At 43.1% G+C, this 62,500-nt stretch overlaps 2 protein-coding genes across 3 annotated transcripts; both read left to right on the top strand.

Moving 5' to 3' along the window:
• Positions 1-6,814: 6,814 nt before the first annotated feature.
• Positions 6,815-8,319, top strand: LOC138979169 (G-protein coupled receptor GRL101-like). The gene has a single exon (XM_070351972.1). It carries the CDS (start codon positions 6,897-6,899, stop codon positions 7,995-7,997), a length of 1,101 nt encoding a protein of 366 aa, XP_070208073.1. The 5' UTR covers positions 6,815-6,896; the 3' UTR covers positions 7,998-8,319.
• Positions 8,320-26,983: 18,664 nt separating this feature from the next.
• LOC138977972 (contactin-2-like) lies at positions 26,984-51,438 on the top strand. Of its 2 annotated transcripts, none has more exons than XM_070350582.1 (8): positions 26,984-27,193; positions 28,911-29,058; positions 35,382-35,526; positions 36,092-36,216; positions 37,117-37,261; positions 43,835-43,959; positions 48,422-48,586; positions 49,386-49,527. In XM_070350582.1, the coding sequence occupies exons 2-8, from the start codon at positions 28,983-28,985 to the stop codon at positions 49,394-49,396; spliced, it is 792 nt and encodes a 263-aa protein (XP_070206683.1). In that variant the 5' UTR covers positions 26,984-27,193; positions 28,911-28,982; the 3' UTR covers positions 49,397-49,527. The 2 variants fall into 2 exon arrangements, with proteins under 2 accessions (XP_070206683.1, XP_070206682.1); XM_070350581.1 differs by having other exon boundaries at positions 26,986-27,193; positions 48,422-48,606; positions 49,386-51,438.
• The last annotated feature ends 11,062 nt before the right edge of the window (positions 51,439-62,500 follow it).

Here is a 62,500-nt window from a genome sequence, read left to right as displayed (position 1 = left end):
AATACATCACGGTAACAGCTATTGTGTTTTCAGCGTAGCAATAGGGTCCGATATTTAGACGAGACAAGTATAATGCCGACGAGTCGAAGACGAGTCGCATTATACTTGTTCGAGTCTAAATATCGGACCCTATTGCTACGCTGAAAACACAATAGCGATTATATAGCTGTTCTGACCTTGATTTGTTGTTCCAAACTTACAAAATGACAGTTTTTGCGTCGATGCGTTGATCTCAGGTTTTGATAGCAGACGCCGTTTGGAAAAAAAACTCGATTTGACAACACAGCTGTTAAACAGCTTTTTATTAGTTCATTCAAATACAACAAAAAGAAGTTTGAGGTTTTTTTTAATTTTGAACAAGACTACTTATTAAGAAGACCAAAACACAACATAAACGGAAAACTAGAAACAAATGAAGAACTAGGATGCAACAAGGGGAGGAGAAGAGAACAGCTAATCGCGAGCAGACGGCAGCGAAGTTTTCAGTTTGGGTGAATGGCATTTATACTTGTCTCGTCATGAAGCGAATTTTTCAACCTCAGTTATAAACGACTACATGAATGTTAGTACCATGGGTTGTACATCAATACTTCAGAGGGGAAGTGGGGTATTCAGTGTGGAGTTACGAGATAAGAAAAGCCGAATGCGAAAGTTTGTGTCAGTCGGCAACTGACACGGGCACACAAAAACGGCTGTTCCGTTTTACTCCCCTGTTTGTACTACATCTTTCGACTTTGGGCATTTTGTGGTGTTTAGGGACAGAAAATAATTGATTTAGTCCTGTTTCATCGGGAAGTTAGCAGAAAAGGGTATGCTATCGACATTTGTAAAGCTGAAAAACATTCCCATAAAGAATTTCAAGTTGTCAGTGTATGCTGTTGTCGATTAAAACACCGTGTGGTACAGATGGGTAAACCGGAACCATGCGTCTTTGTTATTGCCAATATGCTTTTGGATATTGGCAAAAATGGCCGACTTCCGTAGCATTATGCTTTGATGATCGGAAGAGACCATCCAATCACAGCCCCCGAATTCCCCCACGTGTCCATCAGAATAGCTATATTACTACCTTCTGTCGACCTTGACATTCCACAGTCCACATGTAATAGTCGACTGAATGTGAGTACGTGCGAATACCTCAGGTCCGAGAACTTGTGCGCGAGTCATCAAGTGGTATCTCAGTCGCGGCCTCGATCGAAAACAGTCGGGGCATGAGCAAAACAATGCCGACAAAAAGTAAACTATTTCAAGGTGCCGGATACATTGTCTCTGTCCTCTTCTTGCGTATGTTCGCTTTCGCTCAAACTACGTCATTGCCTGCCACGTCACGAGCAGAGGAAGAAGTGAGCACTGTGACAGAAGAGATGCACCCAGCCCATGACCAGAACAGTTCCCGCAATTGCCGTGACGTCAACTTCACGCACACCAGCGAGGTACAACACGAGGGTCAATCAGACAGCAGGCAGAACTCTAGCATGGCATCATTTGAGGTAACACACGAGGGGCAATCAGACAGCAGGCATAACTCTAGCCTGGTATCATATGAGGTAACACACGAGGGGCAATCAGACAGCAGGCAGAACACTAGCATGGCATCATTTGAGGTAAAGCACGAGGGGCAATTAGACAGCAGGCAGAACTCTAGCCTGGCATCATTTGAGGTAACACACGAGAGGCAATTAGACAGCAGGCAGAACACTAGCCTGGCATCATTTGAGGTAACACACGAGGGCCAATCAAACAGTAGGCGGAACTCTTGCCTGGAATCATATGAGGTAACATACGAAGGACAATCGGACAGCAGGCATAGCTCTAGCCTGGCATCATATGAGACAACACACGAGGGGCAATCAGATAGCTGGCATAACTCTAGCCTTACATTATATGAGATAACACACGAGGGGCAATCAGACAGCAGGCAGAACTCTATCCTTGCATTATATGAGATAACACATGAGGGGCAATCAGATAACATGCAGAACACTAGCCTGGCATCATATGGGATAACACATGAGGGGCAATCAGATAACATGCAGAACACTAGCCTGGCATCATATGGGATAACACATGAGGGGCAATCAAACAGCAGACGTAACTCTAAAATGGCATAATACAAATCAACACCCGAGGGGGTAATCAGACAGCAGACGTAACTCTAAAATGGCATAATACAAGTCAACACCCGAGGGGGTAATCAAACAGCAGACGTAACTCTAAAATGGCATAATACAAGTCAACACCCGAGGGGGTAATCAAACAGCAGACGTAACTCTAAAATGGCATAATACAAGTCAACACCCGAGGGGGCAATCAAACAGCAGACGTAACTCTAAAATGGCATAATACAAGTCAACACCCGAGGGGGTAATCAAACAGCAGACGTAACTCTAAAATGGCATAATACAAGTCAACACCCGAGGGGGTAATCAGACAGCAGACGTAACTCTAAAATGGCATAATACAAGTCAACACCCGAGGGGGTAATCAGACAGCAGACGTAACTCTAAAATGGCATAATACAAGTCAACACCCGAGGGGGTAATCAGACAGCAGACGTAACTCTAAAATGGCATAATACAAGTCAACACCCGAGGGGGTAATCAGACAGCAGACGTAACTCTAAAATGGCATAATACAAGTCAACACCCGAGGGGGTAATCAAACAGCAGACGTAACTCTAAAATGGCATAATACAAGTCAACACCCGAGGGGGTAATCAGACAGCAGACGTAACTCTAAAATGGCATAATACAAGTCAACACCCGAGGGGGTAATCAAACAGCAGACGTAACTCTAAAATGGCATAATACAAGTCAACACCCGAGGGGGTAATCAGACAGCAGACGTAACTCTAAAATGGCATAATACAAGTCAACGCCCGAGGGGGTAATCAAACAGCAGACGTAACTCTAAAATGGCATAATACAAGTCAACACCCGAGGGGGTAATCAAACAGCAGACGTAACTCTAAAATGGCATAATACAAGTCAACGCCCGAGGGGGTAATCAGACAGCAGACGTAACTCTAAAATGGCATAATACAAGTCAACGCCCGAGGGGGTAATCAAACAGCAGACGTAACTCTAAAATGGCATAATACAAGTCAACACCCGAGGGGGTAATCAAACAGCAGACGTAACTCTAAAATGGCATAATACAAGTCAACACCCGAGGGGGTAATCAGACAGCAGACGTAACTCTAAAATGGCATAATACAAGTCAACACCCGAGGGGGTAATCAGACAGCAGACGTAACTCTAAAATGGCATAATACAAGTCAACACCCGAGGGGGTAATCAGACAGCAGACGTAACTCTAAAATGGCATAATACAAGTCAACGCCCGAGGGGGTAATCAGACAGCAGACGTAACTCTAAAATGGCATAATACAAGTCAATACCCGAGGGGGTAATCAAACAGCAGACGTAACTCTAAAATGGCATAATACAAGTCAACGCCCGAGGGGGTAATCAAACAGCAGACGTAACTCTAAAATGGCATAATACAAATCAACACCCGAGGGGGTAATCAGACAGCAGACGTAACTCTAAAATGGCATAATACAAGTCAACACCCGAGGGGGTAATCAAACAGCAGACGTAACTCTAAAATGGCATAATACAAGTCAACACCCGAGGGGGTAATCAAACAGCAGACGTAACTCTAAAATGGCATAATACAAGTCAACACCCGAGGGGGTAATCAGACAGCAGGCAGAACGCTAGCCTGGCACAGTTTTATCAAACAAAAAAACCCATGTCCGTTTGCCTTTCAGCCAAGGCAAAGCACGTTCCCATTTGACAACGAACCATGAGCTTTTAAAAAGCAGGAATATTTCTAATCCACAGGCACAAGACCATTCACCCCAACACCAGGGTGACAGCACACCACACACTTCACAGGTGAATATCACGCAATACTTGCCAACAAAACAAGAAGCCATAACGCCACAGACTGCAGAGCTGAAGACCCAAGGACATTCAAGTGATAACCAAGATGCCAGCACGATGCAAACCAAAGATAAACAAACCCCAGTACATCCATTGCACAGCGCAGAAGCCACTAAGTCCCAGATCATTGACGTCAAGACACCAAGGCATGCACACTCTGGCTCAGACGTCAACACAGGAACAGCCACTGTGACAACCACCACAGGATATTTTTTTACACACATAAATGTCAGCACAACCAGACAGTCTTTGACAGACAGCGACTTAGCTTCTACCGCGCTTGCTTATGCGTTTACCAACACAGAGCATTCACCGAGTAACGAGGATACTAGCAAAGCACAGACTGGTGGGAGAGAAACTACTGACAGTCCTGACACTTCACCTTTGTTACCCCAGACGACCCCAGAGCACGTTCACATTAGAACGACAACAGTTCCTTCTAACTGTCCACCCGATTATCAGCTTACTGAACAGTCCAAAGGTAGGATAGAGTTTGGTTTTGTCACTGTTGATTGTTCACAAAAACTATTAGTCCTGCGTTTCCGTGTCCCTGAAGGATACGGCTTTGTACTGGAGTTCCATGATGTGCATCTGAGGTATATAGAGGATTCCATTATAATCTACCAGGTTAATATAAGCCAAGGTCAATATAGTTCCAAGACTCCCTTTATAATTATGAAAAGATTTAGAAAAACCCAACTAAGTACATTGTCTATGAGTCCTCTGATGCTGCACACGAACAATATGCAGCTTCATCTTCATTTTTCGAACACCTGGAGAGGGGTGAGGATCAATGTGAGCTACGAGGCACACCCTCTCACCTCTATCCCGCACATCAAAAGAAATAGTATCGATGATCTGACAGAGAGTAAGTACATCTATCAGTGCGACGGGATGACCAACCTCCCCGAAGCAATCTCATGCGATGGGATTCGTCACTGTGAACACGGCGAAGACGAGAACAACTGTCTGTACCGTGGTGATGGCTGTGGCGACTGGTTCCCGCACAACGACCAGTGTCTTAAAGCAACATTCATGTATCAGATGTTTCCCCTAGGTAGGGAACCCGCAACGGTACCATCGGTAGCCGAGGAGACCTGCCGGCAACAACACACTGCTACTTTGGCTGGATTGACAGACGCCGCCGGCCAAGAGGTCATAGCGAACATGATTCGCAAAAGCGGGTATACAAACGCTGTGGTGGGCTTACAGCGAGTACGACCAGTATCTAACAGTCTGAGCCATCTGTACCGCTTCCTGTGGCAGTGGGGGGAGCGGGGAAGTCCCATCGCTTACGAACAGATGAGGGTGCAGATAGCCGGTAGCCTTCGTGAGGAATGCGCTCAGCTGAACATTCATCCATCACCATGGTTACTGCCCATTCACTGCGCTTACCCTGCCTTTCCACCAGAAGGATATATTTGCATGAGGCCTAATCCTTTATATTTAGCAGGGAAGCTGACTTTGCCTGGAATAGACTTTCCTATGGCACCGTCAGCTCCCGAGACATTTCCAACCAAGACTTGCCCCGATGGCTCTGTGGTGCAGACATTTCACAGGTGCCTGTGGAGTCTACAGGAAGAGGAGATGGACCCTGAAGACGGTTTGTCCCACAGCGGCTTCCCGTTGTTCCAGTGTAGTAACGGCCAAAGCGTTCACTACTCGCTGCTCTGTGACGGGAAAGACGACTGTGCTGATCGCAGGGATGAAAGGGACTGCCGGCGTCCGCGGTCTTCTCCCCTGTTGAACTCTTCGTTCATCTGCATGAATTTCCAAGCGGTGCCACCGGAGAAACGATGCAACGGAATGAGGGACTGTTTTGATGGCAGCGATGAAGACTCGTGCTTTTCTTGTCGTAAGATGATACTGTGTTCTGATCTCGGCTGCATGCCTGAGACCTACTCTGCTCTATTCAAAGTTTGTCCAAAACTGAATATTGATTATTTCTACCATGTTTTCTCTCCGGCTACAGTTAAACTGGATGGTTACGGAATGTCTTTCCTGTGGCCGGTATCTCTTCCCTGTGGTGATGAAGGATTTTACCAATGTCAAGGTGGCTTCTGTATCCAGGCCTTTATGCTCAACAACGGAGAACAGGACTGTCCCAAGGGAGAGGACGAAGGCATCCCAGTGCACAACATGACGTGTCCCGGTTACTACAGGTGTCAGGGGGTGGGGATCTGCGTCCACACGACACACGTATGTGACGGAGTTCACCACTGTCCCAACAAGGACGATGAACTTTACTGTCACCTCACTTGTCCACTCGACAGCGGCTGTGTCTGTGAGGGTCAGGCCTACAAATGCTCCGAGATGATCAATCCTCTTGATAATCTTCACGTGCGCTACCTGGACCTCAGCTTTGCTGCTAACGTGTCTTTTAACGACCTACACTTCATGGAGTACCTGGTGTTCCTCAACCTGTCCTTCTGTCATCTGGTCAACGTCACTATGAGGGACATGCCTCAACTACAGACTCTGGATCTCCGCTCCAACCTCTTGACACGGCTTTCGTCTCTGAGTCTCGTGAGACTGCCCGGTGTGACCTACTTGGATCTTTCCCACAACCCCTTGGTCCAGACTCTGACTGTTGATTTCACTGCCATGTTGCAGGCCGGGGAACTACAAAACCTCAGGACTTTGAACCTTGTCAACGTAAATTTGGAATCCATTGACAGGAAGGTCTTAAGTCCGCTGTCCAAGTTGGAGCACCTTGACGTAAGAGCTAACCGGCTTCGTAGATATACCAAAGAGTCGCTCCACGGCCTGGTGTCGCTAGAAGAACTGTACACAGACGAGTCCAAGCTGTGCTGCCGTTACTTTCACCCCTCTGTGTCACGGTGCCACGCCCCTGTGGATGAGCTCTCGTCGTGCAGTGACTTGCTGAGCAAGGGAATCTTCAGGGTGTGTCTCTGGGCCCTGGCAGTGCTGGCGCTTGTCGGCAACATGGGCGTCCTTCTCTACAGGTTGTTGTTGGTCAGAACTCGCACCACACTGACTGCAGCCAGCATCCTGGTGAAGACCCTGTGTGCCTCTGACGTGCTGATGGGCGTGTACCTGGCGATGATTGGCGTGGCGGACGCCCAGCTGTCAGGGACCTACGTCTCAAGGGAACGAGAGTGGAGGAGCAGCGTCATGTGCACGGTGGCCGGCGTCCTGTCCCTGGTGTCCAGCGAGGTGTCGGCTCTGGTGATCAGTCTCATCACACTGGACCGCGTCCTGGTGCTGTGCTTCCCTTTCAAGCCACAGCTCCACCTCACGCCTCGTGCCACCGTCCTGTCCTGCCTCGGTGTCTGGGTGGCTGGCGTCGTGCTGGCGGCCGTACCGCTCCTGACCGGCTTGGAGTTTTACGGTCAGACCGGCATCTGTATCCCGCTTCCCATCACACGCCAGCAATTCTCCGGGCAACACTATGCGTTCGGCGTGTTCATAGTCTTCAACTGTGTCATCTTCCTTTCCATAGGGACGGGCCAGCTGATGATCTACCGGGCGGTCCGCAGCGCCAGTGCAGCGGCTGGGACAGCGAGTCGATCACGTGACGCGACTGTGGCCCGACGTCTCTTCCTAGTCGTGCTGACAGACTTCTGCTGCTGGTTCCCTGTGGGTGTGATGGGCCTCCTTGCTGCCAACGCCACACCAATCCCTGGCGAGGTCAACGTGTGGGCCGCCATCTTCGTGCTGCCGCTCAACTCGGCGCTCAACCCCTTCCTCTACACACTCAGCGCACTGCTGGAGCGGCTGAGAAAACAGAGGACGGAGGAGAAAGTGAAGAAAATGGTCGGCAAACTTCGGAATGAAATTCCAAAGTGGAACGCCGCCATTGTGCAAGATGTCACGAGACTGTGCGTCCGGTCCGGACTGGTGGAGAAGGACGCTGTGGACACGATGTTTGCTGCCCGTGTCCGCCCCTTGACCAGCACGACGGACTGTGCCGACGTCACACACGCTGATGATTGTCATCGCGACAGCGCGAAGGTTTCCAGCACAGCGTTTGATTCTAAAAGTAGGGATCTGACACAGACTACGCTGGATGACGGCAATGCATAATCAAGGCCTGACCTGTTCACCTTGACATTAACCCAGACAAACAGCGCCAAAGTAGGCCCATAGCGGTTGATAAAAATCCGACCAAGAAGATGATGTTTTAGACGTCAGCTGTTGCATTTCTAACCAGCCTATCTTTTTTTCAGAAATGATGCTAGTAGTGCAACGCTTCTTCAAAATCTTTTGCATTCACCTTCACTGGATCACACTTTGGACTGCACAGTCCAGATCATCTGGGTCTAAGCATCGTAAAGTTCCTTCTTAAATTACATTTTCCTTTGGTTATTTACAAAATAAAGTGAACATTTTGTGCAACGTTACCTACTAAGTCCGATTTTTTTTAATCTGTTTTGATAAGAATGTTATTAATTAGAAAATAATATAAGATAAGAATGTTAATGATACTTTTTTTCATTCACCTTTGTGGAATGCTCAAAATATTGTTAATGCTGGCAATGTATTGATCTCTGAAATGGCCGAATAAGTAGAGTGCAAGTGTTCATGGTGTTTTCCATAGAGTAACACAAAATGAGTTTGATTCAATATCAGTTTATTTATGAAATTACAAGAACTCTCACTAGATAATTTTTGAATCTAATATGGTTTGTTCAATTGGTGTGAATGTTATTATTAACGCAAGCGAGAGAGAAACTGAAACTGAAACTGAAACTGAACTTTATTACCAAAGGATAGAGGTTTCAGGCAAAGCCTAATCGTACAACCTGTCTCTTATACAAACACTTAATACAGACGCACAGAATATAGATAGTAAAATTGACAAGGTTATTGTTTCTTACAGACGTACATAATGTAAATAGTAATAAGGAAAAGGGTTATGGTTTTGTATACACACTCAAAAATGGGAAAAACTATATAGTGTGGAAATTGCAGCATAGTTGCAATAATGCATTGCATATAAACATCCAGCGAGAGAGAGAGAGAGAGAGAGAGAGAGAGAGAGAGAGAGAGAGAGAGAGAGAGAGAGAGAGAGAGAGAGAGAGAGAGAGAGAGAGAGAGAGAGAGAGAGAGAGAGAGAGAGAGAGAGAGAGGAAGAAAGAGAGAGAGAGAGAGGGAGGGACTCGAGAGAGAGAGAGGGGGAGAGAGAGAGACGGAGAGAGAGAGAGCGAGGGAGAGAGAGAGAGGGAGAGAGAGAGAGGGAGAGAGAGAGAGAGAGGGAGAGAGAGAGGGAGAGAGTCTGGAGTCTGGAGTCTGGATGGTTTATTGATTGGGCCTTGGGCCCATTTCAATTCGGGGTGTACACATTTTCATCATTCATGCTTCATGAAAATAATCATTGTAATATTAATCATACTAAAATAAATCATCCTCATCGTAATGACAGTCGACATGACGACTGTGGAAACAGGCATTTACAACAGCAAAACGTTTGGAAAAGGACAGTAAGCATCAGCACAAAATCCAGTCTCTGTCGCACTTCACTCATGTCTCTCTGTCCATCCATCCATCCATCCAGCCAGCCAGCCAGCCATCCATCCTTCTATCCATCTCGTGTCCCTCTGTCCTCCATCCATCTAATCAACCGTCTGACTGTCCAACCATTCATCCGTCATCCATCTATTCATCACTCCATCTATCACCTTCACATGCCCTTTCACACGCAAATCTGCAAGCAGTTATATGCATAATCGTTGCATCTCTGATACATAGCATCACATTAACGTTTTCAAAAAAGACAAAACTTTATTACTGTTTTTTAAGCAATCGACAGAAAGCAGCAAAAATAGCATACACATAAAACAAGATCGTGCAATATCTCATATTCACTGTCCCCACTCACTGCGTATTTTAAACGCGTTCATGATGAAGGTTGCAAGTCTAAGTAATATTGATCTGTTTGGTGTCGCTAGAAGTAGCGCCAGTTTAAAGCTTGATGGGCGGTTGTAATATTTTGCAGGTATGTAGTACTCGCGAATACCAGCATATTTTGGACATTTCAAAACAAAGTGAATTTCATCTTCGGTCTCGTTTGCGCAGAATGGACACAAGTAATCTTCAGCAGTTGACGACCGAGTGTGTCGTAATCGATGTACTTTGAGTGGCGAGACACCAAGTCTTAACCTAATCAGGCAGTTTCTTGCTTTGACGTGCTTCAGGTCATTTAAGTATGAAGACATAGATAAGGCTGACTTGAAAGTGCTATAGAAAAGGAATCGTTCTTTACTTTGTACTGTTTCTATCCACTCTTGCTTGTATAATGTGACTAGTCTGTTCTTGAATTCCGTTATGAACGCATTTTCATTTCCAACGCCTTGTTGAATCCAAACTTGGTCAAAGCCGTATTTGTACAGCACATAGCAAACTGATGACGCCCATGTTCTTTTATTTTGTTCGTGTAAATAAAGCAGCATTTTATAAGCTTTTTGTGGCAATCGATGACTAGGCATTTTCAGGATGCGCAACCAAAATCGTATGGACTTAACAAACGTGTTGACAAATAACGGGTGTCTGCCAGTTTCTCCATACACAAGTGTGTTTGGTGTTTTCATGCTTGTGTTCAGAAACCTCTTAAGGGCAAACAGATGCACCTTTTCGATAGGTGAATGGTCTGCATCAAGGCCCCAGACTTCTGCCGCATAATTGAGCATGGGCTGGATCTGGGAGTCGAATAGTTTATAGAATATGTTTGGTGATCTTTCTCCTAGAGTCCACAGTACCTTAAAGATACCAATCACACCCTTTCTTGCACGCAGCGCTAAATCGTTCAGCGTGTGAGAAAATGTCAACCTTGTAGAAAAGTAAATTCCTAAGTATTTATACATGTTCACAGTTTCCATTTCGATATTGCCATACATCCATTTTTCAATCGCTGCAATGTGACCACCATTTCTGAAGATAACTATGTTAGATTTTTCTAAATTAACAGTCAAGCCAAGATTACAAGCAGTTTGGTATAGCACGTTTATCTGGTTCTGTAACCCACACACAGTGTCGGAAATCAAAATAACGTCATCTGCGAACATGAGAATCAATATCTCAATAAAATCTGGGATAAGTTGTATACCGTGTCGTCCTTTTCGCTTGATTTCGTCCGCTAATTCGTTAATGAAAAGTGAGAACAAAATTGGACTATTTATTTCTCCCTGCTTTAGGCCTCTCGGACACATGAAAAGGTCAGTGACCTCTGCTCCTGCCCTAACTTTTGCTTTAACAACGTTGTACATACTAAGTATGGCTTGGTACATTTTACCTTTTATTCCTTTGCTTTGCAACACCTTCCACAGCTTTGTACGGTCTACTGAGTCGAAGGCCTTCTTGAAGTCAATAAAAGCAACGTATAGCTTTTTGTGTGACAGTAACTGTCTTTGTACCATAGCAAATAGAGTAAAAATATGATCGGTCGTACTGTACTTTTTACGAAAGCCAGCTTGACTTTCATTTAATAGGTTGTTGGATTCTACCCAGCTAGTTAGTCTTTTGTTTATGATAAAGCTGTATAGTTTGCTGCAAAGAGAGAGGGAGAGAGAGAGAGGGAGAGAGAGAGAGGGAGAGAGAGAGAGAGAGGGAGAGAGAGAGAGAGAGGGAGAGAGAGAGAGAGTGAGAGAGAGAGAGAGAGAGAGGGAGAGAGAGAGAGGGAGAGAGAGAGAGAGAGAGGGAGAGAGAGAGAGAGAGAGGGAGAGAGAGAGAGAGAGGGAGAGAGAGAGAGAGAGAGAGAGAGAGACAGAGAGAGAGAGACAGAGAGAGAGAGAGCTATAAAGAAAGAGGGAGAAATAGTGAGAAAGAAAGTAATAGAGAGAGTTTCACGCAATATGTTTTAAATATTTCTAACTTCCATGACCAAATAAAATACAAAAATACCTAGCACAAAACATTTTTGCCCAGCACACACGGCGCTCTCTAGTGGTTGGCCAATAATATACATTGCCCGGTGATATGTTTCACATCACTTACAAACCCCACAGAGCTATTTTTGAACATCGGCTATTGCAAGGAATCCTGTAATAATCCAGTTGATAAGAAAGTTTGGTTCAGGAATATGTTGTTTTGACAAAAGAAACGGCTGTGTGTATTTTAAACCCCAGTCACACATAGACGTCGCTTCTTCTACGATGGAAAAGTGTCCGAGAGCATGGCCAATCGTGGGCCGAACGTGAGAGGATCTCCATGAGCGTGGTTTGGTCGGGGTGGGATCTGCTAGGTCGGGAAGCTGCACGCTCTCCCCACGCGTATGTTGAACTGCACAAAACAAGCGTAGCCGGGTCGTGGCGCAGTACAGTCGTACTGTAGTGTTTATTTTTGAATTTGCCATGTGCTGGATTTTGATAACTTTTTCAGATCCGAATGATCGGCATGGTTTTCGTAAGTGCCTGTTCACACAGCGCTGCGTCCTTACCACGACCATGCCGATCACGTCGATCTGAAAAAGGTATCGAATCGGGGCATATCGCCGTCAAAATCCATGTGACCTATAGTCATATAATATAGACGCCGCTTCTGATACGACGGAAAAAGTGTCCGAGAGAGTGGCCAATCGTGGGCCAAACGTGACAGGATCTCCATGAGCGTGGTTTGGTCGGGGTGGGATCTGCTAGGTCGAAAAGCTTGCACGCTCTCCCCAAGCTTATGTTCAACTGCACAAAACAAGCGTAGTCGTGTATAGTCGTGATGTCGTTGTTTTTATTCGCCATGTGCTGGATATTGGCGGCGAGCCCCGACTTGATAACTTTTTCAGATCGGAGTGATCGGCATGGTCGTCGTAAAAACGTAGAGCTGTGTGACGGAGGCCATAAACAAAAACTGCATCACGACTGTACTGCGCCCAGACCCGGCTATGCTTGTTTTGTGCAGTTCAAAATAAGCGTAGGAAGAGCGCGCAGCTTCGCGACCAAGCATATCCCACCCCGACCAAACCAACCTTGTGGAGATCCTCCCACGTTTGGCCCACGATTGGCCACGCTCTCCGACAATTTTACAAAGGAGTTGAAGCGGCGTCTTTGTGTGCCTGGGGTATCAGGACGTAGAGCTGTGTGACGGGGGCCTTAGTGGAATTTATTTCACAACGTTTAGTCTCTTACGGAAAGGTTACCTTATGTTCCGCTGATCATTAACACCAACAATGCAATCCCCGTGGGGCTAACCAGAGCCTGCATCACTTGTAAAACATCTGACCCTTTTGTGTTCCATATTTCCACTGCCACTTCATTCCCTTCGTTTTTACATTTAGTCAAGTTTTGACTAAATGCTTTAACATAGAGGGGGAATCGAGACGAGGGTCGTGGTGTATGTGTGTGTGTGTGTGTGTGTGTGTGTGTGTGTGTGTGTGTGTGTGTGTGTGTGTGTGTGTGTGTGTGTGTGTGTGTGTGTCTGTCTGTCTGTCTGTCTGTCTGTCTGTCTGTCTGTCTATGCGTGTGTGCGTGTAGAGCGATTCAGACTGAACTACTGGACCGATCTTTATGAAATTTAACATGAGAGTTCCTGGGAATGATATCCCCAGACTCTTTTTTCATTTTTTCGATAAATACCTTTGATGACGTCATAACTGGCTTTTTGTAAAAGTTGAGGCGGCACAGTCACACCCTCATTATATTTAGTCAAGTTTTGACTAAATATTTTAACATCGAGGGGGAATCGAAACGAGGGTCGTGGTGTATGTGCGTGTGTGCGTGTGTGTGTGTGTGTCTGTGTGTGTGTGTAGAGCGATTCAGACTAAACTACTGGACCGATCTTTATGAAATTTGACATGAGAGTTCCTGGGTATGAAATCCCTGAACATTGTTTTCATTTTTTTTATAAATGTCTTTGATGACGTCATATCCGGCTTTTCGTGAAAGTTGAGGCGGCACTGTCACGCCCTCATTTTTCAACCAAATTGGTTGAAATTTTGGTCAAGTAATCTTCGACGAAGCCCGGACTTCGGTATTGTATTTCAGCTTGGTGGCTTAAAATTTAATTTATGACTTTGGTCATTAAAAATCTGAAAATTGTAAAAAAAAAAAAAAATTTATAAAACGATCCAAATTTACGTTTATCTTATTCTCCATCATTTGCTGATTCCAAAAACATATAAATATGTTATATTTGGATTAAAAACAAGCTCTGAAAATTAAATATATAAAAATTATTATCAAAATTAAATTGTCCAAATCAATTTAAAAACACTTTCATCTTATTCCTGGTCGGTTCCTGATTCCAAAAACATATAGATATGATATGTTTGGATTAAAAACACGCTCAGAAAGTTAAAACAAAGAGAGGTACAGAAAAGCGTGCTATCCTTCTTAGCGCAACTACTACCCCGCTCTTCTTGTCAGTTTCACTGCCTTTGCCATGAGCGGTGGACTGACGATGCTACGAGTATACGGTCTTGCTGAAAAATGGCATTGCGTTCAGTTTCATTCTGTGAGTTCGACAGCTACTTGACTAAATATTGTATTTTCGCCTTACGCGACTTGTTTTTCAATCAAATTGATTGAAAGTTTAGCAAAGCAATTTTCGACGAACACCGGACTTTGGTAATGCATTTCAGCTTGGTGGCTTAAAAACTAAGGAATGAGTTTGGTCATTAAAAATCGGAAAATTGTAATTACAATTATTTTTTTATTAAACGATCCAAAAATATGTTCATCTTATTCTTCGTCATTTTCTGATTCCAAAAACATATACATATGGTATATTTGGATTACAAACGAGTTCTGAAAATTAAACATATGAAAACTATGATTAACAATAATGTTCCGAAATTGATTTAAAAACAATTTCATCTGATTCCTTGTCGGTCCCTGATTCCAAAAACATTTAGAATCGGCATAAAAACGCTTTGAACTTCGGATAAGGCGCTATATAAATAAAGAGAATTATTATTATTATTATTATTATGATATGTTTGGATTAAAAACAAACTCGGTAAGCTAAAAAAAATAGACATACAGAAAAGCCTGTTATCCTGCTCATCGCGACCACTACCGCACTATTCTACATGGCTTGTCGATTTCACTGCCTTTGCCACGAGCGGTGGACTGACGAAACTATGAGTATGTGGTCTTGGTGAAAAAAGCAGTGCGTTCAGTTTCATTCTGTGAGTTCGACAGCTTGACTAAATGTTGTTATTTCGCCTTACGCGACTTGTTTTTCTTGCGACCGTAATCTACAAGGCAAACTATTGATGTCATGAGAGCCACGCCCAGATTACATTCTTCTCTTGGTAAAATCCCTCCAGAGAATCGTTCTCTTGGGAAAGTGTGTGTGTGTGTGTGTGCGTGTGTGCGTGTGTGTGTGTGTGTGTGTGTGTGTGTGTGTGTGTGTGTGTGTGTGTGTGTGCGTGTGCATGCCATATGATAACGGTTTGTTCAAAAGTGTATAACTGGAGATGGCCTACGTGACTGCGGCAAAAACAAAGAAGAAAACAAGTCGCGTAAGGCGAAAATACAATATTTAGTCAAGCTGTCAAACTCACATAAAGAAACTGAACGCAATGCAATTTTTCAGCAAGACCGTATACTCGTAGCATCGTAAGTCCACCGCTCGTGGCAAAGGCAGTGAAATTGACAAGAAGAGCGGGGTAGTAGTTGCGCTGAGAAGGATAGCACGCTTTTCTGTACCTCTTTTCGTTTTAACTTTCTGAGCGTAATTTTAATCCAAACATATCATATCTATATGTTTTTGGAATCAGTAACTGACAAGAAATAAGATGAAAGTGTTTTTAAATTGATTTCGAAAATTTAATTTTGATCATAATTTTTATATTTTTAATTTTCAGAGCTTGTTTTTAATTCAAATATAACATATTTATATGTTTTTGGAATCAGAAAATGATAAAGAATAAGATGCAGGTAACTTTCGATCGTTTTATAAAAAAATATTGTTTTTAACAATTGTCAGATATTTAATGACCAAAGTAATTAATTAATTTTTAAGCCACCAAGCTGAAATGCAATACCGAAGTCCGGCCTTTGTCGAAGATTACTTGGCCAAAATTTCAATCAATTTGATTGAAAAATGAGAGTGTGATAGTGCTGCCTCAACTTTTACAAACAGCCGGATATGACGTCATCAAAGGTATTTATCGAAAAAAGAAAGAAAAACAAGTCGCGTAAGGCGAAAATACAATATTTAGTCAAGTAGCTGTCTAACTCACAGAATGAAACTGAACGCTTGCTGTATGTTATGTAATGTATATATTGTGTGTGATATGTGGAAATGTGATACTATTTATTTGCATGTATGATACAGGTACAAATGTGATAATTGTAGGCTTATACTAGTGATTACTGTGTGTGATACATGAAATGTGATATGAATGCTGTTTTTATATGTTATACTCTTACTTTCTGTTACGGCTGGAATTTTCGTGTGTATGTCTGTATGTATGTTTATCTACTCCTATCAGAAATTGTGCGTGCTACTCTCTGTTTACTATCTAGCCTTCACACACACACACACACACACATTCCAACCAGGCACAAAGACAATAACACAGTTACGGCCCTTTGCCTCTGTACCTCTATTAGAATGTTCAATAACACAACATAAACATATTATTCCACATTCATTCTACAGATCACTTTCGCTCAACATTAAAGTTCTATTTCTCTTAACACACAGAAATCTAACTGCACAAAATTACATACATGTTATTTTGTCATGCAGTCTACAATTCCCGTGCACACACGTATAACACTTTAAGCTTTGTTCCGTGAGAACCTGTCCGTCTCAATACACACGAAGTCATTGTCTCAAGCAATACTTCTGTCAATATTCACTTCTGTTACACACAGATGACAAAAACCACGACGCTCGACGTCTCGTGGTTTGTTCCCTTGGGAAACGTATCTCCGTACAGCTATCACGCTGGTTAATTTCTCCCAGTCGTACTCACATATTCAGTGGCACGCACTGCTCCACCCCACCCACACAAACCGTCTTCGTGTGGTGGAATGGGGACGGGGTTCCCGTTTTACAGCGCTTCACGCTGTCTCCCCTCCTGCACTCCCACAGCTCTCGGCTCGGGCGTAAGGCAGAACCTCCCGTCTCGTTCCCACTTCCGCGACCGCTCTCGGCCCGGGATACTTCCGCGACCCACTCGGCCCGGGATGCTAAAATACACAAGTTTAAACTACCATAAGTCTCCATACTTGAATAAACTTTTATGACATTCTTTATCACTACCGTCAACTAACTTATGCGGTTACAGTATATACACCCGCTAACTCATAAGCGACTTCATTTCCGAAAAACATGTAAACATTCCCTTTTCAACAATGGCTGACATCAACGCACGCTTTTCAGCCAATTCATACATGACTCTCCCGGTCATTTCTCAAGTCAATATTTCCGAGCAAAATAATATCTCCGAGCAAAATATCAATTCAATAAATACCTGTAAACACAGCAGTTGAATCCAACGATTCAATACCGCGGCACGAGTCTAACCGACCTCCCAGCGCCCGGTGAGAAACTTTACTCAGTAAGAGACCCGTCTTCTCTTGTCGATGGTCTGCAAAGCTCTGCTGTCTAATCTATCTACAAACGTGACCTCAGTCAATACTCTTCTCTGATTGGTCACATCTCACACGTGACATCACTGCACTGTACGGACAATATTTCACCGCACGGTGCCTACTCAAAGTTCGTGGCCCATGAAATCTTGTACACCTGCGTCACATAACTCCAATATACATTATGTGCAAATCCGTTTGTCACATTACCCCCTCCTCCCGGAAAAAAAATGACCGACCGAGGTTATTTTTTCTTTAGGATAACAGGTAAAAGAGGGTAACTACTTTACTGCAATACAATTTCAATATCGCATTCCACTACGGATCAAAATTGTCGTAGCTGACATAAGAAACAAACTTTCTAATGTACTGATCCCTTATGTGTAACAACACTACTTTATGTCTGATAAAGTACTTCTTCCTTCTCTAGGAAGATTCCACTGAGTTTTTTTTTTTTACTCACAATTTCCAGTCATGTTGCTTTCTAGCTCAACCATACAAAGTCTTTCTTTAGCATCATCAGTTTTCTTATCCTGAGTCTACGACTCTTCCAACATAGTACAATTACTCATGTTCCTGATGCAAAACCGACAAGTAGTCAAAATCATGCAAACCATTTTCTTGACCTCTTTCTGCGTGTGCCACTAAAGCCTACAGCAGCAGTAGTCTCTCTTGACTTAGACTTTAATCTGTTCATATCTGCTTGCAACTGAAAGAGTTGTTCTCGTACAACTGCCAAGTCCTGATTCGAACACGCAACCTTCTGATCTGGAGTCAGAACCAAAGGTTTACCAGGAGAGTTTCTTCTCTTTTCCTGCGCACGATTAGTACGAGCCGTAACCCCCTCAACATCAGGAAAACAGTCTGCACTCCCTGAAATCCCCGGAATGTTGCCTATTATCAAATCAGCGACAGGATCATTCAGGACGCAACAAACCATTTCTCCCGACACATAAGGTGTCTCAACTTTAACTTTCGCCTGAGGATAAGTAATGACCTCCCCACCAAATGTCTTACAAGTGACGTTACCACTGACAAACTGGTCTTTTGACACCAATCTTCTACGCACTCCAGACATCGTTGAACCCGTGTCTCGAAGGACTGTACATTCACTCTCGTTGACACTACCATGTTCCAACTTCAAACTTTGCACAACTTTCTTAACTGGAGGAACGACTGGAGGAACGACCTCCCGAACAACTGCATTCTTCTTCTCTTCTTCTTCAAGCTTCTTCTTGTTTTCCCTGAATCTACGCCATGGACATTGTACTGCCCAATGTCCTTTCCTCAAACACAATAAACAAGTGTCTTTTTCTCGGGGTGAAGGAATTCTCAGACCAACTTCACGCAGCGCTTCGATTTCCCTCGCTCTGTACGGACACGATTTCCACTTATGGCCGTAAAAATCACAAGCGAGGCAAGGATTTACAGGATGTGTCCGCCATCTACACTGTAGTACCTTATGACCTTTCTCATGACACAAGTAACAAATGCTCTTGATCGGTCGAGATGAATCATGGTTCTGACCACCTGCACGACTACGTCTACGTTTACGTGATTTACATGCATCACCTTGAGGATATGCCTGAGCATCAGACGTCACTTTTCCAGAACTCTCGTCATTCTGGTTATCACTACGCTTAGCAAAACCAGAACCAACCCGCGGTAACTCCTGAACACCCCCGTGATTATCACCATGTGCAAAAGCAGCGCCAACATAATCTTCCTGAACACAGGAACCAGCTGAGAAAATAGTAGGTCCTGACTTCCGTGATAAACGGTAATTCTCGGCAGCTGTGACCATATCATCAAGTTTAACAAGACCTCTCTCTCGAATGAAAGTTGCTACGTCAGCTGATACACTTTCAAGGAATTGTTCTGCCAGAATCAAGTCTGTTAAACCATCAACATCTGTGGTTATCCCAGATAGCGCCACCCAACGATCAAACAATCGTCGCAACTCAATTCCAAAAGTTTGGAACGGTTCATTTTCGCTTGGTTTAGTATATCTGAGTTTTTGTCTAACATTTTCAGATGTGCACTGAAAGGTCTTCAGCAAGTTTTCTTTCAAACATTGGTATGTTAGTTCACCAGCAGCAGCAAGGCTATGGTATAGGTTTAATGCATTGCCCTCTAAAAGAGCAGACAAGTACGTGATCCACCTTGTCTCTTCCCATCCCAGAGATTTAGCATGAGTTTCAAACCTGAACAAGTATGAGTCTATATCATCTTGCTGTTCTCTGAATGCAGGGAGCCTGGTGTGAGAATCCCGATCATTTTGCGGTGTACGCGAACCAGCACTAAGTTCAGCCTGCCTAATCTCAAGTTCTCTTTGCTTTAACTGGTGTTCTCTGTCTTTGTCTCTTTCTTCTCTTTCCCGTTTCCTCTCCAAACGATCAAAACTTTCTTTCACGTATTTCTCACGTTTCTCTGCAGCAAGACCCAAAGTCTCTGCCTGTTTTACAAACTTTTCAAACAACGCATCATAATCATCTTCGCTCTCCATTGTGTAAGTTTTGTACTCTCAAAATCACACCAAAATATGTCCAAGTTTAAAAACAACAAATTTGAAAAAGTTTCAAAGAATAATGCAAGCTCAAGCAATCTACTTGAAAACTGTACCACAAAACCAACTGGCACAAGATACAATTGTCAATACAAGACTATATCCAAACACGTTTTGGCGTAAATCTCACGCAACAATATCCAACAATTTTAATTAAAGTCAAATATTCAGTCAATAAATTCAAAACGAATCTTCAAACATATATACAAGTACAAACAAAACAACAACCCCAAACCACAAATAGTAGGAAAAAATTCAAATTTCAAAGATACAAACACAAATAAATACTTAAGACTAATCAACAATCTAAATACGAAATCAGAAAATCAAAGCCAAACTAAATAAAGTCCAACTAAAGGAAACGCAGTTGGAAGCAAAATAAAAACAAAGTTCCAACAAAAAATTTATGAAGTAAAACAACCCATAACAATCAAAGTTTTAAATAGTAACTTAAAATAACTATGTATACACTACTAATGAGATTAACTTAATCTAAATCAACAAGACAACAACAAAAAATGTAGTTGGAGGCAAATACAACAAATTCCAAAAAATTTTTTTAAAAGTGACCCAATCACTCCAAACAACAGACTAAATTAAACCAAAGTACCTAATCTACTACCATAGCAAATAACAAACCAAAAATAAACTAAAACTTAAACTAATGAAAGTCTATAACAAAATATTACAACTAATTACCTTAATTACTTACAACAAACTTACAAACTCAACAAAATCAATGCCACAAAATCAACAAACCTAATCAATCACATTAAAAAAAAAATTTCAAAATCAAATCATAAAATTTCAAAGTACAAAAGAACAAAATTAATGACAGTTAAACAACTTAACAAAGGCAAAGGGCAATAAACAACAGATAGATCCCTATTCCAAAGCAGAAAGAAAAAATGTTCTAACTATTTTACAAAATGAAAGCACAGAAAAGAGCAATGAAAGAGAAATGAAAGACCCCACAGGAAGAAAAATGAAGCTATTCCCTCAGTGCTTAGAACTGTACAGTAAGCACTACCGTAAAACTGGAGACGGTAACAAATACAAAACAGGACATGAACGACACAACTATTGAATCTGAAAAATCTCTGTCTGCGTGACCTACTGCCAAAAATTCTAAAAAACCCAACACAGGGGACAAAATTAAATTTAGCAAAGCAGGGAAACAACTACAAATTTTTAACTAACACAGAGTAGTCGGGGTCACCAAATGTTACGGCTGGAATTTACGTGTGTATGTCTGTATGTATGTATATCTACTCCTATCAGAAATTGTGCGTGCTACTCTCTGTTTACTATCTAGCCTTCACACACACACACACACACACACATTCCAACCAGGCACAAAGACAATAACACAGTTACGGCCCTTTGCCTCTGTACCTCTATTAGAATGTTCAATAACACAACATAAACGTATTATTCCACATTCATTCTACAGATCACTTTCGCTCAACATAAAAGTTCTATTTCTCTTAACACACAGACATCTAACTGCACAAAATTACATACATGTTATTTTGTCATGCAGTCTACAATTCCCGTGCACACACGTATAACACTTTAAGCTTTGTTCCGTGAGAACCTGTCTGTCTCAATACACACGAAGTCATTGTCTCAAGCAATACTTCTGTCAATATTCACTTCTGTTACACACAGATGACAAAAACCACGACGCTCGACGTCTCGTGGTTGTTCACTTGGGAAACGTATCTCCGTACAGCTATCACGCTGGTTAATTTCTCCCAGTCGTACTCACATATTCAGTGGCACGCACTGCTCCACCCCACCCACACAAACCGTCTTCGTGTGGTGGAATGGGGACGGGGTTCCCGTTTTACAGCGCTTCACGCTGTCTCCCCTCCTGCACTCCCACAGCTCTCGGCTCGGGCGTAAGGCAGAACCTCCCGTCTCGTTCCCACTTCCGCGACCGCTCTCGGCCCGGGATACTTCCGCGACCCACTCGGCCCGGGATGCTAAAATACACAAGTTTAAACTACCATAAGTCTCCATACTTGAATAAACTTTTATGACATTCTTTATCACTACCGTCAACTAACTTATGCGGTTACAGTATATACACCCGCTAACTCATAAGCGACTTCATTTCCGAAAAACATGTAAACATTCCCTTTTCAACAATGGCTGACATCAACGCACGCTTTTCAGCCAATTCATACATGACTCTCCCGGTCATTTCTCAAGTCAATATTTCCGAGCAAAATAATATCTCCGAGCAAAATATCAATTCAATAAATACCTGTAAACACAGCAGTCGAATCCAACGATTCAATACCGCGGCACGAGTCTAACCGACCTCCCAGCGCCCGGTGAGAAACTTTACTCAGTAAGAGACCCGTCTTCTCTTGTCGATGGTCTGCAAAGCTCTGCTGTCTAATCTATCTACAAACGTGACCTCAGTCAATACTCTTCTCTGATTGGTCACATCTCACACGTGACATCACTGCACTGTACGGACAATATTTCACCGCACGGTGCCTACTCAAAGTTCGTGGCCCATGAAATCTTGTACACCTGCGTCACATAACTCCAATATACATTATGTGCAAATCCGTTTGTCACACTTTCTCCCAAGCGCAAGACAAATTCTTCCATGAAAATTGAAGCCAATAAAATTTGAGTTGAGTTGAGTTGAGTTGAATTTTACTCGTAGCATCGTCAGGCCACCGCTCATGGCAAAGGCAGTGAAATTGACAAGAAGAGCGGGGTAGTAGTTGCGCTAAGAAGGATAGCACGCTTTTATGTACCTCTCTTTGTTTTAACTTTCTGAGCGTGTTTTTAATCCAAACATATCACATCTATATGTTTTTGGAATCAGGAACCGACAAGGAATAAGATGAAAGTGTTTTTAAATTGATTTGGACAATTTAATTTGATAATAATGTTTATATATTTAATTTTCAGAGCTTGTTTTTAATCCGAATATAACATATTTATATGTTTTTGGAATGAGAAAATGATGGAGAATAAGATAAACGTAAATTTGGATCGTTTTATAAATTTTTTTTTTTTTTTACAATTTTCAGATTTTTAATGACCAAAGTCATTAATTAATTTTTAAGCCACCACGCTGAAATGCAATACCGAAGTCCGGCCTATGTCGAAGATTGCTTGGCCAAAATTTCAATCAATTTGATTGCAAAATGAGGGTGTGACAGTGCTGCCTCAACTTTTACAAACAGCCGGATATGACGTCATCAAAGGTATTTATCGAAAAAAGAAAGAAAAACAAGTCGCGTAAGGCGAAAATACAATATTTAGTCAAGTAGCTGTCTAACTCACAGAATGAAACTGAACGCAATGCCATTTTACTCGTAGCATCGTCAGGCCACCGCTCATGGCAAAGGCAGTGAAATTGACAAGAAGAGCGGGGTAGTAGTTGCGCTAAGAAGGATAGCACGCTTTTATGTACCTCTCTTTGTTTTAACTTTCTGAGCGTGTTTTTAATCCAAACATATCATATCTATATGTTTTTGGAATCAGGAACCGACAAGGAATAAGATAAAAGTGTTTTTAAATTGATTTGGACAATTTAATTTGATAATAATTTTTATATATTTAATTTTCAGAGCTTGTTTTTAATCCGAATATAACATATTTATATGTTTTTGGAATCAGCAAATGATGGAGAATAAGATAAACGTAAATTTGGATCGTTTTATAAATTTTTTTTTTTTTACAATTTTCAGATTTTTAATGACCAAAGTCATTAATTAATTTTTAAGCCACCACGCTGAAATGCAATACCGAAGTCCGGGCTTCGTCGAAGATTACTTGACCAAAATTTCAACCAATTTGGTTGAAAAATGAGGGCGTGACAGTGCCGCCTCAACTTTCACGAAAAGCCGGATATGACTTCATCAAAGACATTTATCAAAAAAATGAAAAAAACGTTCGGGGATTTCATAACCAGGAACTCTCATGTCAAATTTCATAAAGATCGGTCCAGTAGTTTAGTCTGAATCGCTCTACACACACACACAGAACAGACACACACACACACACACACACACACGCACACACACACGCACACACGCACATACACCACGACCCTCGTTTCGATTCCCCCTCGATGTTAAAATATTTAGTCAAAACTTGACTAAATATAACAAGTCGCGTAAGGCGAAAATACAATATTTAGTCAAGTAGCTGCCATTTTTCAGCAAGACCGTATACTCGTAGCATCGTCAGTCCACCGCTCATGGCAAAGGCAGTGAAATTGACAAGAAGAGTGGGGTAGTAGTTGCGCTAAGAAGGATAGCACGCTTTTCTGTACCTCTCTTTGTTTTAACTTTCTGAGCGTGTTTTTAATCCAAACATATCATATCTATATGTTTTTGGAATCAGGAACCGACAAGGAATAAGATGAAAGTGTTTTTAAATTGATTTGGACAATTTAATGTTGATAATAATTTTTATATATTTAATTTTCAGAGCTTGTTTTTAATCCGAATATAACATATTTATATGTTTTTGGAATCAGCAAATGATGGAGAATAAGATAAACGTAAATTTGGATCGTTTTATAAATTTTTATTTTTTTTTTACAATTTTCAGATTTTTAATGACCAAAGTCATAAATTAAATTTTAAGCCACCAAGCTGAAATGCAATACCGAAGTCCGGGCTTTGTCGAAGATTACTTGACCAAAATTTCAACCAATTTGGTTGAAAAATGAGGGCGTGACAGTGCCGCCTCAACTTTCACGAAAAGCCGGATATGACGTCATCAAAGACATTTATCAAAAAAATTAAAAAAAACTTTCGGGGATATCAATCCCAGGAACTCTGATGTAAAATTTCATAAAGATCGGTCCAGTAGTTTGGTCTGAATCGCTCTACACACACACACAGACAGACAGACAGACAGACAGACACACAGACACACACACACACACACACACACACACACATACACCACGACCCTCGTCTCGATTCCCCCCTCTACGTCAAAATATTTAGTCAAAACTTGACTAAATATAAAAAGGGATATCATTCCCAGGAACTCTCATGTAAAATTTCATAAAGATCGGTCTAGTAGTTTGGTCTGAATCGCTCTACACACACACACGCACACACACACACACACACACACACACACACACACACACACACACACACACACACACACACACACAGGCACACACACAAAGGCACACACACACACACACATTCTCACACACTCTCACACACATCCACTCACACACACAAACACACACACACATACACACACACGCACTCATCCACACACACACAGACACACCCACACAAAGGCACACACACACACACACAGGCACACACACACACTCACACACTCATACTCGCACACATCCACACATATCAACACATACACACACACACACAAACACAGAGGCACACATACACACAGAGAGGCACACGTACACACACACACACACACACACACTCACACTCACACCCACACATATATTACACGGTGGAAATTAGGATTTTAGAGTTTAAAAAGGATTTAGGTTTTGGAACTTTGTTCACAATGTTGATAACCTATGAGTGTTTGGTATTGAATGATGCGTCGTAGAATGTTCATGTTATTGATGTATATTTTTATAACGTATTTGAAGTAGTTTCCTTAGTGCAGGAGTTTTTGTGTATTTCGAGGAATTTTAACTGTAGCTTCTATGGAGGCTGACAGCAGCCTCGAAACTCTCCCCCCTCACCTTAACCCTATAACCCCGTTTCCTGTTGAGCTGATCATTTGTTTCTAGGTTGGCTGAACCTTCTCTGACATCACTAAAGTACTTTGTCGTTTTATTGCGGTCGACATTTCGCGCTGACTAAACTACACGTGCGCTGGGTTTTTCCACAGCCCCCCCCCCCCCCCCCCCCTCACCTTACCCCTCTAACCCTTCCCTGTTGACCTGATTATTGCTTCTAGGTTGCATGTATTTTTTCTGATATTTTTAATTAAGAGACTTGTAGGATCAGCAAAAAGGACTAGTGCTCATGATTTTGCATGGCGTATTGATAATGATTATTGTATTGGTTAAATTAACATTGTTCAAAAGGGTTGAAGAGAAAAATAGGCTGCATAAGTTATGTAATGTTTTGATACATATATTTTTATAGCTTGTTTTTGAAGAAGAAATCGGGAATTCTCTGTGGAATGAAGGGACTATGTTTTAGGCGTATTAACTTGATAAGTAATTTGTTCCTGATATCCTCGTTGTGGCGCGAATCTTCGCTCTCTCTCGTCTGGGTGTTCTCGGTTCGCGGTTCGCCACTCACAGCTCTCAGCCCCGGTCAACGAATAGTCAAGGTATGACGACTTTAACTTTAATAGGATAGGGAAATAGGATGTATACTTTGTAATATGTTGTGAACATTCTTAAAGTAAATTCTTAAATTGTTTCTTTGAATTGTGTGTGGTATGCTTCAAGATTCTTTCTTGTCTAAAGGTTTTGAATGCGAAATGTTAATTTCTCTCTAGTCTAAACCTGTGTGACTTCAGTGTTGTCAGCAATGAGCATACCCGCGATTCAACCGTACATTTGTTTGTAAGTTGTCCGTCATCGTTGTAAGTATGTGTGTACGCCCACTGTTATACGTTCCATGTGTTTCGGTGGTGGATCGCCAAGACTAACACCCCAGCAAACATGGCAACCAAACGTAACATCTCCAGACACCATGACGACGCCACGCACACACAACAATCCGCACAACATACAGGCACACATACAACTCACACAACTCTCCCCCACACCCCACACGCGCAACTCCCCGTGCGATAGTGCGATACATACACGCACCCCCCCCCCCCCCCACAAACACACACAGGCGCATATTTGTAAGGGGACCTCTGAGAGAATATTTTTGTTCCCGGATCACAAGTCTACGAATGTAAGTGTTGACACATGGCGAGAAGCCATTTTGTGCCGTCAATAAATTGAATAATGTCTGTTGTACTGAAACCTAGTTTGAATTTGAAGCATGCAAGTGAAAGGCATTGCGGTGCTTGGAGTGAATGGCTAGATCGAACAAATCTCTCTGTCGAGTCAGTCTAGACGGGAAAGTACACGAACTACTCAGGACAACATGCCGACGGGAGCTTTGCTGTGGCACTGCATGGATAAGAGCACATTCATCTGGCACTCAGTTTTGTTCTTGCAGCAGGTTTGTACAATTGTTCTGTAATATCAAAGTAAAACGATTGTGATTGTGACAGGCACAGCTATGATTATTTCTTGATGTTTTTGTACAACTGTGGTTGCATATCAAAGTAAAACGGTTGTGATGTGAAATTGTGACATGCAGGGCTATGTTTCGTTCTTGGTGTCTTGTGGGTGCCTGATTACAAGTTTCTAGGGACACACGTCGAGGTTTATCTGAGGGCTTCTCTCGTTCGGTCTCTGTCGCTCTCTCTCTCTCTCTCTCTCTCTCTCTCTCTCTCTCTCTCTCTCTCTCTCTCTCTCTCTCTCGCTCCCTCACTCACTCTGTCTCTCACCCACTCTCTCTGTCTCTCACTCACTCTCTCACTCGCTCTGTCTCTCACCCACTCTCTCACTCACTCTGTCTCTCACCCACTCACTCGGTCTTTCTGACCACTCTCTCACTCACTCTGTCTCTCACCCACTCTCTCATTCACTCTGTCTCTCGCCCACTCTCACTCACTCGGTCTCTCACCTACGATCACACTCACTCTGTCTCTCATCCACTCTCTCACTCACTCTGTCTCTCACCCACTCTCGATCTGTCTCTCACTCTCTCACTCACTCACTCTGTCTCCCACCCGCTCTCTCCCTCACTCTGTCTCTTACCCACTCTCTCACTCACTCTGTATTTCACCCACTCACTCACTCTCTCACCCACTCTCTCACTAACTCTGTCTGTCACCCACTCTCTCTCTCACTCTGTCTCTCACCCACTCTCTCACTAACTCTGTCTGTCACCCATTCACTCTATCGCTCCCCCTCTACCCCCGCTCCCCCTCACTCTGTCTTTCACCCACTATCCCTTACGCTGTCTCTTACCCACTCTCTCACTCACTCTGTATCTCACCCACTCACTCTCTCGCCCACTCTCTCACTAACTCTGTCTCTCACCTACTCTCTCACTCACTCTGTTTCTCACGCACTCCCTCTGTCTCTCACCCACTCTCTCTCACCCACTCACTCTTTCTCTCACCCACTCTCCAACTCACTCTGTCTCTCACCCACTCACTCTGTCTCTCACCCACTCTCTCACTCACTCTATCGCTACTCCTCTACCCCTGCTCCCCTCTCTCTCTCTTGCCTTTTTAGTTGACCGAGAGCGAGGACTGGATGTAAAACACACACACACCCACACACCGAAGGAGACACAAGTCCTTTTCTCTCCCTCGTTAAAATTGCTCAATAAAGTAGTTACTGAATGTTAAAGGACACACTTTGGCTCTGTGCCATTAACCTTGTGCTATTTTTATTACACCCCCGGTATAGGGGTGTGTATATGATTCGCTCCATGTGTTTGTTTGTTTGTTTGTTTGTGTTCGCATATAGATCTCAAGAATGAACGGACCGATCGTCACCAAACTTGGCGAACAGGTTCTATACATTCCTGAGACGGTCCTTACAAAAATTGGGACCAGTCAAACACACGGTTAGGGAGTTATTGGTGGATTAAGATTCTACAAGGACTTATAGAGGCACGTATTAATGGTCAAAGGGAAATAACCACACTTGTTAGCAGTGCCTTCTCAGTTGGTGGCAGTGAGAATGCTAAGGACGGGGGTGTTTTTCCTACCTCGGAGGAATTTCTTGTTTTTGTAAGGTTTCGTACTAAACCAATATAGAGCACATGGAATTGTCCTGCTTGAAAATTGTCATGGTCTTTTTGTGGGCACACCGTGCAGAATTAAGAGTGTGCTGTTGCCAAGGATCACAACAACGACGACACGACCCGACAGTCCAGCACGTGATACACGATGTACTGCACCGTGCTGCTGTCACTCTTGTTACTGCAACCCGCCTCCTTCACGCTCGCTGGGAATAGGACAGCAGGTAGTGTTGCTTGTTTGTTTGCTTGGTTGCGTGTTTTTTACATTTAGTCAAGTTTTGACTAAATGTTTTAACGTAGAGGGGGGAATCGAGACGAGGGTCGTGGTGTATGTGTGTGTGTGTGTGTGTGTGTGTGTGTGTGTGTGTGTGTGTGTGTCTGTGTGTGTGTGTCTGTGTGTGTGTGTGTGTGTGTGTGTAGAGCGATTCAGAGTAAACTACTGGACCGATCTTTATGAAATTTTACATGAGAGTTCCTGGGTATGATATCCCCAGACTTTTTTTTTGTTTTTTGATAAATGTCTTTGATGACGTCATATCCGGCTTTTTGTAAAAGTTGAGGTGGCACTGTCACACCCTCATTTTTCAATCAAATTGATTGAAATTTTGGCCAAGCAATCTTCGACGAAGGCCGGACTTTGGTATTGCATTTCAGCTTGGAGGCTTACAAATTAATTGATGACTTTGGTCATTAAAAATCTGAAAATTGTAATTTTTTTTTAATTCAAAACGATCCAAAAATACCTTCATCTTATTCTTCATCATTTTCTGATTCCAAAAACATATACATTATGTTATATTCGGATTTAAAACAAGCTCTGAAAATTAAAAATATAAACATTATGATTAAAATAAAATGTCCGAAATCGTTTTAAAAGCAATTTCATCTTATTCCTTGTCGGTTTCTCATTCCAAAAACATATAGATATATGTTTGGATTAAAAACACGCTCAGAAAGTTAAAACGAAGAAAGGTACAGAAAAGCGTGCTATCCCGCTGAGCGCGACCATTGCCGCACTATTCTGGCTTGTCGATTTCACTGCCTTTGACAGACGAAACTACGAGTATGCGGCCGTCGCGATATAACCAGAGACTATAGAGTATACAGAGACGCTTCATCCTTCTTTGCGCTGCGGTGCGAAAGTGAGATAGACCGGCCAGCCAGCGCGCGGGAAAAGAGCCACTCCCTGCCGCACAAGGAAGTTCGCGTATAGCGGCTGCTGTCGGCTGTGTTTATATCACGTTTATATTAACATACTGTCTGTTCTGTCCGGCTGACAGTGCTGCAAAAAGTAACTGAACGAAAAAATATGTTTGTTTGTGAACATCCTTTTTAAATGACCATAAATACTATGGCAATCCGAATGGTGCAAATGTCCCTTCTAGCTCTTGATGTCTAAATAACGCATTATTTAGCTAAATAACGCGTTATTTAGCTAAACAATGCTTTATTTAACTATATCATGCATTATTTAGCTAAATAATGCATTGTTTAACTTAAACAATGCATTATTTACAGATCCAGAAAAAAGAGAGCACAAAGCACTAAACAATGCATTGTTTAGCATAAATAATAGATTGTGTCTGTAAATAACTCATTATTTATAAATAATTACGCGTTTTCTCTAAACAATATATTATATGTAAATAAAGTGTTATTTAGATAAATAAAATATTATTTAAATAAATAAAATATTATTTAGATAAATAAAATATTATTTGGATAAACAAAATATTGTATGTAAATAAAATATTATTTAGATAAATAAAATTATATTTAGATAAATAAAATATTATTTAGATAAATAATTTATTATTTACTGTTTTTGCCTTGAAATAGTATTATTACGCTAAATAATGCTTTATATAGCTATATAATAGGTTTCCGCTATATAATTCATGATTTGGTAAATAATACATTATGTATCGATTGGAGATTGGATTTCCCTTCTTTGAGTCATGTGACGTCAGAGGCCGACAAAACTTTATAATTTGGCTTTTCAGGTTGACCGAAACTTCAAAGGAACTAAAAAAAAAAAAACGTCATGTGTTTGATTGCATGTGTGTGTGCTGTTCAATGTCAAAACAACAACAAAGTGAGTACATGACGTGTGTTTTGTAGTTCCTTTGAAGTTTCGGTCAACCTGAAACGCCCAAATATGAAGCTTATGTGTTTGATTGCATGTGGATTGCATGCATGTGTTTGTGTGCTCGTTCAATCGTCAAAACAACAACAAAGTCATAGTACCTGAAAGGAATTCGATCGATACATAAATGTTATTTGCGTGTTTGACCAAAATATGACATTTTACACAGATCTCGACAGTCATTGTTCACCTCGACCGCTAGCGCGGTCTCGGAGAACAATGACTGTCTCGATCTGTGTAAAATGTCATATTTTGGTCAAACACGCAAATAACGTATAATATACCGTAAATAAAATATTATTTACCGTAAACAATATTCATTGTTTAGCGCAGTGCATCGAAGCCGATATTTCTCTTGTTGTTTTTTACCACGTGTTTCCGTGGATCCACGAGAGCTCTGTTGATTCTCAAACTGACCAACCAGACAACTAGCATCTGTCTCGGCGTACTAAAGCTACATCCGCTTCGCTTCCGATCATCTTCTTGTCAGGTGGCTAACTTCAACTGATGGTACAACAGCAGCAATTTAGTTCGCAGTCGTTCATTCTCCATGTCCAGATGTAAAAGATGTTCCCCCATAAAACTTTAAAATACGAACCCTTTGCAGTGCCAGTTCCTGGACAACCGCTGTTGTTAGAGTTCTGATCAATTCAGCGGGAACGTTCCCTTGTGCTTGTGTAGCCATCTTGATTACATTTGGATTGGATTGGATTGGATTGGATTGGATAAGATTTACAGTCCAGTGAGGTTACCCTCATGGAAATTCGGGCTGCTTTCTCCCCGGGGAAAGCGAGCTGCCATACACACGGCGCTACCCATATTTTTTTTTCCTGCATGCGTGTATTCATGTTTCTTGAGACTTAATGCCGTGTGAGATGGATTTTTTGTTTAACTTTATTCCAAGTCCCACGGGTATTTGATGGACATTTTTATCTATGCCTATACAATTTTGCCAGGAAAGACCCTTTTGTCAATCGTGGGATCTTTAACGTGCACACCCCAATGTAGTGTACACGAAGGGACCTCGGTTTTTCGTCTCATCCGAAAGACTAGCACTTGAACCCACCATCTAGGTTAGGAAAGGGGGGAGAAAATTGCGGCCTGACCCAGGCCTGAACACGCAACCTCTCGCTTCCGAGCGCAAGTGCGTTACCACTCGGCCACCCAGTCCCTTGGCGGAACCGGATGTGGAGTACCGGATACTGGGTTTGCCAAGACAGTGGAGAATCAACAGCGCTCTCTCGGATCCACGGAAACACGTGGAAAAAAACAACAAGAGAAAAAACGGCTTCGCGATGCGCTAAACAATGAATTGTTTACGGTATATAATATTTTATTTACGGTATATAATGTATTATTTACCAAATCATGAATTATATAGCGGAAACCTATTATATAGCTATATAAAGCATTATTTAGCGTAATAATACTATTTCAAGGCAAAAACAGTAAATAATAAATTATTTATCTAAATAATAAATTATTTATCTAAATAATAAATTATTTATCTAAATAATATTTTATTTATCTAAATAATATTTTATTTAGATAAATAATATTTTATTTACATATAATATTTTATTTAGATAAATAATATTTTATTTATCTAAATAATATTTTATTTATCTAAATAACACTTTATTTACATATAATATATTGTTTAGAGAAAACGCGTAATTATTTATAAATAATGAGTTATTTACAAACACAATCTCTTATTTATGCTAAACAATGCATTATTTAGTGCTTTGGGCTCTCTTTTTTCTGTATCTGTAAATAATGCATTGTTTAATTTAAACAATGCATTATTTAGCTAAATAATGCATGATATAGCTAAATAAAGTATTGTTTAGCTAAATAACGCGTTATTTAGCTAAATAATGTGTTATTTAGACATCAAGAGCTAAAAGGGACATTTGCACCATTCGGATTGCCATAAAAAACACCGCAGAAAATGGTGTAGATTAAAATTAAATCAAATTTACTTAGGCGGCAATACCCGCTGCATCGCTGTAGTTATGCAAACATGATTCAAGTCAGTGTCTTTTCACGAACTAACCGTCGTTATTTTTGTGTGTTTTAGTCAAATACAAATACATACTGTATACATGGTCACTTAAGCCTGAGAAAATATGTCAGGAATAAATCGTTAACGAAATAGTTCCCGGTCAAATCGGTAACTAAGGCATTTAGTCAACTTGGCGTCGTCCCAGCACCTCAAAAGTGAAATGGGTAGTCAATTGCACGGTGCTAAGAAATTATCATGTAAGGAAAACTGTAAAATACAGCAACTTAAACAACATTATTGTGACCTAGCTGACTTTTAATTGAAGAATCTTGATCGATCGATGATTGTCTTATTTCTTATCGGTTGCTTCTTTCTTGTTCAGAAAGCTCTCTCTCTCTCTCTCTCTCTCTCTCTCTCTCTCTCTCTCTCTCTCTCTCTCTCTCTCTCTCTCTCTCTCTCTCTCTCTCTCTTTTTTTTCCTAGTCATAGTTATAGTAAAATAGTTTAGTACCTCTTTTGGGCGAGGGCCAGATGCAAAAAAGCATATCTATGTTTATTCTTGTCACCCTCGAAAAATAAAGAATTGTCATTGTCTCTCTCTCTCTCTCTCTCTCTCTCTCTCTCTCTCTCTCTCTCTCTCTCTCTCTCTCTCTCTCTCTTTTTTTTCTCCTAGTCATAGTTATAGTAAAATAGTTTAGTACCTCTTTAGGGCGAGGGCCAGATGCAAAAAAGCATATCTATGCTTATTCTTGTCACCCTCGAAAAATAAAGATTTGTCATTGTCATTGTCATTGTCTCTCTCTCTCTCTCTCTCTCTCTCTCTCTCTCTCTCTCTCTCTCTCTCTCTCTCTCTCTCTCTCTCTCTCTCTCTCTCTCTCTCTCTCTTTCTCTCTCTGAGTCAGTTTTACACACACACACACACACACACACACACACGCACGCACTCACGCGCACACACACACACACACACACACACACACACGCACACACACACATACACACACACACACACACACACACACACACACACACACACACACACACACACACACACACACACACACACACACACACACATGAATTGAGCTGAATTAACGAGGTACGGACCGACTGGATGACACTTTGAACAGCATCGTCACAAGTATTCTAGTTTGAGAAGTTTTCGACTTTTGCGCTTGGACGAAGAATAGAATCAATTGTTCAGTTTTCCTTCAAAACAAAATTAAGCCTGATGTTAATTAAACAACTGCGCAATCACATTGTTGAGCTTGTGTACAGTGTGTGTTTTCTCTGTTCTGGTAGAATACACGCAGTTCGACGCTACACTTTTTACTGATTTTCCGACATTTAACGAGAGAAAAAAAAACAAAAAAACAATCCTCACTTGCTCTCTTCCTCAGAAAATTTGAACATCCTGAAGCCTTTGGCATGTGAGTTTGAACAATTGATGGCCAAAGACCATGCCCCGCTGTGTTTTCTTTTTGGTGCGGCCATGGTTGTGCTGCTCGATATCGCTACTGCTGTGGAAAGGGAAAGTAGGTTTTTACATGTTTCCGCGTGGTGGCGCCACGGGGCTTCCTGTTTCAATTTTCAGCGCCGAATGAAGCGTCTCTGTGTACTCTACAGTCTCTGATATAACCTTGAACGGTTGAAAACGACGTTAAACACCAAATAATGAAAGAAAGAAAGAAAGAAAGAACGAGTATGCGGTCTTGGTGAAAAAATGTAGTGCGTTCAGTTTTATTCTGTAAGTTCGACAGCTTGACTAAATGTAGTAATTTCGCCTTACGCAACTTGTTTGTTGTTGTTGTTGGTGTTTGTTGTTGTTGTTGTTGTTGTTTGTTGTTTGTTGTTTGTTTGGCTCGTTTGTTGGCTGACCTGTTGGTTTCTTAGTTACGTTGTTCCTTAACTCGTTGGTTGGTTGGTTATTTGGCTGGTTGGTTGGTTGGTTACTTGGCTAGTTGGTTGGTTGCTTACCTGCTTGGTTGCTTGACTGGTTGGTTATTTGGCTGGTTGTACAACTGGTTGGTTGGTTCGACGGTTGCAGCATTGGCTAGTTGTCTCGCGGCTGCTTGGTTGCGTGTGTGAGAGAGAGAGAGAGAGAGAGAGAGAGAGAGAGAGAGAGAGAGAGAGAGAGAGAGAGAGAGAGAGAGAGAGAGAGAGAGAGAGAGAGAGAGAGAGAGAGAGAGAGAGAGATGAAGACCAGTCACATGGCCTCGCTTGGACTATTATTTAACGACTGAACATTAATTTTCGCAAGCTGGAGCTCGCATTTTTCATAATCCACTAAACATCGACCACAAATATCCACGAAGACTCGGTGTGTTAACTCAACGTACACATTTCGCAGGGTTCCGAATGCCTCGTGACTCACTGACTTTTGTCTGGTTCCAGCTCCTCCCTACTTCGACCAAGACCCGAGGACACACGTGCTGGCTTTGAAAGGGGGGAGCGCCAAGTTGCTGTGTAAGGCCCGGGGCTCACCGAAACCCTCCCTCCTCTGGTACAAGGGCCGCGACATCATAGCATGGGCAGATCGGTACGAGCTGCCATATAGGTCACAAGGCCACACGTTTAGCCGTACACCAAGGGGCTTCAAAATGAAGAGTTGCCAATAGCATCGCTGCTTAGTTAACGGTACTGGATGATGATACGTGTTGTTTAACGACCTCACGGTAACACCATCAGGGGCATGTTCTCGAGTGTGACCCAGGCTTTACATGGTTAAAACACACACACACACACTCACACACACACACACACACACACACACACACACACGCACGCACACACGCACGCACACACGCACATACACCAACCTGAACTGGCTGTGGGACTGTTACCAAAGTCCCGGTGGTTTTCTTTTCGAGAACTGACCCAAGGTCAGAGTATTCAAATTGTATGTAACATGACTAGTGGTAAAACGTTGTTAAGCATGCGCACGTGTTTTCCTTTAATTTCTCTGCGCATGTGCAAGTAGACTGACCGAGTGTTTTGGATTCTATCAAACTGTGGCACAAAAACACTTTTTTCTTTGAAAATCTAAGGCAAGGATTTACTGGGTGGTTGATTACTTTCTATTCTGTGTATTCCTTTTCCCCCAGGATTCATATAGCAAAGTACGCCCTGCGGATTGACCGGGTGGTGAAGTCTGACAAGGGTGTGTACCGCTGCGAGGCGTCCAATAAGCACGGCAAGAAGTGGGTCAACTACACACTCTCCGTTGTAGGTCAGTGTATGCTTACGTCACTTTTTCTTTTCATTAACATCTGATTTTTGCCTTTTGTATGTTACGCGTTTTACTTACTTGTTTGTTATCGTCGTCTTCACGGCCATGTTCATGACTTGTGCTGTCCATGCCCCATTATCTTGGCATGTCACAACAACAACAAAAGTTCATGAAGTACGACCTTCACAACTGTGTACCCGTTTTAAGAGACTTCCCTTTCCCGTGAAGATCCATGCACTTTGGTAATTGCCATGGAAACGTCCAGGCGTTGGCGTAGGAAACAGGCATCCTCTCACAATGCAATACCTAACGTGCTAGAACCTGGCATGTGAGGGGCTATGCAGGGTGCTGGATATACTTTTTGGCAAGATGTTGTATGTAGAGTTAATAGGAAATTTGATATTAATATAGCTTTGAATGTCGAAACAGCCTTGCTTGGCTTCCACCACCTCAACATATTTCCCTTCATGCAGTAAATTATGCAAACCATTTGATAATTGTCGCTAAAATGTGCATTGGTAAATACTGGTACGGTATACCTATGAATATGTGTTGTATGTTTGATTTGGAATAAAGAATAAGGCAGTTAGACTGAAAGGTGTTCTTTCCATACAATCCTGAAGAAGGCAGTTACATGCCGAAATATTGATTTAAACGTACCTAACCTGGTTACAGGTTTTTTTTTTCTTGTTTTCTTTTTATGTAGGTGTTATAGTGTAAATTTGATGGAAAAAAAAAATATAAATTCTTTTCAAATCAAGAGGCAAAACAGAAGGGTTGAAGCAGCCTGCATGCAACTGAGGTAAAAAGAAAAGAACAAGAAAAGAGAGCCCGGCATGTGAGGTGTTATGAAGAGTTGTGGATGGCGCGTGACTCACTCGTTCCCTCTGTGTGTTTCAGCCCCGCCTCATTTCCACAGGGACCCCAATACGACGTTGCTGGCGTCTGAAGGGGAGGAGGTCAAGTTCCGATGTAAGGCGCTGGGCAAGCCGAGACCGCATGTCTTCTGGTACAAGGGCAACGACCTCGTCGGCTTGAACGATCGGTACGTGCTGTCAACAGACGATTTTAGGAAATAACTGGGGTTTGTATGGGCAGTGAAAGGTTGAGTTTAGTGAAGCAAGCTGTCTGCATGTGCTCCTCGTCTATATGGGTAGCGCCGTATACTGTATGGCAGCTCGCTTTCCCCTGGGAGAAAGCAGCCCAACTTTCCATGAGGTTAACCTCACAGGACTATATGAATCGTATCCTTATCCTTGTGCTTCAGACACATCCCTCTCAAGTGACTGACCTATATTGTCACGTTGGAAATGTTGACTCAAGAAAAGCAAGAGTATTCATTCTTTCACAGCCCATATAGCCCGACAGAGGTATTTCCCAACATCGTCTATTGAGTCACATTGTCCCGTACAAAACCGACAGAGTTATGTCCCAACATCGTCTATTGAGTCACATTGTCCCGTACAAAACCGACAGAATTATGTCCCTACATCGTCTATTGAGTCACATTGTCCCGTACAAAACCGACAGAGTTATGTCCCATCATCGTCTATTGAGTCACATTGTCCCGTACAAAACCGACAGAGTTATTTCCCAACATCGTCTATTGAGTCACATTGTCCCGTACAAAACCGACAGAGTTATTTCCCAACATCGTCTATTGAGTCACATTGTCCCGTACAAAACCGACAGAGTTATGTCCCAACATCGTCTATTGAGTCACATTGTCCCGTACACAACCGACAGAGTTATGTCCCAACATCGTCTATTGAGTCACATTGTCCCGTACACAACCGACAGAGTTATTTCCCAACATCGTCTATTGAGTCACATTGTCCCGTACAAAACCGACAGAGTTATTTCCCATCATCGTCTATTGAGTCACATTGTCCCGTACAAAACCGACAGAGTTATTTCCCATCATCTTCTATTGAGTCACATTGTCCCGTACAAAACCGACAGAGTTATTTCCCATCATCGTCTATTGAGTCACATTGTCCCGTACAAAACCGACAGAGTTATTTCCCAACATCGTCTATTGAGTCACATTGTCCCGTACAAAACCGACAGAGTTATTTCCCAACATCGTCTATTGAGTCACATTGTCCCGTACAAAACCGACAGAGTTAGTTCCGAACATCGTCTATTGAGTCACATTGTCCCGTACAAAACCGACAGAGTTAGTTCCGAACATCGTCTATTGAGTCACATTGTCCCGTACAAAACCGACAGAGTTATGTCCCAACATCGTCTATTGAGTCACATTGTCCCGTACAAAACCGACAGAGTTATGTCCCAACATCGTCTATTGAGTCACATTGTCCCGTACAAAACCGACAGAGTTAGTTCCGAACATCGTCTATTGAGTCACATTGTCCCGTACAAAACCGACAGAGTTAGTTCCGAACATCGTCTATTGAGTCACATTGTGTTTATGCTTGGGCTCTTTGTTTTCTTTGTTTCGCTCAACGCTCCGGTGACTTTCTTTCGACCTTAACCGGGGGCTTGATTTAACTCTGGTCACTTTTATTTCCGCGCCTCGTTGCTGAGGCCCTTTTATTTCTTTTATTTCTATGCCCAGTGGTAAGCATAGCCCTTGATGCTGATTTTGTTTGTTTTTTAGACCACCTGTGCTCGTTGGTTTCTTACTGTTTCTTCGTTGTTGTTAATTTTTATTTCTTTTAAGTCGTGAGCTGTCCTAGCTCTGCTTTTACCGTGCCTTTTAGTCCTGAGTTGCTAAACCGTTTTTTTTCTTTTTTTTTAGCCCTCGTGCTTTTGCAGGCAAACAGATAGCCCTGGTGCTTTAGCCAACAAACAAATAGCCCTGGTGCTGTACTGGCCGATATATTTTTACAAACAGTTGCATTCATCAGTGCACACTCTCACGCTCATTGCTACTGACTGCCTCTTGTTTATATAGGACCACGTCCGCCTGTATGTGAGTGTCCTGAATGAATGAGTGGGAGGATAGAGTCTTTAGCTGTAGCTATCTAGCAGACCTACCCCTGAATTCCTCCGGATTAAGAGAGGAGGAGTGGAGCCTGAGCGCCCACCTCCCTCCCCCGCCCAACTTGTCCAACATGCCAAACCTTACTGATACCAGTCTAGAGACTGATGAGGACGGAGACTCAACAAACGACTCAACTATGAACGAGTGGGACCTAGATCCCCTTCACCCCCCTGTCAAAGAAAAAGTAAACAAAAGTGAGGATGTCTCCATGAGCAAAGGGTCTGTCCCCCCTGGGGGCTCAGAGTCAGTTGCCCAAAGACTGAAAAACAAATTACTCCAGAACAAACTCGAAAAACGCAGGGTTTCCCCGTCGGCCAGCTGTTCGGGGTGGGGTCCCCCTGTAAGAGGCCACACTCCCGATCAATGTCTACCGATTCAGGAGATGAGATCACCCAAGAAAATACTGAAAAAAGGACGAGTACGTTCTTGTTAAAAACAGAAAAAAATCCAAGAAAAGGAAAACCACCCTTGTCCAAAATATACCAGCACAGTCCGAAACGGCCGGGACAGAGGTACCTGTCGTTGACGCTACAAAAGAGAAAATCCCAACTTCAGAAGAAAACCCTCCTCCCAAAAAACAAAAACAAAACCCAAGAACCTGGACAAGTACAAGAAAAACTTTGTTCCCAGAAACATCAAACCCCCCACCAGTCTTTCTCGAGTATCCAGTGATATGCGAGGATCTTAAAAAAGGCCCTGCCACACTTCACAGCCTGGGTCTAAACAGGCTAAAAACCTTCACACTAGCAGTGGGACCCATCCTATCAGTGCGCAAACTCCCCGGAGGAAGCGTGCTGGTGGGGTGCGTCTCACATGCCCAACAAAAAAACCTCCTGTCTCTGACAGAGATAGGGAGCATTGAGATCAAAACCTTTACCCCAGAGGTGACAACAGAGGGAGTTATAAAAAGAGTCCCCTTGTTCCACTCGGACGAGGACCTCAAAGAAATGACCATTACTGTGCGGATTCGGACTGATGGAGGGGGCCTGGTCGAAAAAGGCGAGACCGCCGTCCGACAGATCCGCAGACTAAAAACAAAAGAGGGTAAGGCCTCAGAGGCCGTGCGGATCACTTTTAGGGCCGCGGTTCTGCCGGAGAGTGTGGTGCTGGAGGGGGAGGTTTATGGGGTGGAGGCCTTCGCCTGCCCGGTGCGGCGCTGCACCTTCTGTCAGAAACTGGGTCACCTTAAGTTTCACTGCAGAGCAAAGAAACCAACGTGCGGCAGGTGTAGCTCCTACGGCCACGACGGAAACGGCTGTGACAAAGAAAGATCATGTGTAAACTGCAAAGAGGGTCACTCTTCCTCCTATCAAGGGTGCAAAGAATACAGATTGCGCATGCGGGCAAACAAAATCCGCTCGGCCACCTACATACCATATTCAGAGGCCATGCACCGAGCCCGAATCGAAGTAACTCAAGAAAAAGAAAAACTTAACAAACACACAACAGAGACAGGCCCTGCTGAGCGGCGCGATGAGTTCTGGCGCGCGCAGCCGGCGAGGCTTACCTCCACTCCACAGCCCGGCTGTGCTAAAGCGGCTGGGCGTGGCAGAGACGCTGTGCGTGATGCAGCAAACATACCCTCCACCTCCACAATTAAGAAACACCCCGTCCCTGCTCTCCGCAAAAAACAGTTGGATAAACAAAAGCATAACCCTCCCCCCGAAGAGCTAGACTTGAACGAGGGACAAACCGAACCAAAAACCATTAACCCAGACGAAATGATCAACGAAATATTTTCAAAAGTCATGAGCAAAGTACAAGAAGGCATGATCGAATCAACAAAGGCAGCCCAACGAGAGGCAGAGAAAGAGTTAGCCGAGATAGTTTTAATAAAAATCCAGACTAAAAAAGTCACCCCCTCCACAGAACAAGCACCGCTCTTGGATTTCGTGGAACACGCTCTGGTCGGCATGGTCGAGGCCAGGCAAAAGCAAAGTCCCGGGGCACTGATAGACACACTGGTAGGCATGTTTAATACCATCACTAACACCAGCCTAGGCCCCATCTCACCCAGCGATACCATGCTGGCCCTGGGATCTCTGGCAGGATCAAAAGACCTTACTGCTAAAGAAATCCACCAACTAAAATTAACCCTTTAATGGACAAATATAACCTTATGCCAATTCAACTCTTTAACCCGGACGATAAACACGGCCTCGACCATGTCTCGTTCTTCACAAAAGTAAACTACAACTCTGACATATCCTGTTGTTTTTAAAACTAAAACGCTATTGTTCCTCTTCCTATAAATTGTTGTTGGCGCTCGGGTAACAGGGAGCGAAGGGCAGTGCCCCACCTAGTGATCGAGTGCCACAACCCAGACTTTTCCCTTAATGTACATAGTAAATGAAATGTGACCCTCCACCACGAAATGAGTCGCATGTCACCTTTGCATGATTTTCATATTTTTATATTTTCCTAAAGAGTTTTTTATGCTCTATCCAGTGGTAAAAGCCGTTTTAGAAAAGAACGAAAACTGTTTGAGTTATAAGCCTGTGCCTAAGGTGACCCTCACAATGTTACCAGACACTCCCCGGACTTATATTTAAGCCTAGCGCAGAACTGCGCGAGGTGACATGCGACTCATTTCGTGGTGGAGGGTCACAAATGATGTGTCCAAATGTTACTAGAAGATCAGTATTACGTGTTTACGCATGTTCTTTATATTATTCTCACAATGTAGTCACTTTTAAACCTCTTGACAGGTGGTCCTGATTTTTATCTTCTTTTAACGAAACTAAAATTGAATTAAAATCCATGTTTTTAATGGCCCTTCCCCTAGGAAGTCAACGCATATAAAAGAAAAATTATTAATATTCCTCTTACAAGGATCTTAACGTATATTTCTTATTGCCCCACCCCCTCCCTTACTCATGGAGAGCGGGGTCGGGGTCCTATCACGGTCGGGCTTGCTTGGTCTTGCCCTTTTCTTTCTCTTCTTTTTTTTATTTTTTTAATTTTTTTTTTTATTTTTTTTAGCGTATCATCAACTCACGTCCCTAAAAGGAAAATTTCCTGTGAGGACGTTAAGGACCCCTAGATTCTATTCCGAACATCGTCTATTGAGTCACATTGTCCCGTACAAAACCGACATAGTTAGTTCCGAACATCGTCTATTGAGTCACATTGTCCCGTACAAAACCGACATAGTTAGTACACGGATACCACTGCTGCTGGGATTCGCACTGGGCACGTGCGTGCAGTCTGTTACAATCGCCAACTTACAAGACCAATGCGTTTTCTTGCACACGACGTCGTGAGTCCTGTAATTTTCGTAATGGATGTTGGGATAACTTTTGTATGCACTTAGTCTCAGAATCTGGACTTTATGTTCTAGTTCTGTCAGTAGAGTCCATACTTAACGTCTGTACCGCATGACAGTGACATCATGGGACTCCCTCGCAGTTCACTATTTAAAAAAGGAACTCGTACAAATCTGGTACGACACAGCAAGCAATGCAGTATTCTCCATTCATCTCAAGATTGACCACTTTCCGTTCTTTATATTTAGTCAAGTTTTGACTAAATATTTTAACATCGAAACGAGGGTCGTGGTGTATGTGTGTCTGTGCGTGTGTGTGTGTGTGTGTGTGTCAATTTCACTGCCTTTGCCATGAGCGGTGGACTGACGATGCTACAAGTATACGGTCTTGCTGAAAAATGGCATTGCGTTCAGTTTCATTCTGTGAGTTCGACAGCTACTTGACTAAATATTGTATTTTCGCCTTACGCGACTTGTTTTATATTTAGTCAAGTTTTGACTAAATATTTTAACATCGAGGGGGAATCGAAACGAGGGTCGTGGTGTATGTGCGTGCGTGTGTGTGTGTGTGTGTGTGTGTGTAGAGCGATTCAGACTAAACTACTGGACCGATCTTTATGAAATTGGACATGAGAGTTCCTGGGTATGAAATCCCCGAACGTTTTTTTCATTTTTTTGATAAATGTCTTTGATGACGTCATATCCGGCTTTTCGTAAAAGTTGAGGCGGCACTGTCACGCCCTCATTTTTCAACCAAATTGGTTGAAATTTTGGTCAAGTAATCTTCGACGAAGCCCGGGGTTCGGTATTGCATTTCAGCTTGGTGGCTTAAAAATTAATTAATGACTTTGGTCATTAAAAATCGGAAAATTGTAAAAAAAAATAAAAATTTATAAAACGATCCAAATTTACGTTTATCTTATTCTCCATCATTTGCTGATTCCAAAAACATATAAATATGTTATATTCGGATTAAAAACAAGCTCTGAAAATTAAATATATACAAATTATTATCAAAATTAAATTGTCCAAATCAATTTAAAAACACTTTCATCTTATTCCTTGTCGGTTCCTGATTCCAAAAACATATAGATATGATATGTTTGGATTAAAAACACGCTCAGAAAGTTAAAACAAAGAGAGGTACAGAAAAGCGTGCTATCCTTCTTAGCGCAACTACTACCCCGCTCTTCTTGTCAATTTCACTGCCTATGCCGTGAGCGGTGGACTACGAGTATACGGTCTTGCTGCGTTGCATTGCGTTCAGTTTCATTCTGTGAGTTCGACAGCTACTTGACTAAATATTGTATTTTCGCCTTACGCGACTTGTTATTTTTTCTCAGGATCAATACTTCAAAGTACGCCCTGCATATAGACCCGGTGGCGAAGTCTGACGAGGGTGTGTACCGCTGCGAGGCATCCAATGAGTACGGCAAGAAGTGGGTCAACTACACACTCTCCGTGGAAGGTCAGTGTTTGATTACGTCACTTCCTTTTTACATTTAGTCAAGTTTTGACTAAATGTTTTAACGTAGAGGGGGGAATCGAGACGAGGGTCGTGGTGTATGTGTGTGTGTGTGTGTGTATGTGTGTGTGTGTGTGTGTGTGTGTGTGTGTGTGTGTGTGTGTGTGTGTGTAGAGCGATTCAGAGAAAACTGCTGGACCGATCTTCATGAAACTTGACATGAGAGATCCTGAGTATGGTATCTCTAAATATTATTTTCATTCTTTGGATACATGTCTTTTATGACGTCATATCCGGATTTTCGTGAAAGTTGAGGCGGCACTGTCACGCTCTTATTTTTCAACCAAATTGGTTGAAATTGTGGTCAAGTAATCTTCGACAAAGCCCGGACTTTGGTATTGCATTTCAGCTTGGAGGCTTAAAAATGAACTAATGAGTTTGCTCATTAAAGTTGTCATTAAAATCGATTTTTTGCAAACAGATTTAAAATTGATTGCATCGTATTCTTCATCACATTGTGAATCTAAACATATATACATGTGTTATGTTTACTCTTAAAATGTGATCACAATTAACGAAAATAGATTAATTAATCTTACGATTAAAATTTAAGAAATCGACCCAAAAAAGATTTCATCTTATTCTTTGTCATTTCCTGATTCCAAAAACATATAGATATGATAGGTTGTATTCAAAGCAAGCTCAGAAAGTTAACACGAATACAGAAAAGCGCGCTTTCCTGCTTAGCACAATACGCTACCGCGCTAATCTGGCGTGTCAATATCACTACGTTTTGCACGTGGGAGGTGAGCGATTTCCTTCACGCGAGGATTGACGAAGCTGTACTGTCTTGGTGAAAAAATATAGTGCGTTCAGTTTCATCCCGTGAGTTCGACAGCTTGACTTAATGAAGTAATTTCGCCTTACGCGACTTGTTTTGATTCAACTTGATTCTGTATCATTATTTTCTGTTCATTTCGAATTTGTTTTTTTTAATGAATATGTTTAAGTCGTTTGTTACAGTTATGTTGATACTGTTGCTATTTATAAAATACTTCCCTCGTCCCTGCAATGTAGTGTTTAAAGAGATGGGGCTAAGAACCCTGTACAGGATTATGTAAAGTGAAGACGGCCTGAAACCTTCCTACTTGCCCTTGAATGCGTCATTCCACGCTTCGAATTCGTCAGTGCTTATAACTTCCTGTCGGCTCAACCGGGGATGTTCCACAGGGGTCGAAGGGGAACGAACAAACTCCATAACCGAGATTCGATCCCCGAACCAAAATAACGGGGGCCTACGCCCTTACCACTAGCCTATTGTGTTCGTTGTAAAATGCATGACAAGTTAACGACTTTTTCTTTTATCCTCTATCCGTGCATGGTCGGTTATTATATTGTTTATCGTCTCTTCAGCATTGTAATGCTATTCGAGACCGATGCAAGTTTGTTTCCTTCTTCAGTTCACATGGTAAACTCCATGCTTAAAACTACTCACAATCTGGTACCCTATTCTTGAAGAGTCTGTACCTCCTTTATCGGACTGTGAAATCACTTCAGTCCGTTAAGTTGCCGTCATACAGGCGATTCAATCGTGAGATTTATTCCCGCGATCCGATCGGGAGCCGATCGCAGAACAAATCGTAGGCCATTGACCCGTCACAGGATGAACGATTGACGAACGATTGACAAACGATAACTCTACGCGAGCGGGGCGGAAGTGACGTGTCATAGTGAACACGGCAAACGCGCTGCGCGAGAGCAGACGCTAATGTTCGAACATCGCTCTACCTTTCAGCATTATGCCTTTGCGAGAAAGTAAGTTCCCAAACAGTTGCAATGAATGGTTCCCGACCGCTGTACACGCCAACGTCTCCTTTGTATCTGAGTAAGAAAACGTTCTTCCAAAAAGTTTTGAATCGACGAAGAGGCGCTGTCCGCAACTGTCCGCCATTTTTTCAAACCACGGCGTGAAGGCCGCATCGACGCGTTCTGATTGACTTTGCGCTGAGATTGCCCTACGACAGTCTCGCGGGGGTAGAACAAGTTCTATCGCCTAACGCTACGAGGGAATCTCATAAGACAGAGTCGTAGCTTTGTCGTAGTTCTTTTCTAAGACTCAGTCGGCCGTGTAACTGTGTAAATCTTAGGAAAATCGCAGCGTGTGACGGCCCCATTAAATCCGCTAAGTGGGATTTATGAACCCCGATAAGGGCTTACTGGAGTGTTAATACCGGATTGTTAATACCGGAGTGTTAATACCGGAGAGTTAATACCGGAGTGTTAATACCGGATTGTTAATCGGGCGGTACAGTTAAAGGACCGATCCACCTCCTGTAAAGTCGCTACCTGTCAGGTAACTCTACATGTCGTTTTTCTTAATACGTTATTCAAACAGCCGGGGTCCTGATTTGGCCTATTTGGTCCGCTGGACCCAAAAAGCAACAGAAAAAAATATCATCATATCATTCAAACAGCCACTTCAGAATAAATCCTGTCCAAATATTGTTTGTACGTGTATGTCCCTCATGGCCACACAATGGTATCATTCAAGCACCTATTCATCCAGAAATAAATCGCAGATATTGCTCACGAAAGATTTCAACCGATGCTCAAACATACCAAAGCTTGCGAGCATCTTCTTGAATACAATGTGTGTCGCGCGACATTTCAGTGCTGTCGTTCACAACTAGAGATCGTTTACGGTGTCCTGGCGTAAAATGTAAAGAATTGTTCTTGCAGCACGTTCTAATAGGAATACAGAAAGTAAGTGCATGCTTGTTGTAGGAATTGTCGTTATCGTTCATTCTGCATCGTTCACAATCATTATTGCTTGTCGCCTTTATATCTCACAATCAGAAACACTCTGCAGCCAACAGAAATGTCACAGCGTTCAAGGTTTCATTTCTTAGGTGCATTTCAGTTGTAAGTGGACGACATTTAAGAAATATCCTTTCCAGATCCATGATGATTAATATAGATGGTATGAAATCATTCTAATGTTATTAGACTGGAGATTTTGTTTCGAACCGGTGAAAAATCTCCTTTTCCTTGGAGGGCCATTGTTGATTCAAAGCCTTGGTATTTGAAGATTCGTGCAGACCTAAAATTAAACGTACTGTGAATTTTGACGAGTTTTGACCACAAGTGCGCATGTTCAGATATTTACACAATGGTGTAGCTCTTCAAAGCGCATGCTCAGATATTTACACCATAGTTTCCTGTTTTTTTCCAAAGCTTTATATACCACCTTTCACCTCATATGGACATTTTAAAAAAGCACGCGTTTGATCGTATAAGGAACATAAATTGCAGTCAAATAGTGTACTAAACATATAAATACATTTATTCCCCCCTCTGCTTCTTTACCTCTGTAAACTTGTAGGGGTAGTTATTTTTCGATAATCACCCAGCAACCAAACAAATAACGACCCAGCAACAGCCTGAATCCTCGATAGTGCAATGGGTTGAGAGGTTGTTCTGTTTCGGTACTACTTTTTGCGACTGAAAAGTTCCGAACGCTCTAATGTACGAAGTATACATCTCTGGAGCAAACAATACAAACATACCGCATTTAAATTAACAACTACAGGCCTGAACACATGAATCTCCATATAAAATCCATGAGTTCGGTTGTTTTCTGAATCTCATCTGCCGTTCATCACAAGCAATTTCCCAAGGCAAGTAACTCATACTTTGTCTAGCGACAAGAGTAGTTCCCCTTCTTTTCACTCAGTTCCTTCGACAACAGACTGCAATCCGACGGTCAGTTTTCAACAATATTTCATTTAATAAACAGATCACACGCAACCACATGCACACATCTCATCAATTTAAACAACATAAAGGGGTTTCATACACTATTTTCCCCAGAAAACTGAACTTCATACAGTTTTTAACGTTGGAACACGGGTGCAAAAGTTCGTCTGCTAGTCCCATTTGACGAAAAAACATTATCCTAAGCGATACCAAAACATATACAGAACACAGAATATCTGCCTTTGCCGCCACAGCAGAATAACAGCATATCTGTGTACTTGATTTTAGCCCAAAATAGGAAAACTGACAAGAAGTGTTAACAGAATGGAATGATTTGCACGGAACTATACAACCGCGCATTAATCGATCGCCTGCGCAGGTTGACTGGTTGAGAGAATAGGATTCGATCAAACTTTCGCAAAAAAAACTCCTCTTTTCTTTGAATAACTGAAGAAAGGAGGAATAAAGAGGTTACACACCTCGTCTCAGTGATTATAAAAAAATAATGGTCTCAGTTCGCGGTCATGAAAAAGCTCGCTAAAGCTCGCATTTTTCATGATCCGCTAACTTCGACCATTATTTTTGATAATCACTGAGACTCGGCGTGTAACCTCTACATACATGCAAGCAAAACGTCCATTAATGTTGTGCAACCGCGGTTTGTTTGACGGATGTCTAAACCCCAGTTGCATCCTCTCGCCCCATGCAGACACGACGAACCACGCATACGCACGGAGCTCCTCGACTATAAGCGTCAACTCCGGAAGGCTCATCCACCACGACCCAGCTTTCATAGGTGGGGTCTCTGCCGTCTTCATCGTCGTCATCTTTGCCATTGTCCTTTTTGCAATCTTGTGGCGACGATACAAAAAGCGTAAGCGGAAACCAGAGCAGGCGAGTGGTGGTTGTGTACTTGGTAGAAAATGGTTATATGTGTGTGTGTGTGTGTGTGTGTGTGTGTGTGTATGTGTGTGTGTGTGTATGTGTATGTGTGTGTATGTGTATGTGTGTGTATGTGTGTGTATGTGTGTGTGTGTGTGTGTGTGTGTGTGTGTGTGTGTGTGACCCCCCCCCTCCCTAACGTTTCTCATCACCTGTTTATCGTTTTTGACTCACCAGAGTAGTGAACAAAACAACTTAACGTTAAGGTTATCTCCAAGGTTCTTGACGCTAGAGCTTTGACACTTTGCACACCTCTACGGTTTGATGATCTCCCGACATGACCTTAGTTTGGTTAACGCTCGTCAAATTTTGGGGTCACATCGGGTTCATGTTCATAGACACTAAGTCTTAAGGTTTAGGTGTTTTCGGATGTTTTAGAAGCAACAGCATCCACATTGCATTCACCTGTAGGTGTCAATAATCAGCAGACATGACCAACATTGGGCTTGTATAATGTTGTCTCTATTTTTCAATTTGTCTAGTTGTTGTCAAATTTCAAGGTCACAGCATGAACATATTTGATCACTACTGAAAATATCCAGAGAGCTGCCAAGAACATGAGTCTTGATCTGATTAAACTTTGATGTCATTGTTCGATTTTAGGTCACAGGTAAGTGTCTGGGGTGTAGGCCCCAAGCTTCCAAAAAATACCCATCTCGTAGAGTCCCCGTTTGGGTGCACGGTGAGCCCTTGGCCGTGACGGAGTAATGTCACTCCCATTGTACTTTCAGGGGACCCGTGATGTAAAGCCAATTTACACAGGGACCTTTAGCAGCTTGAACTTGGAGCGCATCCCCATGACAACAATAGCAGCAGCAAAAACTCCACTCATCAGCAGCTATACTTCGCAGCCCCCACCCATGACAGCACCAGCAAGGGCAACAACTCCGCTCCTAAGCAGCTCTTCCTACAAGAACATACACACGAGAATACCACCAGGGGCAACAATTCCACTCATAAGCAGCTCTGACCTGTAGTTAATCCCTATGACAACAATGGCAGAGGCAATTACTCTACTCACAAGCAGCTCTGATTTGTAGTACATCCCCATGGCAAAAGTGGCAAAGGCAATCACTCTGCTCACAAGCAGCTTTATATATAACTTGTAGTACGTCCCCATGACAACAATGGCAGGGGCAATCACTCTGCTCACAAGCAGCTCTAATTTGTAGTACATCCCCATGGCAACAGTGACAGGGGCAATTATTCTACTCATAAGCAGCTCTGACTTGCGGTGCATCCCCATGACAATTGTAGCAGGGCTGCGGCAACTCCGCCAATTTTTGTAGAACCACCATTAACAACGGCGACACGAACAGCTAGCTATAGGAGCGACAATGCCACCACTGAGGGAGTTTGCATGACTTTCTGTACAGTACTATAAATGTCAATGTATTTCGGTTTGCCATACTGGCCTTATAAAGTTACAATCATGTGCGATTAAGTTCCTGCTGTGGCTGTACTAACGTAGGCTAAGTTGCTTGAACATCAACGCTAAATTGGAGTTTGGATTAATGACACCACACACCGCACACCACACACCACACCGGGAATTCGTTACATGCATTGTGTGAAGGTTCAAAATCCTGGTACTGTTGTCATGGTTTTTCTGCTGTGCTCTGCAGTGGAGGTAAAAGACAACAATCTTGTGCTGACTGACTTAAACCGGCGTTTCTTTTCAATGTGCCCGAGACGTTTATTTTTCTCTGTTCACGATACCGTTTATGAACCATTTTGGTTGCATCTCTCAGGGATGGCCAAATCTCAAAATGTTAACTCGCCAGCCGGGTGAGTAACTTCAAAAAAAAGTCTCTAGCCAGCCAGAAATGTCGCTGGCCCTGTAGAAACCATAGTTGCTGCATATGCAATGTTTATGACTTTGAAACTCGATATAACAACCACGAATGTTGCGTTTGACCAGAATTTTCACTGGCCAGCCGGGCGAGTTGTCCGGCGGTTTCTACCAGCCCGATTAATTTTTAACTCGCCCCTGGTGATCGGACGGACGATTTGGCCATTCCTGCAATATCTTGTTCACTTTTGCAGTTGGAAAGGAAAGTAGAGTTCTGCATTCATTTCATAGAAAAAAATATAGATTCTGTGGTCGAATGTAAAACGTATCCATGTAAAGGAGGAAAGAGGTACCCTTGCTCCAGAAGACTTCCCAACAAAGGTGTTTAAGCCATCAGACAATACCTCACCTGTGTGTCAGAGTTGAGCTTCGCTGGACGCGTGCTTCATTCAGGAATGTTATCACCTAGTCTCGTTGTTTCATAACAAGGGATTGCCAAATCGTCGATCCGGTCGCCAGGGGGGAGTAACAAATCCGCCGGGCTAGCAAAAACCGTCTGGCAGCTCGCCCGGCTGGCGAGTGAAAATTCTGTCAATTGCAAAACGTTTGGTTGTACTATCGAGTTTCAAAGCCTATTCATGGTTGACGGCAGGTCGGATGTCTGTCGTATCACCGCTATTTTAATTGTGGAGAGAAATCTGACACTCATAATTTGTTGTGTGGTATGTATCAGGCCAGTGACATTACTGGCGGGCTAGTGACTTACTTGAAGTTACTTGCCCGGATGACGAGTTAACATTTTGAGATTTGGCCCACCCTGATTACCATGCCAAAATCAGGAGTAAACTGCAGAAATTTCAATTTGTGATTACATTATTTCTCAATTGTATTTCCTAGATTTGTGTGTGTCATTGTTAGTCATGCCTTTCCCAGTATTTTGTTCTGCATTTTAGGATACAGGGTGATCCATAATAATAATGTGCCCATTTTCATTTTGCTTTCACATTTGTGTTCGTCCTAATCGTCATTTAGTATTTTCTTGAAGTAGAGAAGAGTAATGAGGATATCAGTTTGGATGACATTTGTCAATACACTGCAAGTCAGAAACACCACACTGCCAACGCTAATTTCTCATGCAGAGAGAGATTTTAGATGAGATACACAAGTGTATGCGTGTTTAGGTGGTATCAGCCATCTGCACTTATGACAGAATGACCGAGGTCTTTTACGTTCCACTGTGGTGACACGGGAGAGGGACATGGATACCGTGTCCGGGTCTGCACATAAAGTTGACCCATATCCGTCCCGGCAGATGAACCACACGCGCTTTTGAAGGAGGGACTTTGATGGCGAACATATGATGCAATGCTTTTGTGAGTGTGTCCCATATTGCTGTTTTAGTGAACTATGTCATCGTTCCGTAAACCTCCTCGACCGATCTTTATAAAATTTGACATGAGAGTTCCTGGGAATGATATCCCCGGACGTTTGTTTTTCTTTTTTTCGATAAATACTTTTGATGACGTCATATCCGGCTTTTTGTAAAAGTTGAGGCGGCACTCTCACACCCTCATTTTTCAATCAAATTGATTTAAATTTTTGTAAAGCAATCTTCGACAAAGGCCGGACTTCAGTATTGCATTTCAGCTTGGTGGCTTAAAAATTAATTGATGACTTTGGTCATTAAAAATCGGAAAATTGTAATTGTTTATATTTTTTTTATATAAAACGATCTAAATTTACGTGTATCTTATTCTTCATCATTTTCTTATTCCAAAAACATATAAATATGTTATATTTGGATTAAAAACAAGCTCTGAAAATTAAAAATATAAAAATTATGATCAAAATTAAAATTCCGAAATCGATTTAAAAACAATGTCATCTTATTCCTTGTTGGTTCCTGATTCCAAAAACATATAGATTTAATATGTTTGGATTAAAAACACGCTCAGAAAGTTAAAATGAAGAGAGGTACAGAAAAGCGTGCTATCCTTCTCAGCGCAACTACTACCCCGCTCTTCTTGTCAATTTCACTGCCTTTGCCATGAGCGGTGGACTGACGATGCAACGAGTATACGGTCTTGCTGAAAAAATGCATTGCGTTCAGTTTCATTCTGTGAGTTCGACAGCTTGACTAAATGTTGTATTTTCGCCTTACGCGACTTGTTTTAAAGAATCCTTTCAAATTTGCTTTTCCAAAAGTACCCTATGACACGACTCGAGTGGCAAACAACGTTCTCTGAAATTCCTGTCTCAGTCCGTGCAGCCGTTTCGGGTCCTATCGTCATCATACAAACATACACACAGACACACAAGAACCAGCTTTAAAGTTAGATTATGTAAGAACCATGTGAACCAGTGATGTTTTCTTATGTACATCAGATACTACAGTATTTCTGCTTTATGAAAAGCTATATTTCAAAAACAAAACTAGAGATTTGAATTTTGACCACTTTTCCCCCTTTCTGTCACCAGTACTGAAGAACAACTGCTATACCAAATATCTAAGACGCTAGAAACAAATGCATTCGTTCTCAGCACGAGAGCCCTGCAGAACCCAATTCCAAAGGGGGTCGGGACTCAAAGAGGCCATGATGGCAGCCATTATTAGTCTCGGCTTTCTAATTTGTTGAGGAACAACACACCTCCGGTTTAGATTTAGAATAAATAAATGTCGTCACAGTCACATCAAATGTACATCTTTCTTTCTTTCTTTATTTGATGTTTAACGTCGTTTTCAACCATTCAAGGTTATATCGCGACGGAAATGTACATCTGTACGTCATTATTCTAAACAAAGGGACGTAATCGCTTCTTTTTTCCACAGCTGCAAGTGATTTTAAATCTGTCGCTCTCTGAGACATGACAAATCTGTAAGGGTAAAAACACATGATTATATCAAACGCTATTTAGTATGCGGCAATTTTGTGTGAGAACGTTTCACTGAGGAATTACTTTTGCTACGTGAGTAGGCTACCCGCAGCTGAGATACGGCATTCAGTGTTTTTTTCTGATCAGCCTTTCATTTTCAAAGCAATCCATGCGTGTTGTAGAAAGGTTTCCACGTGTTTTGCCACGTGTTTTCTAACCAGACGTTCAAGTTCTCCCTACAGAACGTATGGCCTTTGTATTGGGTCTGTTGATTATGCTGGGTCACGGGGTCCTGCAAGTCGTGGCAAACGCGTGACGTAAAAGCTTCATGAAAAATAATTCTGACTCTTTTGCATCAAGACTGCGTCATCAACAATGACGCTTTTTTCTCTCTCTCGAATTGCCTTCTTTTCTGTTCTCCGTTTAGTGATCCTGCAAATTATGCACTACAATGAACACGACGTGTCAGGACTCGAACCCCGACATCATGGACGTGTTAACTGAAATTCCAACCGCTTCCTCACATAGTCCACCGACATATCTATCTGCAGATCCAGCCGAAACGGTGTTAAACCACTACATCACTAGTCCTGTTGCATTGTTAGGTGTGTGCGGAAACCTCGTGTGCTTGTTTGTGTGGAGTGCAGAGTCACGCTTCAACCCGACAACCCTCTTCATGAAGGTCATGGCTGTGTCTGATACAGTCCTGGTTGTCGAGTTTCTAATCAGGCAATTTGTTAACTTAGTCACAGAAGTACCGTTGCTCTTTTTCAGTCTCTACATCTACAGTCGTCTCGTCACGGTGCACATCACGCTAGCTCTGATCGTAGTTCGATGGATCGCGGTATATAGACCGTTTCAAATAAGAACTTGTCTGTCGAAACGTCGTGCGATTATTGGCTGCGTACTCATGCTTTGCTTTTCTTTTCTGGCGGGTCTTCCGTACGTGAGCACAGCAGTGTACTTCAGCCACGCTCGTCTCATAACGTATTACGTTCTGCATGGTACCTGTATGGCTCTTCCAGTGCTGGTGCTGGTGTGTCTCAACGTCAGCCTGGTGTACAAGCTGGTCGCGCACAGAAGGAAACTCGCTGTGCACAAATCAGCTTCTGGAGCCCGCTCGTCGAGATTCTACCGCCTGCTGCTCGCCGTCATTTGCCTTAGCGTTTCCACAACCGTCGCATATCCCGTCAGTTTGGTATCCACGTTGATGTATACACCTACAAACACACGTCGTTGTGAAGATTTCTGCGTTAGCCTTGCGTACGCTATTGGCGATTTATGTGAAGTGTTCAACTCTTCAGTCAACGTGATCTTTTACCTGATCTTCGTCTCTGAGTTCCGTGAGCTGCTCCTGCAAAGGATCTACTGCTGTCTGTGCCGTAAGGGGCGGTCTTCTTTTGACATCGCCTTGCAAACGTCCTACTCACGGACTGATTTTCCTTCTCAGACTCACGATATTGGTACCCACAAACACGCTGACAATCAAACATCGACTCATTTTGAGTATCACAATGACAACCGAAACACCAGCAAACACGCTGGCAATCAAAATTCGACTCAATTTGAGTATCAGAATAACGACAATGACGCCGACATCCACACTCCCCAACAAAAATCGATTCATTTCGAGGATCAGAATGACGACTATGACACCAACAGGCATTCTGCCCATCGAAAATCGATTCATTTTGAGATTCAGAATGATGACTGTAACACCACCAAACCCGCTGACAATCTAAACTCGACTGATTTTCAATCTCAGAATGACGACTGTAACACCACCAAACCCGCTGACAATCTAAACTCGACTGATTTTCAATCTCAGAATGACGACTGAAACACCACCAAACCCGCTGACAATCTAAACTCGACTGATTTTCAATCTCAGAATGACGACTGTAACACCACCAAACCCGCTGACAATCAAACATCGACTGATTTTCAATCTCAGAATGACGACTGTAACACCACCAAACCCGCTGACAATCTAAACTCGACTGATTTTCAATCTCAGAATGACGACTGTAACACCACCAAACCCGCTGACAATCTAAACTCGACTGATTTTCAATCTCAGAATGACGACTATGACACCAGCAGTCTTGCTGGCAACACCGAAGACAGCACCACTGCGGCTAAATATTGCCCCCTATGGAGTCTAAGTCGAATTGATAACACAGAGGACAACCTCTAGAACGCAAGATGTCACCGTCTCAAACAGAATAGTATCGATTATTCGTGTTCCCATCTGCAACGGAAATTTGGAATACACGACCAGAATAATTATGTTCCAGAAAGTGATTCATTCATTCATTCAAGACGTGTTTTTGGCAAAGATGATGTTTCTCGAGTACACTTTTATGGAGGGACCCGTGACCTAGACGTGTTCTTAGCAAAGATGATGTTTCTCGAGTACACTTTTATGGGGGGACCCGTGACCTAGACGTGTTCTTGGCAAAGATGATGTTTCTCCAGTACGCTGTTATGGAGGGACCCGTGACCTAGACGTGTTCTTGGCAAAGATGATGTTTCTCCCGTACACTGTTATGGAGGGACCCGTGACCTAGACGTGTTCTTGGCAAAGATGATGTTTCTCCTGTGTCGCGGACAGTTGTATGTAGTTATAAGGTTCCTTGGTCGGGCGTTGCTGACAGGTACCTGTGTCAAGGTGGGAAGACCGGTAGCTGGGCTTAGCTCAGTGATTCGCGCCTTGCACGCTTTGCACGCATTGCACGGGACGTTCACGGTAAGCTGCGCGCTATTTGTAGGGTTCACCGTTTACCTGTTTGCTGACTGAGAAATTCATAGGCATTCTTTTTTCTGTCTCGGCCGAGACCAGATGTTTGTTCGAACGGCTTCGAAATTCGTGTGTGAATTGTCGTTTGAGTTCGAAGTTATTTTCAGTAGTAATGTACGTCTACTGTGGACTTTGTTAAAGTCGGTTGCGTAAAGTGCGCGATGTTTTTCATTAGCCTGTGTGAGGTAAGTCAAATTTCTTGGTCTAATTGGATAGACTTTTGTCAGTTTTTGCTGAAGGTGAATTAGCGGCCGGTGGCAGGGGACAGGGAACCTACATTAGTTACCAGTTGTACTGTTTTGTCTCGTGTTTGTGTTGTTGTAAATAGTGTTCATCATAGGGTTTAAAAGGAAATCATTATAATGGTAAATTATATCGTAGAAGGAAACCAAAGTTTAGTCATTGTGCTTCCTCCTCATCCCTAATAATGATGTCTATTGGAGGAGGAAGTCACGTGTCTTATATTTTTGGGGAGAATATTGACTTTGGCCTTCTAGGCTTTCAGTGTTTACTGTCGAAGACAGACCGGACGGGAAGGTGCGAACCCTAGCTTCACAGCATGGAGGAGGCTCCACCACGCTGCTGCTTGAGCAGCCAGTTTGGACTCTCGCATCGTCACCCCCACGCTGCTGTGTGAGCAGCCCCTCTGGATCTTCTCCGAGGCTTCATTACGCTGTTTTGAGCAGCTATCTTGTAACGTCACAGCGGCGCAACCACGCTGCTGTTGGGCAGCAACATCGAACCGGCGCCGTCGCTGCAGAGTGTGTGCCGTGTGACAGCTCTCAACTGGGCTGATTCTCTCACCCCCCGCGACAGAGACGCAGGTGTCGACCCGAGGGCGCACCCCCCCCCCTGAATTCGTCGAACGTGTAGATAAATAATAATAATAATAATGGTGATTTCTATAGCGCTTTCGAACACACAAAGCGCTTTACAAAAGCAATAACAACATCATTACCAGAATGACGCCATTGACGGAATAGAACACAATCATAAACACTTTACAACGAAAAGATAAGTACTTTCTTACGATAGATATCATTTATGGAATGAGGAGGGCCTTTATGACGTACGTGCTTTGTGTTTGACTATCCTGAATGTCTCGTATGTCGTTTGTTGACATTATTTGACTGTTGTGTACTTTCTCATGTTCATTATGTTCATCCTCATGCATTCGTGTTAACCCTTCCATTGTTCCATCCATCGTCACCCCCATATTTCACCCAACTGGGAACTATTAAATACTTTCATTTATTTACATTGGTGTTCTGTGAGTGCTGTGTGGTGTGGCCAAAGTTTTTGTGTGAAAAACTAAACATGCAAACGTGCATGCACGCGACAATGGCGAGCTTGCCAGGATAAATCCTCTTTGAATTCAAGGAATTCACTTCATTTTTGTCGTTGGCCACACTTCCCATACACTGGACACTGATGTACTGTAGTTAATTAGCTTTTGTTGTTGTCTGGTAACTGTGGGTGGTTGGAGGGGCCCGAGGGTTAGCATCAGGCCTTGTGGGTTGCCTGTCCTTGTTGCCAGTCAGCTGGGCCTTGTTTTGATTTTTCATGTTTTGGCTAACCGTTTGCTAGTTTGGTTCTTGTTTATGGAACTTCGTTCTGGTCGTGTTCTTGATGATAGTGCTATCATGGCGTCTAGGACGGAAAGTAGTTCGGATAGGATTGCTAGGTGGCGTTCACTTGCTGAGGAGCTAGGTGTTAAATCTGCCAGTATTCCTGAGTTTATTGCCGAGCGGATGACCCGTGAAGATGAGAAACAGGAAAAACTTGAACTAGAAAGGAAAGCTTATCAGGACAAGCTAGAGCTGGAAAGGGAAGCTTATCAGGACAAGCTAGAAGTAGCGCGTCGAGAGACTGATGAGAGAGTTAAGTATGTTCAAGCTCAGCGAGAGACTGATGAGAAAGCCGCGGAAGAAAAACTAAGGCAGGAAAGAGAAGAGCATGACCTTCGCATGCAACTCCTGCAGAGAGAGTCGGAAAGTAAGAGGGTGAAGAGAGGAAGTAGGGATGGAGCTGATAATGAGGGAGATTCCTCAGGTGAAGAAGGGTCTAGTGACCTTCGTGGTTTTCGGCCTTCCATACCGATGTTTGATGAGAGCAAAGAAAACATAGCTACTTGGTTGAAAAGGTTTGAGAGAGTCGCTACCTTGTACAAGTGGAAGAGAAATACGTGGGCAACTAGGGTCTCGACTAGGTTGTCGGGTAGGGCTGTAGAAGTGTACAACACTCTGGATGATGATAGCGCAGACGACTATGACGGTTTGAAGGTCGCGTTGTTAGGCCGCTATCAGCTCACAGCCGAAACCTACCGCCGTCGTCTCAGAACCTGCAAGAGAAAAGAACATGAAACGTTCAGACAGTTCGGTGCTCGCATTGAAGAGAATTTGACTAAGTGGCATGAGCTTTCCGAGATCACAGAACTGAAACAGTTGGTTTTGCTGGAACAGTTCTTGCAGACCCTGAGCGCGGACATGGCCGCGTACGTTAAGGAGAAAAAACCTCAGACGTTAGCCGAAGCAGTTAAGTCCGCTGAGATTCATTTTGAAGCACACCGTGACAGTAAGAAGTTTTTTCAGCATGATCGTGATCAGGGTGGAAAGGCTGGCGTTGGTGAAAAGCAGAAAAGTGGAGATAACTCAGTTGGTACATCCGGTAGGAAGTGTTTCATCTGTGAGTCCCCCAAACATTTGGCTAGAGATTGCCCCAAGAAGAGCAAGTCGACGGGAGCGGTGAATAGTGGTCCTGAGAAGTCTTTACCGCCCGTCAGTGTACCCACTTTGTGTACTCCCTGTAGCCAGCAAGACTACGACCCGAGATGCCTGGTTGTAGTGGATGGTGTTGCAGTGGAGGGGTTGCGTGATACTGGATCTCAGGTTTGTGTCGTGAAGAGTTCATTAGTTTCCAGGTCTCAGTTCACAGGACAGGATCTTGAGGTTTCTATGGCTGAGAAAGACATCAAGAGGCGCTATCCAGTGATTAAGGTTCAGGTTGAATGTCCTTTCTACACTGGTGAGGTTGAGGCTATCGTCATGGATACACCTGTTGCTGATTTCATTGTAGGTAATCACGCCCGGCTGGGTGACTCGATTGTTCTTCCAGTGTACGCTGTGTCCAAGGTTGTGTCAGTTGTCACTCGTGCTCAGGCTGCCGCTGAAGGGAAGAAGTCGACTTTGTTACATGTTGCTGCTCCAGGTCTAGAAACAGTCACCCCTGAGCAGTTGCATGACCTTCAGCGGAATGATTCGACTTTGAAGAGTTGTCGTGAGGCGGCAGATCGCCGAGACGTCAGAACGTCTGGTCACTCCGGTGAAGTTGGGTTTGTTTGGAAGAAGAAGGTTCTGTACCGTGAGTATCGCGGTGGTGGTAGCGTCTATACTCAGGTTGTTGTTCCCCAGCAGTTGAGGTTAGGTGTTATCAAGTTGGCCCATGAACCGCCTATGGGAGGTCACATGGGTGTCCAGAGGACACGTGATCGAGTTTGGCAGCAGTTTTTTTGGCCAGGTATGTGCGCAGACATACGTCGCTTTGTGTTGTCTTGTGATCAGTGTCAGAAGGTTTCTCATAAGCCACAGAAGGTACCGTTAGGTAAGATGCCTCTCATCGATACGCCGTTCGAGCGGGTGGCGATCGATCTGGTGGGTCCCATCATCCCTGCTTCTGAGTCTGGTAACCGGTACATCTTAGTGTTTGTGGACTACGCTACTCGGTACCCGGAAGCCATTCCATTGAAGTCGATTGAGGCTGTGAAGGTTGCAGAAGCGATGTGGGCAGTCTGGACTCGAGTAGGAATTCCCTCAGAGATTTTGACAGACCGTGGTACTCAGTTCATGTCCGAGGTGATGAAAGAAGTGGAGCGTTTGCTGGCCATCAAGGGTTTAGCGACTACTCCGTACCATGCGCAAGGAAACGGATTGGTGGAACGGTACAACGGAACACTCAAGACCATGCTACGCAAGCTTGCTCAAGAGAAACCGAAGCAGTGGGATCGCTACATTCCTGCACTCCTCTTCGCTTATCGTGAAGTTCCACAGGAGAGTCTGGGATTCTCTCCCTTTGAGCTTCTATACGGCAGGACAGTGCGAGGACCCATGTCTGTTCTTCGCAACCTATGGACGGAGGAGCAAGTCGATGAACAAGTTCGTACGACTTCTGAGTATGTGGTTGACTTGAGGAACCGGATTGAGGAAACCTGCAAACTGGCGCGTCAGAATCTGTCAGCTGCTGCACAGAAACACGCGGAGGTGTTCAACCGGAAGACAGTGCGAAGACAGTTCCAGCCTGGAGACAAGGTTTTGTTGCTGCTGCCGCAGAAGAAGAACAAGCTGCAGTTGTGTTGGCAGGGACCGTTCGACGTTTTGGAGAAGAAAGGCGAGTCAGACTACAGGATTCGGATCTGCGGGCGTGAGAAGCTGTACCACGCCAATCTTCTCAAGTTGTACAGAGACAGACAAGGGCGACAGGGTCAACCCGTTGTGGGGTTTGAGTTAACAGAGATCAGAGGTGACCTTTTCAGCTGTGAACCTGATGATGCTATGGCCCACTGCGTCAGTGAAGATCTTGAGATGGGAAAAGGCATTGCCGTTCACTTCAAGCAATCGTTTGGAAAAGTTGATCAACTTAGAGCACAAAACAAGAAGGTGGGAGAGGTAGCTGTACTACAGGTAGGTGCTTCCTACGTTTACTACATGATCACCAAGAAACGCTACTTTCACAAACCCTCCTACAAAACGCTGCGGTCCTCCATGGAAGCTATGAGGGACCACTGCAAGCAGAACAATGTCGCTTCCCTGGCCATGCCGCAGATCGGATGTGGATTGGACGAGCTGAACTGGAGCGCCGTCCTTGGGATGATCAAGGAAGTCTTCAAGAACACAGGCATAACTGTTAAGATCTACACCTTCGTGGGCTAAGGAACACAGTGTTTGTACATTTTTGACGTGCATGCTACAGGAATAATGCATATCTTTTTGTTTGCTTGTTTTGTCATGTGCGGGTGATTCCCGGTAGTCGCAACGTGGGAGCCGACTACCTCAGTCGGGCATGCGTTGAAGAGGGATCTTTTGCCGTGTAGACAGATGTCTATGCTTAACTTGGGGGGCATTGTCGCGGACAGTTGTATGTAGTTATAAGGTTCCTTGGTCGGGCGTTGCTGACAGGTACCTGTGTCAAGGTGGGAAGACCGGTAGCTGGGCTTAGCTCAGTGATTCGCGCCTTGCACGCTTTGCACGCATTGCACGGGACGTTCACGGTAAGCTGCGCGCTATTTGTAGGGTTCACCGTTTACCTGGTTGCTGACTGAGAAATTCATAGGCATTCTTTTTTCTGTCTCGGCCGAGACCAGATGTTTGTTCGAACGGCTTCGAAATTCGTGTGTGAATTGTCGTTTGAGTTCGAAGTTATTTTCAGTTGTAATGTACGTCTACTGTGGACTTTGTTAAAGTCGGTTGCGTAAAGTGCGCGATGTTTTTCATTAGCCTGTGTGAGGTAAGTCAAATTTCTTGGTCTAATTGGATAGACTTTTGTCAGTTTTTGCTGAAGGTGAATTAGCGGCCGGTGGCAGGGGACAGGGAACCTACATTAGTTACCAGTTGTACTGTTTTGTCTCGTCTTTGTGTTGTTGTAAATAGTGTTCATCATAGGGTTTAAAAGGAAATCATTATAATGGTAAATTATATCGTAGAAGGAAACCAAAGTTTAGTCATTGTGCTTCCTCCTCATCCCTAATAATGATGTCTATTGGAGGAGGAAGTCACGTGTCTTATATTTTTGGGGAGAATATTGACTTTGGCCTTCTAGGCTTTCAGTGTTTACTGTCGAAGACAGACCGGACGGGAAGGTGCGAACCCTAGCTTCACAGCATGGAGGAGGCTCCACCACGCTGCTGCTTGAGCAGCCAGTTTGGACTCTCGCATCGTCACCCCCACGCTGCTGTGTGAGCAGCCCCTCTGGATCTTCTCCGAGGCTTCATTACGCTGTTTTGAGCAGCTATCTTGTAACGTCACAGCGGCGCAACCACGCTGCTGTTGGGCAGCAACATCGAACCGGCGCCGTCGCTGCAGAGTGTGTGCCGTGTGACAGCTCTCAACTGGGCTGATTCTCTCACCCCCCGCGACAGAGACGCAGGTGTCGACCCGAGGGCGCACCCCCCCCCCCCCCCCCTGAATTCGTCGAACGTGTAGATAAGTACTTTCTTACGATAGATATCATTTATGGAATGAGGAGGGCCTTTATGACGTACGTGCTTTGTGTTTGACTATCCTGAATGTCTCGTATGTCGTTTGTTGACATTATTTGACTGTTGTGTACTTTCTCATGTTCATTATGTTCATCCTCATGCATTCGTGTTAACCCTTCCATTGTTCCAT

This window comes from Littorina saxatilis, linkage group LG10 (assembly GCF_037325665.1).
Source record: "Littorina saxatilis isolate snail1 linkage group LG10, US_GU_Lsax_2.0, whole genome shotgun sequence".
In the NCBI taxonomy this organism is placed as follows: Eukaryota; Metazoa; Mollusca; class Gastropoda; order Littorinimorpha; family Littorinidae; genus Littorina; species Littorina saxatilis.
The sequence above is the reverse complement of the archived record's forward strand: the minus strand, read 5'-3'. Positions and strand labels throughout refer to the sequence as shown.

What these genes read in the sequence shown, in the direction of transcription:
- LOC138979169 (XM_070351972.1), top strand. Translation starts at nt 6,897, where the DNA reads ATGGGCGTCCTTCTCTACAGGTTGTTGTTGGTCAGAACTCGCACCACA.
- LOC138977972 (XM_070350581.1), top strand. Translation starts at nt 28,983, where the DNA reads ATGTACTGCACCGTGCTGCTGTCACTCTTGTTACTGCAACCCGCCTCC. An exon ending in CTCGTCGGCTTGAACGATCG is followed by an intron (nt 37,262 to 43,834) that starts GTACGTGCTGTC and finishes ATTTTTTCTCAG; the next exon opens with GATCAATACTTCAAAGTACG. An exon ending in CTACACACTCTCCGTGGAAG is followed by an intron (nt 43,960 to 48,421) that starts GTCAGTGTTTGA and finishes CGCCCCATGCAG; the next exon opens with ACACGACGAACCACGCATAC.